Raw genomic sequence first — 72089 nt, 5'->3', positions numbered from 1 at the left:
TGGACCTAAGGTTCTCAAACTTTGTAAGGATGTTGGTCATGGTCTTCTGATGACCTCCAATGATTATAAGGTCAACAGGTCAATGTCACAGTGAATGCAAACACCTTGTCTGAGTATATATGGAGTGGAAACTTGGACTACTGTCCTTAAATACATTATTGATATATTGCTTACCACTTCAGTGAACCTTTAGCAGCTGTATCTGGATAACTTACTTTGCCCATATTCTTAACCTTATATTATTTTCATAACAAATTCACTGCTATAGGAATTCCTGTTTTCAGGAGTACACGTACATTTTTCAATGGAATCTATAACTCTTTAATTCCTATAGCAACACTTAGAACAGGTCAGTAATTATACCTAACATCCTCTAACTTGTAGGTCATTGCCTTAAATTACGCAACAAGTGAAATTGGCTAGCAGTAGGACAACGGCATACATGTTTCACAAACATATATATATATATATCCAAATCTCTTTCAGTTATAATACAGAAAAGAACATAATTAACACTAACGAGGACGGATTTTCAACGGCGAACATCATACGAAAGCCGCCAGGAGCGGGTATTAGCGAAATACATACAACGCAGGTTTGATGATATGTGTTATTTCTATTGAGCTTTTTGTCTTTATTGTTTTTAAAGAATAGTATAGATAAGACGAAGGCAATTATCTTTTTTCAAAATTCTGGGGTAAAAAGTGTGTCATATACAGGCATAATACGGTATTAAAAATAAGCAAAAAGAAAAAAATCAATGTGTTGCCATTTGTGATGTTTAGATTTAAGATTATTGAAGTTATGACTAAAATCCTTTATTCAAGCAGCCCCCTGGTGAGTAATAGGAATAATATGCCATATAATGTGTGTTTCTATCATCCTTGACATTCAGTATAAGTTATGCCCCTTTGTAAGGTTGGAAAAACACACACTGTCACAGGAACAAGACAAATGCCCCCAAAAGGCCTCATTAGCTATAAATATTTGGGCCTACTAGTATATGGATAGATGATGGTATGACAAAAATAAACTTTAATGTTGAAGAGAATGAACAAATAAATTGCCTGGAGCACTAAATACTTTAAAGTGAATGATATTGGTAAATGGCTTTATCATGTTTTCAAATTGAAATACTGGTGTACATTTTCAATAAAGGCCGTCTGCTGGAAGTGTTCGAACTGCCACGGTTTAAAAAATACATTTGGTGTGGGTTACCCTACCCTACGTACACTTTTGTTTAAGTGCGTGTTTTAATATGAAGTTTAAAACCTTCGTTTCTATTCAGAAGAATACTTTTACACCATTCTCTAATGATGACAGTAGCGTTCTTAAATAAAACCTTATAAAAAATAAAAAAAAATCCTACCTCCCCTACCTGTTTTTGAAATGGACGTAACTCTAACCAAACCATTTTTTGGCCCTATATGGGGTTCTAAGGTCAAAGTGTTTATCAGTTTAATTGACCCTAACCCTTGAGACACTTGCTGTAAAGCCCCTCTATTCAGACCACCTATGGGATTTTGAGAAAATGGTCTTTATAGCTGGTTGGTCTCATTACTGAGTTTGTGCTCATTAGGGTTGTGAATGATCAATTGGTGGGAACCATTAGATTCTCACTATGCCATGCTGGGTATTGGTATTGCACAGTTTGTGTATAAGTTTTGGTTTTATTTTAAGTTATGTACCAGGCAACATGTGCAACTTTATTTCACAAATATGGAACTAAAGTTTAAGTCTGCATATGTGGCCAAGTGAATACTAATCAAGCAGAGAAAATAAATAAAAAAAGTTCCATCATTTATTCATTACATTATAAATTATTCAATGAATAACATGTATCACAACAACACAGTTTAAATGTACGCTATTTCCTTATGATACATGTACGTGTGTGTCAGTTACATATACATTTTCGGAACCATGTCTCCGTGGACTGTTTACTTAAAAAAACTTGTCAGAGTGGACTGTTTACTATGTGACTTAACTTTTACAGACTGTTTTTCAAGTTCATCTTCAACTTTAACTAAATCCTGAAAAAGATCACTCAAGTCCATACTCATGCAGTGCATTTTCAATTGCAACAACCACTTAAGGGCATCCTGGTGAGTGTTTATCAACAATGGCTCAGTAGCCTCACAGTCATCATCATTGTCAAAGTAAGTTTCTCCGAAAATCCAATCAAAAGCATTTAAATCAATCAAAAACCAATAATTTATCAAACACTTCCATGTCTTTCACTCTAACCTTGACTTCAATCATAAAGTGGCTACTTTGTTGTTGTAAAGTGGTCAGTTATTCTCTTTAAACTTCGATAGGTTTTGTAATCTTCTTTATAAAGATGAACACCCCTATTCCGAACACCGTTTATCCGAAATTATTCCTATTTCGAAAAAAAATTTCGGTCCCGATTTTACTCCTTTTTTGTTTAACCCTATTTTAAATATTTAATCCGAAATCGCTAGTTCGAAATAATCGATATTCCGAAGTAAAAATTACGGCCCCGATTTGGTATTTCACACCTATTTATCAATTCTTATTTCGAACTCGATCATGTCATAGTTTTTCACACCATAATGCACTCGGGCATCGACTTTAGGTGACAATGTAGCACAATTAGTGTTTGTTAAAGAATGACATTGAGCACGCGTATATTACAAACATCGATGTCAGAAAATGAGCGATTCATTCGGGTGAAGTAGTGTGTATATATTGTACATGTATATATATATTGTATATAATGCTGGTTAACACAACCTGAATATCATTCGAAAATGTATATTCATCAGATTAGATTGCCGCATTTCTCACTCGACCCGCTACCGAACAATCCGTGCTATGTTTCGAATGCATACATGTGCTGTCATTTTGTTTTAAATGTTTTATGTTGTTTTAAAAAAGAAGTATAATAACAAATTATTTGTCATTTATTAAACAATAAATCAACACATATTGTGTATACGAAATTCACTAAATCCGAATGTATTGTATTACTAACGTTTAACCGACATTGCAATCTTCACGACTTAGTATTTCACGTCATCTTAAATTCGCGAACGCTGTCATTTTCTGAAAATTGTTAATTCGAAATATCGCTATTCCGAAATAATTTGTTGGCTCCCTGCGATTTTGGATTAACGGTGTTTAACTGTATTGTGTCGAGAAGGTGAACACAAACATGTATACCTGTCAACAAATTGCCTGCGGTCGCATTAACATATCAATTTAACATGCAATTAATTAAAGGGACTGGATTTAGTGGTTGTATAACTAAATAACTGGGTGCACATTTATTTCGGGGTTTCTGACCATTGATTAATAGAGGAAAAACATCGGTTCTGAATATTTTTTGACTCATAAGCGGGAAGGTTGTAAAAATGTGGTGGTCACATAAAGGGTTTTTACTGTATTTCAAATTCATCAAGGGTCGTGTGCTGGACCTGCCATGTTTTAGGTCCCTGGGCCCACGTGTTCTTCGGATATTGCTCAGAAACAGATTTTTATCTCAAAGTGAACTTTACCTCGTCATTCGACTAACTGATATCAAAATAAATAGGGTCCATCTGCTGGTCATGACCAACCTGCCAACTAAGTTTGAGGTCCCTGGGCCTAAGCATGCTCAAGTTATTGATCGGAAACTGTGGGGATGGACTTACAGACGGGCGGTCAGATTAATATATGTTGCCCCTTCGGGGGGGGGGGGGCATAAAAAGGTGTTACTCATGTTTTCAGTCTAGTAATAACTATGTGACAAAAGACAAAATGATACATAGAAGTGTATACATTTTAAATATAGGTGACAGCAGAAGACGAGATAAAATGCGATTCCAGGCATCTTGATATCATCGATCCAGACGGCCATATGATTGGTCGAATTTACTATGATACTGCAGAAGATGATGTTTTACCAAGGAATAAATCGTTCGACTACAGAAAACAAATAAAAATCACTGAGCCTCGTTTACGAGGGCAGAATAGAAATCGATTGGTGCGGGACTGTGACACACATAGCCACATGAATATGAAATTGGATACGGACGGGCCAGGTCTATTTTTTAACTTTAAACTTTATCACCCAAACATTTCATTTGCCTTATTGGTATTGATTAGGGGTAAGGTTTTATCCTTATAATGGCAAAATAAAATTGTTCAGTAAGCTAGGGAAGTAACCTTTCCTGGGGTTAAAGGGGCTAGACACCAGATGGTCCCAAAATCGTCTAAAACAGTATTTCCTCAAAACAAGCATAGAATTGTAAGTGCAAGCTAGTAGGAGGCTGATAATACATCATTTTACATAATTATTATAAGAAATACAACAATCACGTTGCTGTCTCATCTGTGTTTCCCTGTTTAGAAATAGCACATAATGGTTTCCCAGTTTAAATCACATCTGTTTATGAGTACAGATAAATATACCAATGCTATTTTTAAACTTACTGGGATTAACCTGGTAGATAACCCTAGTAAATTTCGAAATGTGCAAAACCTGCAAAAAGGTGCATGTGTCGTAAAGCGATGTAACACATAAGTAAGATTCAATGGGTTGTAGACACTGCTGTCTAATTTATGTTTTTAAGTTTTTGATAATTTTCTTTTTTTTCTTGCAATAAACACAGTCTATGCCCTTTAATACCAGGAGGTACCAAAACCTTCTATATTTCAATGTAGGTATCTTTTGGTAATAATCCAAAGAATTATGTTGATGAAACCAAAAATAAATGGGTTTTGTTGTCGGCAGCACTCAGGCACAATTGCTTTGCTTGCACAGTTCTCAACTGATGCCATAAATTTTACAACAAAAACTAACTTGAAACCATCTATCTTTCCTGATGTCAAATACATGGCAGGAACATTTAAATGATCAATACTTTTGTTACAGTTCTAGAGGGTCCAGACACGAGTCTTGAGATGGAAGATGATGAAGACCTGTACGACAGGATCGCAGAGCGTCTTGCACACATCGGTGACAATTCTGAAGTGGAACGGGACCTCAGAAGTCCGTGCACAAGCCCTCAAAGAAAGCCCTCTCCGGAGGAAGAGCAGAAAATGAGCACCGAGTCTGGTGGGTAGTAATTTTTATTAAGCTTGCATATATAGACAGCTGTAAGCTGATATAAAACTCAAGATAGAAATCAGTACTCGCGTCTCTTTTGAGAGGTCAAAATGTGATCCTGGAGGAACTCAAACCAACCGCCACTTGGTTGAGAGGCAGGTCTATGGCACCAGACCAATCACAACCTAACCCTAACCCTAACCCTAGGCCTGACATATGTTTTAGGCTTATTGATAGAAATTGTTTAAGTATCATAATTCGTGTGCTCTTGGGCTATCAAAATTTATCAAGCACAGATATTGTGAAAAAATTATATCGAAGACTTAAAGGGACTCGCTAAAATAATTTTATGTTGGCAACTATTTGTTGAAATTAAGTTAGTTTACTTAACACCATATCTCAACTTACCTGCCACATGTGTTTGACATACCAAGGTACTCATTTGAACAGGATTTTGTAACTTCAAGTCGAAAATTTTAATCAGAAAATACAGCATTTTCGCCGACATTTTTACCTCACTTGGCACTAAGTGCTCAAGATGAGCTATTGTGATTGCTCTATGTCTGGCGTCCGGTGTCCGTCATGTGTCGTCCGTTGTAAACAATTGCTTTAAACAACATCTCCTCCTAACGCTTTTGACACTTTTGATGAAACTTCACTGAGATGTTCCTTGGGTGGTGCCCTTTCAAATTTGTTCAAGGAAATTAATTCCATGTAGAACTCTGGTTGCTTTAGTATTCAAAAGCTTTAAAAATCTTCCTGTCATAAACTGTGAAGCATAGGGCTTAGATATTTGATTTGAATTATTGTCTAATCACGTCCTCTGCCAATATTGTTCAAATTAAGCTCCTTTGGTTAGAATTGACCATGCTGTGGGAGTTACCTGTTTTATATAAAAATAAATAGGGAAATATTTAAAACCTTGTTGGCCCAGACCCTTGAAATTTGCTATGTAGCATCATATTCTGGTACTTTACCAATTTTGCTCAAAGTATGCTCCTGGGGTGAAAACTAGCCCAGGACTTATACATGAATATCTTCTTTAATGAAACTGCTAGGCCTTAATATTTTATTTATAGCATCAATGAGAGGTCCTCAAAAAAGTTGTTTCAAATTAAATGGTTTTGAAAATAATGGTTGATATTTGGTGTGTAACATTGTCAAGTGTAACAAATGTTTAAACTTTTATTCAGTTGAGTGATATAGGGCCATCATTCCCGTCTTGTTAGACAATTATTAGCAATATATCTCTTATTGAAACTTATGTTTTATCATTCATTTTAACCTAAGCATTTTGTCCATGAAATCAATGTTTCAATAATTGACTCTTAAAATATTAACGTGTCTCTGTCAGATCTGAGAATAATACTATTTATAATTTCATATGCATGTTAAAGAAAAATGATTGGTGTGAGGAAATAAATAATATTACACACCTTTATCTTTCTTGGTCAATGCCGCGAGTCTTTTTTAAATAAAACAACTATTGATTTAACAAAGAGGCTTGTGGTAAAGAGAATCTTTAAACAAATTTACTCTGCCATAAAACAATGTAATTTTAATGAACTTAATTATTTTCAGATACAATGGGAAAGTCCACCCTGACACCGTTAGAGCAGGAGATTCGAGATGAAATCCGGGCCATTGCTGATAGATTAGAAGAAGGGGTCAGTTTAGGTCTTAGGATAAATTAAGGGATTTATATAAGATCAGGAAATAAGCTCAAAGTCAAAGCTCTATTTTATTTACAAAGGGCAATTGTTTTTTTGTCTTGGTACTTTTATATTGCAAAATCATATTGTGGTATAAGATTTGACCATACTGGAGAAAACATAGAAAAATCTAGCTCTTCTGTTTTTGGTTGAAAAAATTAAGATATTGTCATAGTCTTCGTGTTTTGTCAACGTCATGCAAATCTTGGCATTCTTCTTAAAATGTTCAATATATATATTAATATGACACTTGGTACATATGGTCATTATTTCAATATGTACATGTGTAGACAGTGTAGCAAGACCCATGACTTTTGTTAAACATTTTTCAAATTATGTTTCAATAACGAAGGGAAATGGACGAGCTCTGGCATTTACCTGTGGTGCTGTTATACTGAAGAATATATGAAAATAATATTTACAGGTACTTAATCTTCCACATTCGGGAATACTATCAAGAGTGATAGCCATCCTCTTGATGCAAGCAAATATTAATAAAGTGTTTCTGTTGTTACAGTCTTAAACAAGGCATGATACCATGTTCCTCATGTAATACAAAATTATTTTTTCTATGTGCTATTGTATTCATTCATTATTGGGGTATGAACCAATTGGGCTGGTCAACGTGTGTGGACTCCATGTGCACTTTGACCAGCCAAATTACGTTCATATCCCCGATAATGACATCAATCCCGCAATTCATTACTTATATTTAGTTATTATTTACACCAAAAGTCCATTATTTCATTCAAGAATTGTTAAAAAGATACCTCATTTCATTTAAGAAAACCTTTCAGTAATCCTTTCTTACCCATTCTGTAAATAGAACAACCCGACTGTAACCAAAAACACTTTAGCAAATGACGTCACAATAACGCGGAAAAAATCACCCCATTGAAATCATTTTTAAACGTAAAATTCAAACACTGATGGCAACAATACATATAACATATCACAAATTACTACTTTCCAAAATGTTGATTTATATTTTAGTGGACCTGCTTACACAATACAAACAATAACAAGATAAACAACTTCCATGTATATTGTTATGTGATGAATTGCGATCCGTGCATATCCGAAGATGTTGCGTTCATCGGATGATAACCGCAATTGCCGAAAGGCAGTTCATTTAAGGAATGGAAGTAGAGGTGTAAATATACTCAAATGTCTGCCTGTTTGAAAGCACATTACTTGTAGCTTTGACCAAACAAGGAATGCTACTCAATCATAAGTGTTTTACAATATATTCTTTTGTGATAACTGTTATCAATATTTTTATTTGGATTGTTTTACAAGGTGGCTTGGTAAGGCTGTATTGGGTATGATTGCATTTTCTTGACCAAATTTCATATCAGCAATACCCCTTTAAGGATTTAAAATTGCACAACGGTCATAACACTTCGAGGTTTTGTTTGATGAACTCGACATATGTTAATGCCCCCGAAGTAGGGCATATTAAAATCGCACTGTCCGTCTGTCCGTCCGTCTGTCCTTCCGTGTGTTCGGCTCAATAACTCGTGACAGAGCTGTAACTTTCTCTTGTATGGACAGATTTTTAAATTACTTGCCACATGTGTTTGACATACCAAGTCGACGGGTCGCGTGCAATACCCGTGTCCCTACCTCTAAGGTCAGGGTCACACTTGGTGTTTATTCACAATTGAATGCTGTATATAAGGACATAGAGTATAGGTTGTCGTGTCCGGACTGTAACTTTCTCTTGTATGGATATATTTTAAAATAACTTGCCACACGTGTTTGACATACCAAAACGATGTGTCGCATGCAAGACCCGTGTCCCTACCTCTAAGGTCAAGTTCACACTTGGTGTATATTCACAATGGAATGCTGCATACAAGGACACAGAGTACAGGTTGTTGTGTCCGGGCTGTAACTTTCTATTGAATAGATATATTTTAAAATAACCTGCCACATGTGTTTGACATACCAAAACGACATGTCGCGTGCAAGACCCGTGTCCCTACCTCTTAGGTCAAGGTCACACTAAGGTGGCTATTCACAATGTAAGGTGTCTATTCACAATGGAATGCTGCATATAAGGACAAAGAGTATAGGTTGTCGTGTCCGGGGTGTAACTTTTTCTTTTATGAACATATTTTAAAATAACTTGACGCATGTGTTTGACATACCAAGACGACATGTCACATGCAAGACCCATGTCCCTACCTCTAAGGGGGAAGATACACTTATACGTTTATTCACAACGTAATGCTGAAAATGAGGACATAAGAGTGTAGGTTATCAAGTATGGGTGGTATTTTTTATGTTCAGAGGCAATTTGAAATAATTGACATATAATATATATGATATAATATAATATAATATCATATAATAATATGACAAAGCATCTCTTTTTAAAAAAAACCTGTCCAAAAGCGTTACTTGTGTCATATGAAAAGAGTGAGAAGGAAACTGAGAATTGAGGGACGAGCCTTATTTAACATGACTTACGACATATAGACAACATTTAGAAACTAAATGACCTGTTTTTGAGTCATAACAGATATCAACTAACAGAGACTAACATTATCTTACCTGCATTATAATTTCCCACTATTACCACTCAAATACTGAGTGTTTGGTAAAAACGCATTACCATTTCGAACGTTTTTGGTATGACGTGGCCAAATATTTAACCTCCCATTCCCCATAAACATTCTCTTGCACAAGGCTGTTTGGGTAGCATCAAATGAATCTTAATCTGGGCACCTCATTTAGAATACACGTAACATACATCACATATATGTAGACCCTGCTCTTTAAATTCTTTCAACACAATTCTGTCCAGTCACCACCATAAGTGATATTTCTCTAATTCATTATTCTGGTTTCTTTCTATTTGATAGGACATCATGCTATCAGAAGATGAATCCGATGTAGACTCAGAACTCGACTGAAGTTTGTCTCCAAATGGTCAAAACTTAAGGGGAATTGCTCCGTTCCAGTGATACCTTACAACCATACCGGACATTGTGACCTGCTATGATCAGCATGGTAGGGTTGTTCAGAAGGTAATGACAGAATCATGTTGCCAGATTGAAAATTACCTGGTGTTATTGTGAAACGCCATTGTTCTGATCATGTTTTATCGCAGTGGATTTCAGTTTGACATGGGACAGGATTTTTGTGTGAAAAAGTAGGCCCCTACGGCCAAATCCAGAAAAGTAAGTCTTGGAGCTTCCAAGGAAATCCGAAATACCAGGATTGCCAAATGATAATCAGTTGAATCTGAGGCTGGATTTATAAATTCTATATCAATGATGAAAAATTCTTTCCCCGCCTTTAACTCTATAATCAGATTAAACAGCAATAATAACAATCATAAATATATATACATATTTATTTTGTCACAGAGATGAGAACATTATGGCCATCTGAACAACGGGCATTTAACAAAATATTGTATCATTGAGGCTTTATGTGAAGTGAGTGTCCGTAATTAACTGAAAAGATTTACTTTCGAAATCAAATAAACAGTGTCCAATAAAGCTTTTATATGTATTTGAAATATATATTATAATTGCTCTGAAATATTAAATACGTTTGTTCATAAAATGGGACCATTACGCACAACATATACTGTGAATGTGAGAATTGTTCGTAAAGTTGTTCTAGATAAATACTTGCAAAGTCTATGTGGGGCGATGGTTCAGAACATGTCATCAATGTTGTAAATGAAATTGAAGATTTGAAAGTTAACAACAAACCAGTTAACAACATTGTTAACTTTGACAATGTTCTGAACACTCGCCTCAGTATTTCACTATGCTTATAAGTAGAAGCCATAAAAGCTTGTTCTTCCTTGCCTATATATGTCATCATTATGTTTACTAATGAAGAGATTATACATGTACATGCCCTATCATTTATAAGTGTGTTCATTTAAGTGCCATAATGTTTATTATTTCAACAGATCACCCCCGGAGGGTGGGGGGAGGCAATTATTTGAAAAGTATATGGATGGGTGTCTTTTTTCACTTATTTGGATCCCAAAAGGGCAAATTTGCTTCTGTAGGGTGGAAGCATAATATAAAAGTGCCTCTCCCCTGGGGTTATATATATTTAAATGGAATAGCCCTTAGCCATCAATATGTAATATTCCAATGTTGCAGCATGCAATTAGATATGTGATACTTTTAGTCACCTGAAAAATCAACAATAGCAGCAAATATGAAATTTGTCGTTTTTTGTCAAATGTTTTATTGGGCTCAGTGTTGTACCGGTAGTTATAGTTAGCATGATCAGAGTGTAATCATTTCAGTCAGGCAAAATTTATGTAGGATGGTTCATGACAATATTACTCGTAGTGTTTTTTTTTATTATACAAAATTTGATACATGTTTTTACAATAACAATATATACATAAGGGAACACCAAATTGATGTTTCGTTAGAGTGAAGCTCACTGTATAAACTGTGTAATTTTCGAAAGAGTTTTGAGATTTTAAAATTGTTATAATAAAATGTTGTTGTTTTTGCAAAAAAATCAAATTTAAGCTAGTAATTTAGCTACCAGTGTATGCAATAAGATACTTTATCCTGTTCCGCTTAGAATGTGTCAAGAAATTGGGATCTGTGACCGTTACATTTATAGTCCAGATCCTTAGTCCAGATCGGATATACAGTACAGCTGGGTCAACATTCATAAAATTCATGTTTACCGGTAGTCATTTTCGTGGTCATGAGATCTAATTTCTTAATAATTTCTGAAATAAAATTATAGATGTCTTAAGAAGAATGGCTAGACTCGTATGAATATATGTTTTAAAGGTCCAGTGATGTTTTCTTATATTTTTTGTTAAAATAATATTATTCTGCTTTTAACAAACTGTTTTCCGAGCAAGAAAGTGTGTGTGTTTTCCGAAATAATTTCATAATTGAAAGAAACACTCAGCCTCTATAGATAACGGTATCGGAACTCTTATTTGTTAAATTTCTTAATGTCACATTTACATATACTTTCGAATACCAATAAACTTTATCTGAAGTTGCCACTAACCAATTTCAAAATTTATTGTACAAAGGCCTCTGGTCCTTAGACTCAATTATGTATTATACCAGGCTTGGCTATAACTATCATATCCCCAGCTAATATGTAATCAACAAACGACCAGGATAGGTTTGTATATTGGCATTTATTTAATGCCGTAACAATAATATACATCATTTGTATAAACAAGGTAAATGTTGATGACTTATCTGGCGGCCAAAACCGCCAAAGAGAAACGCCGACAGACAAAGGGATATGAGAGGCATTTGACTAGGTTGTAACATGGTTTATACAAGGTTTATACATTCTGAAAATGCACTTTGTTGAGTGCAATAAATCACTTATATAAAAGTTTTGTACAAAATCAACTTTAATCAAGATATTTTATACGTCAATCAGATGTTGTTTGTTTTTTTCGATTTTTATAAGCAACGTTATATTTTTTGTATTTGAATTGAGAATAGTTTGATTTTTGTATCAACAAAAGCAATAGAACAAGCTGTTTTTGATACTTGTTTTTTTTTATATTTAACTTTTAATGCACAGATATGATCTCATTATCTTGTATATACATTTGTAGTGTGGTTTAAATCAAAAACATTGTACACTGAATCTGATCATTATTATCACCGTTGCTTTCTAAAAAATAAAATAAAACTACAAGATCAAGACCAGTAGTCATACGCATCACAGTGTAAAAAAGACATACTCAGGCCCTGAACGAGAGACACACGTCACAATGTAAAATGGACTTAATAGGCACTGAACGAATGCTAACGTCACAATGTACAAATAGACCTTACATGACCTCAGCAAGAGACACAAGTCACAATGTAAAAATAGATCTAAAGGACCGCCAACAAGAGACACAAGTCAAAATGTTACCGTGTAAAAATAGACCTTAACAGGCACTGAACGAAATACACGAGTTACAGTGTAAAATAGACACAACAGACCCTCAACAAGAGACACACGTCACCAGGTAAACAAACGGTATAACAGACCCTCAACAAAAGACAAAAGACTGAATAAAATAACAACATACATACACATTGTGCTTGTACTATGTCATTGACGATATTTTGTATTTTGTTATGGTTGTCGTCTTTCGTTAAGTGTGTAATGGACCTCTGAACACGATCTTTGTTAGATGTTAGCTTTCTGAGCTTGTCTGTTTTATGATTATTTTCTTGACTTCTCAAATTCTCAAATAAGATACAAAACATTCCAAAAAGTGGTATTTGTACTTTTTTCCTACATAGTCAAAGACAATAAATGATATTAAAATAAAATCGCTTTGTTTTTACTTATACCTACGTGTTTGAAGTTAAAACTGCTTTTGCCACTATGGTGATAGCAAAGTTTACATATAGGACTGCTATGCTGTCGGCGTCGTTTACGGTGCACCTCTGTTGTTGATCTCTGCGCCGCTGTCTATATTAATAAGCATATATATATTGAACTGGTATGCTGTCTGCGTCGTTCACGGTTCGCCTGTGCTGTTGCCCAGGTCCCGAATACACTAGCGACTTGAGTCTGATTTGAAGAGTCAAGACTCAAAACTGCAGATCTTCATTTTACTATACAATCTTTATCATCGAATGTAAAAACAAACCTACATTAAAAATAATTGTCTAAGTTTAAGAATACGCTGTCTCAAACTAGGCCAGATAGAACAGCCTCTCTCATACGTATGATACGTTCATTTAAAATTTGTCTGTGATGAAGAAGTAATCTTGTAGACACTGCATATGAGGTTTATTACTCGAGTGGAATATAGGTTGCATTTGCATATGAGGTTTATAACTCGAGTGGCATATAGTTTGCATTTTAGTTGGGTGCGTTAACCGCCAGATGTCGACTATTTCGGCTTTTTGCGTGTTTAACGACAAACATGTCCAATGTTTATCGGGGGGAGGGGGGTATTTTGAAAAAAATGGTAACTTGTTCTCTAGATGGTATATTTAAATGCAGTTTTCAGTTCAGTTTAATTCATCAAAATGGTATATCTCTGAAATGTTAAGCTTTCATATGTTCGGTAACAATTATCGTTTTGAATCGGTAGTTGAAATGATAAATGATAAAATTGATTGGTCCAAGCATGTAGGTCTTATACAGCTACGTAGAATTTTACCAAAGGGCGTTTTTATTGATACCTAACAAGTTTCAGTTTTGGTGTCAAGGGTTTCGGCGTTTTGTAGACATGTGTTGAAAGTTTTGCTTAAAGTAACAAATACATGGTGTTGTGTACAGTTTAAACAACATAGCGGACCTTCTGCATTTAGCTATTATTTCTGAATTTCATCATAACAATAAATCGGCATATGGTGTTTTGCCTGTTTTAACTAAATGGTGTTTCAACACACGTATTGGATCAACGGCCGCCATGTTGTTGCTTCAAAGTGAGCTAGTTTTCGGATGGAATAAACCTCGACGAAACCGCCTCCGAAGGGGGTTTTGATAGTTTCAAAAACCAGGTGCGGTTTTCGTAAAACAAGCGGTAAAATCGGTATCAATTGCATTTGAAACTGCCACAACAAATTTACAGTTTGTGAAACCAATAAAAACCAAACCAAGTTTACTACCAACAAAAACGCCCTTAACACTGGATTCAACTCCTTATAGCTATTAGTTAATTCAATGTGTTTACCTGTTGACTGATCGCTTTAGCAATATATAGGATGAGCGAGTTCTACGGGCGTTTATTAACTTGCGAATTAATGAACGTATTCGGATAATAACACTAAGGTAATTAATTAAAGCGATACAACAATGATTATGATGTGGATGTTTATGTCTGCTTCGATCCAACTGACACAATGGTAACTGTCATTTCAGCAAATGTAAAATATAAAAAACTGAACTGTGTTATTTTCCTTTTTACTCTGTTTTAGACACCTTTAACTCTATTGTCAGCATCTTAATTTAAAAAATAAAGTAACTTAACTATATGAATTTCAATGCTGAAGATTGGTCGTTTAGCACAAATGGAAACAACGGTATTTAACGTTATTGGGTTTGCGATATGTACAACGTGTAATTTCTACAGGTGCCTACACTCAATTTATACCTCAATTAAATGTTATATGTACGGCATCTTCGTTTTGTTTGAAAACCAGTCGTATAAATATATATTATAGGGATGGCGACGAGTAACCGAGTTCTCGAGTACTCGATCCATCATCCGAGTACCCGAGTATCAAATCACTACTCGAAAAAAGAATATAAAAAAAATATATATAAAATTCACCAAATTCACGATTAAGAGACGTAAGTATCCGATCTTTCGAGTTTCCAACCCGACAATTAACGGCCCGTCTGAATAATAAATTCAATAAAATGATGGAATAGGACCAATAAAAACCTCATATAGACAGGCAATGATTATTAAAATTAACTCATTGATAACTAGTGAGATTCATTTGGCACTCAGACCATTTGACTCAAGGAGGAATGCTTATGTTAAATGTCAAAGCAATACTTCAGTCAGTGTATTCTTTATGATATGTATTTTAATATGTTAAACTATTTTAGGACATTGTGTGAAATCCATCGTAAATATTTGAACTATTGAAATTGAACATACGTATTTCCACGATTTTCTGAACCGTGGGCAATCGTAGCCGAACCTTAACAGTTAGAGCCGGGCTTAAAAGCATGATGCTATAAATCCCAAAATCATACTGCTTCCATTTATATTTATCATTTGTTTTTCAATATTGACAGTTTGACGGAAAATAAAAACATATTGCTTATTCCACCTGTCTGCAATATCAAAAACAGTAAAATAACAACAAAAACTATAAATTCTTTTTTTACCTGTCTGCAGTGTCAAGCTAAAAACACACACCACAAATCACCCGGAACTGGCCCCAGTTTAATGTATGGCATTTATACATTATAACCTCCGAGTTTAAGGCCTTGCGTGGGAACTCAAAGATTAAAATAGCACAATTGGCGTGCTTTGTAGCAGGGATTGTCATGACCTGCTGGAAGTTCGATTTTCAGATCCTTTCACAGCTCTTTTATTTGTTTTGTTTCAACACTGTTTTAAGCACGTAAATGACAAAATAAAAAAAATACAGAATGATGGTTATTAAGATAGGATAGCTGGTCATGCTGTGATAAATGAATGCTATGATATTACATGAGCGTACTTGCAAGCGACATGAACAAGTAACTATTGACTACAAGCGACATGAGCCAGTAACCTTTGGCAGTGGTAGACAAACGTCAGTTAGCTTTGGTTGCTTTGGTTGGAAGAGACAAGAGTCAGTAACGTTTTGTTGTTAAATACAGTCAGGAAATTTTGGCTATACGAGACAAGCTTGGCCAATAACCATTGAATGTAAGAGACGGAACCAGCACCAACTGATTGCAAAATACATGAGCTATAAGAGTTACAAACATATATTTAAGAAATAGAGCACTCTGTTTGAAACAACATCCGTCGAAAAATAGCACAGATATATCAAGAGTTTATACCCCATTAGCAAATAATGTGTATCTATAAACAACTTAGAAATATATGGTATGAATTTTGCGTATGTAATAAAAAACAACCTCAAAATGTGCTGTAATAAAACAAGGTTTAACATGATGCACACTTTTCGTTGGCTTTTATTCGTCTTTTTGAGCAAGGAATACGAAAAGTGATTTAGATGTTTAAACAGATAATCGGATGAATTCAACGTGTGTACTTTAAAGATAAACCTTTAAACTTTGCAAAAAAACATTCCTTGTTTATATACATTTTATTAAGATGCATTAGTAAGTAAAAGTACAAATAGTAGCTTATTGTGGTTAAAATATATCTACACTTGAAGAACAACAAAAACATGACAATTGGCGTATTCGCTCTAATGGAAAGATTACTTGAAACAAATACACAATATGGAAAAAGCAGTGTCAGTTCTATTAAAATAACACAATTATGGTACATCACTTCAAAAGCACTCTCCTCTATATTGAGTCGGCGTTATTGTTTAAAAAAATCTAAATCAATTGCATGATGCAGAAAGAATCAGAAAATAAATAATCTCTCTACATGCAACTGTAGGATGGTTTGGGCAGACAGTTCAGGGCCTGTATACACTGTCGTCATGAGTCTGAGTTTGAGACTCAGGATTCAAAGGAGCGAATCCTAAATAAGTGGTCAAATGGTTCATTTTACAAATACTACATTTTACTGTCATAAACATTTTTTTTGTTGACACTGATGATAGAAATGATGTTTTGTAACATAAAACAAATATTTTTAGACCAAAGTGTTAGTGAATATGATCATAGATAATATGTGTGCATAATAACCGGTTTCGCATCACGACCATACTGACCCCTTGATCGCTCACCTAAGTTCTTGTTCATCATGACACAGGACAGGTCCTTAGAAAAAAACTTGATGGAAGAGTATAAGTAAGCTAGTTTAATTGTCACCTAAAATTGGCATAGGATGTATTTGACAATAGCAGGTTTAGCAGATAGGCATCCTAGGAACATTTCTCAAGAATAATTTTCCGATCGGGCCATGGGTGTTTAACGGTTTGGTTTACAGTCACATACACAAATCCATCGGGCACCTCCTTAACTTGTTTTCGCTCTTTAATTAATCATGTATGTAATGTTAACGAAATTTAAATCGTGGTATGCAAACGATAAGGTGAAACCATCTTCGATTTCTGCAGCCATGGCCTTGAACCAAATGGAGATAGCTTAATCAATTTTGGTAAAATGACTACTAGAGTAAAACTATTTTAAAATCTAAATAAGTATTTCCATTATTACAAATAAATAGGGGAAACCATCACAACCCACCTTACGACATGTACTAGTATACTAGTATATTACGTATTCCGACGGTTTTAATAATATGGTATAATGCCACTCAAGGGACGTTTTCGTGAATTATTATTTTTTTATTTATATAAGTCGTGGCACGTTTTTAGATAGGTTGTGAACTATTCTTATTGGAAAACATTTCTTTAGATAAAATTGGAAGATGGTCATACAGGTAGTATGTGTAGGATTTGACTGAAATGACAAAGTGATTAAGAAAGAAGAGTTTGAAGCAATTGTGGACGATGGACGGAAAACAGACATCATACGATCAATACTGCTCACTCGACACTAAGTGATCGAGTGAGTTTAGCATTACATGTATGGGAAATCTTTCTCACTCAGATGCCTTGGGCCTTCCTCTAATACCTTCAGCAAAACTCTCTTAATGTCAATTCTTCTGAGCTCAGTCAGTGCTTCGATAAGTTTATTAAACAGGTCTTTGTCGGCTTCCTGAGAGTTCTCCCCCTTCAATCCCGCACTGCTGCGCCAGTGGTGTAAACATACAAAGTTTGCTGACCCAATATCGCCTGGGTGATTACGTCTTTCTTGTTGAACCGTTGTTGCGGGAACTTCGAGAAGAATGATTAGCGCGTTGAAGTCATTTGGCCCGATAACATTTGCAAGAACCTTCAGTGATTTGTTGCTTAGCAGATTTTTGTAGGCTGCGGAATAAAATGTATCAATAATAGCTATTGTTCATCTTAAAGAATTCCAAACATGAGCGGACTTCACCCCCTTAATTGTCATAAAATCAAAGAGCAAACCCAGTAGCCTACACCTTTACCAATATCCTGTTTGGAAAATTAAAAACATGATCCCTGTGTATTGGAACAAGGCAAGGGCCCAAACGGCAACAGGAAATGACGACACAAAATAATACCAAATTTTGACGCCATTTAACCGGGTGTGACGGCAAACATTAAATGAATGGAAATTTGTGAATTTGTGTTACAATTCTTTCTGGATACCATGTCAGTTTTGACTTGGCTTATACACTATCGGATATAATTAAAAAGCAACAAAAAGGGATAAAACAAATCTCAAATAAAAATAAAAATGTGTTTTATATGCCGACTCCGGACCGATCCTTTAAATGTACTTAAATTGTTCGTTTGATCTTATGAGTATAAGAACGACTATTTTCAACCGGCAACATGTGAACTAACACTATTATGTTTAATAGGAGAAATATATAAACACATTCAATAATAATAATGTACAGGACATTACCCGATTCGTCTGCCTCATACGAAGATCCTTCCTGGACGCTAGGACCAGGACCAACTACAAATAACAAGACTCTATATCATACCAGTCTCGTACATAATATATTAGTTTTGATTATTTTTAATCAACAATTTGAATAGATCCCAATGTTCGTCAATCAAATTGCCTAACGGCCTTAATAAACACAACGCTTAATTGTTAAGAATTGGAGTTGAATAGCTTAATAGACAGACATTACGTGGTAACGTGATTCTCAACCTGCTGAAAATATGTTGTTATCGAAGTCAGTTTTAACATATTATGTACAATCTTAATGACTAAAAAGGTTTTTAAGACATGATTTGTTGTTAGTTTGTAATGTCATCTTCCAACAAATGCATGTCAAATATTAACTTGCAATGTTCTATAACAGCCCCCAAAAGTTGTTTTGTCGGTTAAACAAATGCTTACCAGTAAACTGGGGCTGTGACCTGTTTTGGACAACAACTGAAAAAACAAACAATTATTGTTTATATACTGAATCAAAGCAAATAGGATTGGAAATGTGATTACATTAAATATAAATTTTGCACGCACTGTTTTATGTTGGAAAGTCGTTGCTAACTTTATGCATCGGTTACCTCCCTTTTCTATACAATAATCATTGATATCATGCAAAATAACGCGACTATGCTATGTTTTATTTGAACATTAGTTTAAATTAAATATATAAAACACTCATTTAATTTAATGTTTTTAACATAGCCATACGTTAATTAAAGAAACCAAATACATTTCTTAACAGATGGAGAGCTGACAACATGCTTTTTCCGTTCATGAAATTTTCTGTTCGTCAAGGGAGAGCACTGTGTACAGGATTGCATACGGTGTTATTAAGAAAAACTAATAATAAAATATTCAAACTTACGTGCTGGAGATACCGGCTTAGCCATAAGCGGTTGACTGCCATCAGGAAATGGTCCACCTTTGAATGTAAAATAATATATTTTGTTGAAAGGATAGTAGTTTAGATATAACAATTTCAGATGCACAGAGTTTAAGTTAAAAGTCAATCAAATTACATGGGTATCGTTTCATGTAAAGAAGACACATGATATATGCACAAAACAATATATAGACTGAATAAAGCAGAACGATTAGAATAAGCTTTAATATGTATCGCTTCTGTCATCCTGTCAATCTCCTTATAATGGTTTAAAGGCTGTTATGTTTAATCTAATGCGATATGATGAGTAAGATGGAATAACATGATATATGCACAAAACAATATATAATCAGAATAAAGCAGAACGCTAAGGAGCTTTAATATGTACCTGTCAATCTCCTTATAATGGTTTAAAGGTTGTTATTTTTAATCAAATGCGATATGATGAGTAAGATGGAATAACATGAAGCAAAATAATGTTAAAGTGGAGTAAGTGACAAAATTAGGACAGAAGGAAGGGACGCAGGTAAGTGAGTGATATCACTGAAAAGGTTAATTGTGGAGTCAAGTTTATTGTAATTTATGTAGGAAATCCGAAACGTTTAGTTTGTCGATTATTTTGTCCGTATCATTTATCATTGTGTCGTCTGAAGAGTGGCGTCCTTTGATCCAAAGTACTGTTTGTGGAGATTAGGGCCTGGAATCTGATAACTTGTCAAAAACATGATATCTTCGAGCACGCTTTAGTGGTCACGTGTGGAAGAAATGACATGTTTCCTGGATTCTCCACATTGGCAGAGAAATATTGAAAATAATTTGACAATGTTGCAGCAACCAATTGTATAAGACTATAGAAAGCTGTCCATATGTCCATATGTTATCTTCAGGATAGTTTTCATGTTTAAATGATATGATTGGTTGGATGAACATTAACCAATCAGTAAACAATTTTAATAACTTTTAATCAAATCAAAGAGATAGCCAGTTATATACAAATGACTACTGGAGTTTATACCAGGTTTTAGGTTAAAATCATTTTATGAATACAGACTTAGGCCTTTACCGGTTTACGGACAATGGAAACGTTAAATCAAGTGTTACCTGACGTTGGAGTTGTGGATGAAACTGGCATAGCGCCCTCAACGACATCATCTGAGACATCTACAACAAAAGCTTCAATACATTAAAAATATACATTGGTTGATTAACTTTTTCATTTTTTTGCAAAAAGGTGGAACTTTCATCTTTATATATCTAAATCTGTAATCTTAAAGCACATTAATGTTGTATTACTAATATGCAGCTAGATGACATGTCAGTTTTTTGTGTTTTTTGTTGGTTGTGTATTTAATGTGGTGTTAACTGATGCTATGCTCATTCACTTATGATATTGTACATTTATAAAAAAGTTCCTTGTATTAAGCGGTAGAGCTACAGTATGTACGTTCCTATTGTCACCTTATTACAATCAACGCATACAATTACCATCAGCATTTTTCAAATCCACAATAGTTTTGAGCCTTTCAGTTACGTAGACGAATATTTGAATGAAGGAATTAATTGCGGGATTGAAGTCATTATCGGGGTATGAACGCAATTGGGCTGGTTTAAGTGCATGGAAGCCGAAGGACATCAAACCCGAAATTCATTACTTATATTTACACCAATCATTCATTATTTCATTCAGTTGTTAAAACAAATACTTCATTTAATTTAAGAAACATTTCAGTAATCCTTCCTTAATACACATTCTTTAAATAAAACGATCCGACTGTAACCCGAATATAATTTCATCAATGGACGTCACAGTAACGCGGAAAAAGAACAACCACTTTTAAACGTAAAATTTAAACACTTATGGCAAAAATACATTTAACATATCATTAATTTACACTTTCTAAGATCTTAATTTATATTTAACGGGACTTACTGACACAATACAAACAATAACAAGATCAACAATTTTCACGTATATTGTTATGCGATGAATTGCGATCCGAACATATACGAAGATGTTGCGTTCATCAGATGATAACCACAATTGCCGAAAGGCAGTTCATTTAAGGAATGGATATTGAGGTGTAAATATTATTTTATGAATAGACGAAGACAAGCGCCAAAGAATACTGTAATCACTAAAATAAATCTAGCAAACCTACCAGGAACTGATGTCACCCCACTATTCGGAAGGACGGGTTTTGCAAGATTACCCGCGTCATAGCTCGTGTCACCACCTAAAGGTATTTAAGTAAGATGCATTTAACGTCAATAAGTAGTGTCTGAGTGGTCTTCCATTAATTTCAAGTATCGTAAGATTGTTCACAAACATTTTTTAAACTTTCTTATGAAATGAGTTTTTTTCGAAATATGTTTTATGACAAAAGGATATTGGATGCTTATACGATGTTAAAAGATTTGTGGTTATTTTTATTTAATGTATTTGTTCAAAATACGGTACAATAAAGCTTTATAAATTACTTTAAATATTCTGTCAATGACATCTTCATCTCTGTCATTTGAAAAGGTATCATGTTTAACACAGGACGCCTATTCATTTACACGTAAGTATGCATGTACGCCCACTTTTAATGTAATCTGATTCCAATCCCTTTTATCAGGCTATTGAACGCGTAAGTACAGCTTTGATAAACTATAGGTCATGGTTTGGTACCCACGTGCGACCCATTCCGTTATGCTTCATTCTTCAGAAAAAGAGCGAAATGGGTCAGTCGTGGGTATACGAGGCTAATTAAATGTTTGGCGTGAGGGCTTCGTGTTTACTTGTCGTTTTTGGCAAAACAAAATCATAGTTGGCGATTGCCAACTAATCTAGTGCGTCTCACAAATTGTAGAACCAACCGTTTTATTTAAATCGTAACTCCATTATTCAATACATTTCAATGAATTTTGGATATGTTCTTTTTCATATTTTTTACGATAGAAGAAATATTTTACTCTACCTCTGTATGACGTCTTTAATTCTGTCGATTCTCCTGTTAATAGAAACAATAAAATTACCTGTGCCACTTCATGAATATATGTATATATAAATACATTCATCTTTAAAAAAGACACATTTGACAATGCCAATAGGGGAAAAGAATATAACTGGTTCTGTGATCAGTAGTATCGAAATGAGTGCATTGGGTAATTAACATATTTGAAATAAATACTATATTGTTTTTTTGTTGTTACAAACAAACGTTACCCGTACTGAATGTTAAGAAAAATGTAAGCCGGCTGAAAAGGTTTACCCCTAAGCCGAGAATATAGAAGCTCACGATCACGCCTCACAGTTTAAAATACCCGCATGCAAAATTAGACAAAAAATCTCAACCTGTACTACTAGTATCTGCATTCGTCATAATCACAGAGGTCTGGTCTCCTGAATAAATTGAATTGTAACTAATGATGCAATTTCGGTAGAAAGATTAATTTCATCACAGAGGTCTGGTCTTCTGAATAAATTAATAAAATGTTACAGAAATCAAAACGCATGAAAAAAGCACACTGTTATTATTGTAAAAGAATAAAGCTATTTTTATCATTGTATTTTTTTATCATTAAGTGAGTAGTAGTAGTTGTAGCAGAAGCAGTAGTAATTGCAGCAGTAGTAGCAACAACAAGAGCAGTGAAAGTGGTATCAGTTTCAGTAGTAGTAGTAGTAGTAGTAGTAGTAGTAGTAGTAGTAGTAGTAGTAGTAGTAGTAGTAGTAGTAGTAGTAGTAGTAGTAGTAGTAGTAGTAGTAGTAGTAGTACTTTTAGTGGAAGTAGTAGTAGTAGTAGTAGTAGTAGTAGTAGTAGTAGTAGTAGTAGTAGTAGTAGTAGTAGTAGTAGTAGTAGTAGTAGTAGTAGTAGTAGTAGTAGAATTAGTAGTAGTAGTAGTAGTAGTAGTAGTAGTAGTAGTAGTAGTAGTAGTAGTAGTAGTAGTAGTAGTAGTGGTAGTGGTAGTAGTAGAAGTAGAAGCAGCAGCAGCAGTGGTATAACTAGTAGTAGATATTGTATGAGTAGCCGTAGTGCAGGTGGTGGGGCTAGATGTGTTCATTGTTGTGGCGGTGATGGTGTTAGTAGAAGATTTTTCAGTCGCATGTGAATAAAAGAAGGTTCAATAGAAAGAGTAGTAGAAACAGCAGCAAAATCAGCAGCAGCAGCAATAGCAGTAGCAGTAGTACTAGAAGCAGCAGCAGCAGCAGCTTCTAGTAGTAGTAGTAGTAGTAGTAGTAGTAGTAGTAGTAGTAGTAGCAGCAGCAGCAGCAGCAGCAGCAGCAGCAGCAGCAGCAGCAGCAGCAGCAGCAGCAGCAGCAGCAGCAGCAGCAGCAGTAGTAGTAGTAGTAGTAGTAGTAGTAGTAGTAGTAGTAGTAGTAGTAGTAGTAGTAGTAGTAGTAGTAGTAGTAGTAGTAGTAGAAGTAGTAGTAGTAGTAGTGTATTAGTAATTGTAGTAGTAGTAGTAGTAGAAGCAGCTGCAGCAGCTTCAGTGGCAGTATTGTAAGTAGTAGTAGTTTTGTTAGTAGTAGTAGTATCAGCAGTATTAAAAACTATAGTTGTATCAGTAAAAGAAAGAAATAGTTGTTGTACTTGAAGTGGCGCCACCAGAGATGTTCAACGCAGCTAGTCCTGGAGAAACTGTTTCCGTTTGACACGGGACATCAACAATGGTTATCTATATATCAGAATATTAATAAAAGTTACTGTTTTATTTAACAATCGTTGTAAATTGTGAAATATAACCATTTTAAATGTTTGTCATGTCGCGTTATTAAATTTGATCAAATGAATGCAGTAGATATGTTTTTACAACTGTAGATGACATAAATGCAGTACATAATGCAATACACAGATAAGCCAATTGGGGACAAGTGGTCTGATGGCCAACATCAAGAAGAAACAAAAGCGCTTTATAACTGCTAAAAAGTATTGTTGTATTCCAGCTAGGTCAGAGAAAAAGCATTTTAACATTGACTATATAAACTTCCAATATTCGTCAATAAAATGCATAATCAAAGTTAACCAATTAACAGTGCCGATACTGGTACAAATTGGATGTTGTTATATATTGTCAGATACTAAAAAAGCCTGAATGTACATATTGATTTATGGACTATAAAAAACATACCCTTTCTTTGAACCTGCCTCCGACTTTGAAAACAATGCTGGCATTGTCCGATACATTGTTTGGAACTAAAAGCAGAACTTTTCGGGCACCTTTTTCCGAATACTCTATAATATCTTCGCCCTGAAAATAGATGAGCGTACGACAGGAAAATGTCAGGATACAATTTATTTCTGCCCCTGTGAAAAGCCAACCGATGGCAGCTATAGGGACATGTTCAGGGGTCAAACATTTAACTACGGGCTTGTTCAAGGCGCAAGGAACAAAGCTCTATTGCATACATTGCAACACTACAAAATACACATTACGGGAATATCAAACTATCGCTCTTAAACATGTTGGGGCATCCTTGTGAAAAGATAACTTACTGGACCATTGGCATTTACACATCGATTCTAATAAGTATACAACATGAAGAAATATATACATGTCCATAACAAGAAGAAGTCAAATGAATTGTAGAAAATACAAGCATGTTAAATTTCCCGAGCGAACTCGTGATTTCATTGACTTGACAAAGGAGGTAATACCACCATTTATTGATAAAACTGTTTTGATGCATATATGTTTAAGTTTGTGAGGTTCTCTCGGTCAATATATTATGGCCAGTAGCATTGTGAATGTAAACAGGGTCAATTATTAGCTGTTTGACTCCTGGGCTTATCCCGGTAGTCTACATTTTATTGTATATTTATCGTTTGGATTCAAATGGAAAAAATAAGAACGTAAAAACAATGGATGTACAAACGTCATGCATAACTGCAGCTGGCTTGAGACCTCCCTCGATGATTAATTTAACCTTGCATTTCTTGTCCTTATCCAAAGGCAGTTCAATATCGGGAGACGTTGGTGGAACAATACAGTCATCGACTTCATAATTCTCTTTTTGCCTTTTCTTTATAACGGAATCTGCATTTTTCTTTGGCACGATATCGATACTTAAGGTGAAATAACCTGTTTTTTTCTTATTTGGTGAACGCAAGACAACGACCTTAACATCCGCTGTTGACATGGTGCCTGGTAAAAAGAACAAGTCAAATATGTTATAATGTTGACGCAATCCGAGATCAGTAGGGGATGCTTGGTGTTTCGGGGAGAGGACGCCACCGACTGGGTGCGTCAACTCCCCGTTTATTGGTTAAGGTTGGCTATTATCATATCAATATGGTAGACAACGTACGGATACATTACACGGGAACGGATTTTTAAGACTATTAGTCGCCGATAGTTTCGTTGGGTGGTCCCCGAAACCACGGTATTACATCTTGTATCTTGGGGAGGGTGTTCATTAAGAAGGGAGCGAACTTATACCGCACCTCTTTAACGACAAATCCTAGTTCCGCCTCTGCAAAATGCTAAGTAAATTCATGTGTCATAGCACATTTAACTATTTCTAAACGGAAAGTAGACAAAAAATGGCGATTAATTGTTTATATAGTTTCTTGGGGTGGTCCCAGAAACCACGATGTTATTTCATTTTGCTTTGGGAGGTTGCTCACTAAGAAAGGTGAGCATTCACAGCGCACCCCTCTAACGACAAGTCCTACATCCGCCTTTGCAAATAGTAGGTGTATACATGTGCCATAACACAATGAATATTACTAAAACGAAAGTTCAGACAAAGAAAACTGGCGGTTAATTGTTTATATAGTTTCTTGGGGTGGTCCCAGAAACCACGGTATTATTTCTTTTTGCTTTGGGAGGCTGCTCACTAAGAAAGGTGCACATTTGCCCTAACGACAATTCCGTTATCCGCCATTGCAAACTAGTATGCATATACCTGTGTAATAACACATTGAATATTACTAAAACGAAAGTAGAAAACGATTGATTGTTTTTAATAATTAATCCTCTACATTAAAATTGAAAGTATTCGTTTAAATAAACTAATGAATATCCATAGAGCATATAACTAACATAAAACATACCAAATAGCTATTGTTAACCTACAAGTGTTTTGATAAAGGTTTGTTTACATTAATATCACATCATAAGTGCATGGATATCGGAAATGAACTTAAGAAGCAAAAACTTGTAACAACAAGTGTTATATATAATGAACACATTTTACCTTTTCCCTGGTGTTACATGTACCGAATATATTGTTAAATCACAATAATAATGATAATACGTATCTCATAAAGGTGTAACGTCTCTCTATTTTTCTCCGTATTTGATTTACTTCCGGGTTGTTTTCGTAAAACTGGGTTAATCGGACTATCTACTTTATCGCGTAAGTAAAACACTTCTTTCTTGGAGAAAGCTAACATTTAAACAAAAATGTAACAATTAAATTGTTAAATAACTTGACATGTCTTTACGTAACATGATATAAGTGTTATTCATTTATTATTAGGACAAACTAAGGTTTGAGCAAACTGACAAACTGTCGTTTTAATTCTATGAAATTCATTATTTCGTATCAAGTTTTGTTATAAGGGTGGGGTATCTGATTCAAACATTGTGCACGTAGTAATTTAAAACTTGATAACTTCAAGCTCTTTCTGTAAAGTGTATGCAGCAGATTATTAGTTTGATGATAAATATCATCAATATTATCAGTATAAACAACTCCTTGTATTCACGAATTAAATGAAGTAGTTGCCCGGTCGCATCCGGTCGGTGTGTAAATTTAACCATTGAAAAGAAGAAGCTGTGGTTTAAATAATGTTGAAATGAATTTATGAAAAGATTACTTTAAGTACCTTATGAGCTTAGATGTTTGGCCACATATGGTAAAATAGTTAAAACTGACCACAAACGGACAGCACTTACCTATAGTGTAGATCTTCACCACCGGTAAACGTTATTGAGATAAACAAGCTAATGTTCTTGAAGTATGTAACACAATGAGTTTACTGAATAACAAAACAACTAGTTTCCGAACAGTGAAAGTAGATCTGAGTCTTGATCATTATGGTATATTTTCTACCATAATAAAACAGTCTATTTATAAATAACTCATCCGTGCACGCTTTTGTCGATAATTACCTTGTGGAAACATGAGCTGATCCGTTGAGCAAGCAAAGACACAATAAGATTGAACTTATGCGTGGGCAAAAGCGATTATTTACAAGTATGTCCCTTCATCAAAAGATATGTGCGTTTTACAATGAATAGACACACTTAAGATTCCAATGGAAAGTGGATGGTTTCGTACAATTAATTGACGGCACAACACTGGATCCTTAATTCAAATGCCAAATGATACAGTTTTTGATATTTCATGAGTGTCTAGACACTTCGTCAGCATGCTACGTGCAGGGAGTTTGCCATTTTTCGTGGTTCTTTTGAATATATCAAAACTAATACGCAGTCAAAATTGATTCTTTTGTCAGCTCAAGATCGAGTGGACTTTTGCAGTTTTTATAACAAATATTATTTTAATGACGCACTTTTTTATGATGTCATTTTAAAATCGCGAAACGGTACTTGTTATGATGTGGCATCAGCAGAGTTGAGTACGGCTGTATAGCACTTGAGTGTCGATTAATGATAGATATATAATAAATAATGATATTTTTTATTCAGATTGTCTCGAATCTTATAGGAAGATACACACCAGATGTGAATGTCTTCTTCGTACTTATAACCGTTTGATTTTAAAAGTTTGTTCGTGTAACCTTGTAGTTATTGCTTACGTTTTATAACGGTAGGTTCTGCGGGTTACCAAACAATGGCCGATGGGGGATATGATGAAGTATCTGGAAAGCTCCGTGACTTCCAGATGCGGCAAGGTAAAGAGAATCCATGTTTGATAAGATAATCATTACAAAAAATACAAAGTTATAAACCCAAAGAAGCATCATTATTTCAATACAGTTGTAACAATATAAGCGTACATATTTACACAAACTTGAATCATGAACTGAATACAAGAACATTAAAGCATTATTAATATGAGACAGTAACTAACACGACTGAAATCAAATAGATTTACATATTATGTAATATGGAATTAATTTCCACTACGTGCATAATTTCACTCCCAAAATATACAATTTAAAAACAAAAACAACAACCTATGTCAACGTTTGAAATCATTGGTGTACGTTTAGAGTTTTCTGAATAATGAAATAAATTGAAAAGCAACTCAGCGGAAAAATAAAACGGTTTTGCATTTATAACATATCGTATGTTTTCCCGCGTTGCTGTTATATATTAAGGTAAAAGCCATATGGTCGAGCATCATATCCATTTTTTGTGTGTCTTCATCTGTGATCAAATTATTTTCATAGTCATTTTTCTTAGATGAGAGTATCTTTAGAATTGTTTTCTATTTCAATACTTTTAGCTTTGATATGTCAGTTACAGTGCTAACTATAATAACATATGCGTGTAAAATGCTCTTTGTATTTGTTACATGGTCAGTTTGTGTTTTTCGACAATAACAGGAAGTATACTGTTGGTCTGCGACGTTAAATCTGCATCCGAATTTTCCGTCTTTGGCACTAAGAGTTATTCATAATATCATATCGGTCATGCACTAAACAATGTCACTTAGACAAATTAATAAGTCGGTTACACATAATAACATGCTAGTTCGACATAGTAACATTTCATTTACGCTTAATTGTATGTTTGGTACACATTCTTTCTGTAAGAAATTATAATAAGTGACTTAGTAATAATAACATGTCAGTTTAACACAACAACATATATAGTAGACATAAAAGCATGTCAGATAGACATAATAACAAATATGATCGATATAATAACATGCCATTTAGACATGATGATATAAATGTTAAACATACTGGCATGTCAGTTAGACATACTAACATACATTTTCAATCCCCCGCCACGGAGTGGGGAGGGAATTATAGGAATGCACGTCGTCCGTCTGTCAGTCTGTCTGTCCGTCCGTCTGTCCGTCTTACAGTCCGGGCTATAACTTAATTGTGCATTGATGGATTACCATATTACTTCGTATAAATGCTGTCCTCATTGAGACGATGTGCAGTGACCTTGACCCGGGTCCATACCTCAAAGGTCAAGGTCACACGATACATTTAAAGGTCAGACTTCATACGCTCGTGTCCGCGCTATAACTTACTTATGCATTGATTAATTACCATATCGCTTGGTACAAATGTTATCCTCATTGAGACGATGTGCAGTGACATTGACCCGGGTCCATATCCCAATAGTCAAGGTCACACGAGACATTTAAAAGTCAGAGTACACATGCTCGTGTCCGCGCTATACCTTACTTATGCATTGATGGATTAACATATTACTTGGTACAAATGATGTCTTCATTGAGACGATGTGCAGTGACCTTGACCCGGGTCAATACCTCAATGATCAAGGTCACACAAGACATTTAAAGATCAAAGTACACATGCTCGTGTCCGTGCTATAACTTACTTTTGCATTGAAGGATTACCATATTACTTGGTACAAATGTTGTCCCAATTCAGATGATGTGCAGTGACCTTGAACCGGGTTCATACCTCAAAGGTCAAGGTCACATGTTACATTTAAGGGTCAGAGTGCACATGCTCGTGTCCGCGCTATAACTTACTTATGCATTGATGGATTACCAAATTACTTGGAACAAATGTTGTCCTCATTGAGACGATATGCAGTGACCTTAACCCGGGTCCATACCTCAGAGGTCAAGGTCACACGATACTTTTAAAGGCAGAGTACACATGCTCGTGTCCGCGCTATACCTTATTTATGCATTGATTAATAACCATATTACTTGGTGCAAATGTTTTCCTCATTGAGACGATATGCAGTGACCTTGGCCCGGGTCCATACCTCAAAGATCAAGGTCACATATGACATTTAAAGGTCATAGTACACATGCTTGTGTCCGGGCTTTTACATTTAGCAGTGTAGGCATGTCAATTCTTACTGGATTTATTGACCTTATACATTTCATGTACTTATAGCAATAATAACTGAATTGTTCCAAGAACATGAACAAATTGCAATTTGTGCCAGCAATCCACATTAAGTTTTCGGTCCATATTATTACAATGCTAAATAGAAGATAAGATATAAATGTTATTTGAAAGTGTTAAACAAGTTGCACAGATTGATACTTAGCGCATTCTACCAAGCATTATCATTATGCGCAACAAGCTTAATATTTAAAAACAACAATGGACACAAATGTGATAATATATTTATAACATGTGTTTTCTCTTCAAATGCTGTAAAACAATGTTTTGATGTCACCACAATATATATGTATGACTTTATCGAAAATACTTCAGGCTTGCTATTTCAACGATGTTATAAATCAAGGACTCATTTTTCTTCCTAATTTTAGCCAAAATAACCTTGACATTGATCTTACCCACACTACCCACAATTTGAAAAACAGTAACAAATATCCTTTTATAATATGTTAAAATATCCAAGAATATTTAGGTTACCGATCAAACAACTTGTATTTTCTATATTCCCACTCTTGACCAGTAGTTGTGTACAGTTTTGGTCAGATTCAATGTACCAGTCAGGTTGCGAGAAAAACAAAATATACTAAAAACAACGGCGGGGGATATAGTCGTCCTTTGGACTGCATTATAACAAAATATCACGCCAGTTAGACATATTAACCTATATGTTAGACATAAAAGCATGTCAGTTAGACAATATAATATATTATTGAGACATAATCACGTAAAGGTTAGACGTTACAGCATGTCAGTAAGACAAAGTTATTAGTTATACAATACAAATTGTATACAATAAATTATGTTTATTACGTTTACATAATTATTATCCACTAGACCACAACGACCCTAGTCCAGTATAGAGAGACCTTTTTCCATGATAACTTTTCTAGGGTAAAAGACTTAGAGTCTCAGTTATGACAGTGTTTATCTCTTGCATTGCAATTCTGAAACACACAATGTTTAAATCAAAGTCTATGGAACGCCCCATCCGTCTTTTGTTGTTACATATTATGCCATCACTATCATAGTGAAAGTTTTCAATACTTAACCTTTTAATTTCAGAGTCTGAATCTGTGGTAATGCAAACAAGACAAGAGCTTGACACTTCTGCAATAGATGTTGTGGGTTCAGCCCGAAATGAAATGAAAGAAGGTAGGAATTGTTTTGATAAGATCATAAAGAAAAACAGTTATTAAACTGAACATAAAAACTATTTCCTGACTAAATGCTGTTGTTTCTTATTATAAGATACAACTTCGACAATATATATATATCTTGCGCTTCATATACGAGGGCTGTATGATTAGTTCGCAGACTACGTTTATTGAATGTTAAAACAACTGAATATCTTTATGAAATTATATGGGCATGATTATCAACATAAATAAAATAAAATACAGAAAACAAATTAAAGTTATATCAAATGGTTTACAAATAACACTGGAATTAATACAGTGCATAAACGACACATGGAGCACGAAAAAACATCCTGACGTCAAAAAGTACATAAACGTGTTTTATTTTTCTACGTAGTCAACATTAAGTTATACGGATTTTCTGTGGCGTGAGATTCCTGAACCTTTCGTGCCACTTGAACAATAATAAATGGCAACATTTTTGTTTCTGACCTTTTTATAGCATTTTAAATGTTTGCGTTGGTGTTTATCCCAGGTTGAAAACAAAACTTTATGTTTGCTCGCACTTCCACGTCGGCTGTTGACGTCATTACTTTTTTGCAGCTTACGATACTGTTTTTTCTTGAAATTATGTTATAAACAACTTACAACATTAAAACTCAACGGAAATGACATAATAACGCCGTACGTGAGCATGATATTTTGGCGCAATTCTACTTATTCTTATACGGAATAAATATAACATTTAATACTGGTAAACCTTTTTATTAATCGACGTGCTCCGAGTGTTGTTTCCATGGCTGCAATAGAAGCCAAGTGTATGCTCATAAACGACGCTTTATCATATGTTTTAATATAATATTACTTGGGACATTTATTTTTGTAATGTTTGGCATTCATAACTATATGATTGGAATAAAGAATATGGCACCACTTGTCCGCGAACTTTTCAGACAGCCCTCGTACACAGGGTTAAAATTTCAATATTGTAGCCCAGAAAATAAGAAAGTATAAGACTATCAGTCATTGACATCAACTTGCCATCATTTTGACATACTTACATATATGTAAGACATTTTAGCATGTCAGTTAGACAAAACGGCAATATATGTTACAGCATGGGGCGTTCCATAGACTTTGATATAAATATTTATGCAAAAAACTACAGAAACTAGCTCAGTAGCTACAAGTTTAAACATAAACCCGGTTTAATGGCACTGGGCAAAGCCAAAGACATAGAACAAAAAATCACAAACAAGAAACAATGAAGAACAACACAAAACTCCACAAACAGCACAGTGCATACAAACTATATTACTAAAAAAACCAGGTATGTTCTGCTTCGTTCATAGTTTGCCGTTGTCACAGTATTACTATCATAGTGAATGTATTCAATACTCAACCCTTTTTCAGAGTCTGAATCTGTAGTAATACAAACAAGACAAGAGCTAGATACTGTTGCAATAGATGTTGTGGATTCAGCCCGAAATGAAATGAAAGAAGGTAGGAACAGTTTTGATAATAAAAACAACGACAAAAAGCAGTTATTAAACTGAACATCAATACTATTTTAATTTTCCGGACTTAATGTTGTTGTTTCCTATTATAAGTTGCAAATACGACAATGTAAAATAACTAACGCTTTATGCATTTAACTCGACATTTGCTAGAAATGAGAACCAATATGGCCATATACAAATAACATTTTATACAAGTTAAATTTAATGAGAAGGTTTTCAAAATTCTGCTCTTATTGCTTAGGGAAAGGTAGCCATGTCTGCTGCTTTGATATGATTTCAGTTTACACTCCTTGAAATTGGTATCAAGTTGCAATACCGCAAACACATGGCATATTGGTTTTCTGGAGCTTCAAAAGTAAGAAGAAGGGCAAAAGGTCATGTCAAAATCAGATACGGAGAGACTGATATTTATTTGAAAAACTGTACACATAGTCTTATTATCAGTATTAAAGCTTTTCAAATGGGAAAGAAGGTCAATATGTCACGGTCAATGTCATCCACGGAATGGACAAAACTGAACACTCGGTTGAAATTACAATGCCGAAGTCTTTAAAAGAATTGTTTAAATTGCTTTCTTATATAACTGTATGCTAAAAAGAGTTACCCGAGGCGGAGGCGCATTTGACCATTAGTGTATTATTTGCGGGAATAAGATAGCGGGGCATTAGAATAGACTTTGTATCAAACACTAATCATTTCAGCTTTGGACAATGGGATTTAGTATTTCCTCATATAAGTTTATGTTAAACTGGTAACGCCTTGGTAGAGCTCCTTTTGTCCAAATGGTAATTATTTAAAGGAATTAAATAAAGGACCATTATCCCAGACTGCTTGCAGCTTGTCATTGCGGTTTACGAAAAATGAGCCATATTTGTTAATCCCCCGCCACGGAGTGACGAGGGGATTATAGGAATGCACTTCGTCCGTCTGTCACTCTGTCTGTCCGTCCGTCCGACTGACAGTCCGTCTGTCCGTCTGGCTGTAACATCTCGTGTCCGGTCTATAACTTACTTATGCATGGATGGATTACCATACTACTTGGTACAAATGTTGACCTCATTGAGACGATGTGCAGTGACCTTGACCTGAGTCCATACCTCAAAGGTTAAGGTCAGACGAGACATTTATAGGTCAGAGTACACATGGTCATGTCCGCGTTTTAACTTACTTATGCATTGATGGATAACCATATTACTTGGTACAAATGCCGTCCTCATCCAGACGATGTGCAGAGACATTGACCCGGGTCCATTTCTCAAAAGTCAAGGTCACAAGAGAAATTTAATGGTCACGAGTACACATGCTCGTACCCGCACTATAACTTACTTATGCTTTTATAGATTACCATATTACTGGGTATAATGTTGTCCGCATTGAGACGATGTGCAGTGACCTTGACCCGGGTCTATATCTCAAAGGTCAAGGTCACATGTGAAATTTTAAGGTCAGAGTACACATGCTCATGTCAGCGCTATTACTTACTTATGCATTGATGGATTACCATATTACTTTATCGAAAATACTTAAGGCTTCTATTTCATTGATGAAAGGATGAAGGGCTCATTTTCCTTCTTTTTTTAGCCAAAAAAACCTTGACATTGATCTACACTACACACAATATGAATAACTTTAACAAATATCCTTTTAAAATATGTTCATATATCCATGAATATTTACGTTACCGATCTAACAACTTGTATTTTCTATATTTCCTCTATTGACCAGTGGTTGTGTACAATTTTAGTGAGATTCAACGTAACAGTCAGGTTGGAAGAAAAACAAAATATACTAAAAAAACAACGGCGGGGGTTATAGCCGTCCTTTGGACTGCCATGTTTTAATATTTTTTCTATTCAAAACAATTCACATCAGGGACTGGGTCAGTATCTACTCAATAGGCATAGAGAACCACTGAGCCATATTATATGGCTGTTAAAGTTAGCATTGCACGTTTAGAACCCTTTAACTGTCTACTGATAATGTTTTCTCTTAAACATTATTCCTAGTTCCGAATTTGCTTGTATATGTATTAGCTTATACTTAATTATTGATCGTTTTCCTACTTCAGAAGCCAAGACAATTGTGCATGGTGTGAAGATGGAAATGAGCATGCTGCAGAATTCTGCTCCTCCGACAAATCAGCCACAATATATTCATAAAGGTATTCAGCGCATATAAATAACGTTGCAATTTAAATTTGAAGTATATAAAACTTTCGTATACTTAGTAATTGATAGTCTCATGAATTACTCCTGAAATAATGCAACAATATAATAAAGTCAAGTTTTAAATAATGAATACTATTTATGGCACATTCATTAGTGATGTCGTCATCGAAAAATGGGGTTGGCACAGCTTAATGTGGCATGATCAAATTTGCAAAATACTGTGCCGCATATGAAGTTTCATAAGTGCTTTTTCAGTTTTTTTGAAAAAAATAAATAAAGTTTGGTTTTTCTAATCCAATCGCTTGTTTAAATTTGGGTTTTGAGCATAATATAAATGCCTCCGCATTACTCATTTTCGCCGGCGATGTCACAAGTTTGTAAACGACGTTTCAACACATACTTTTATTTAAGGTACTGACACGGACAATTCTATTGCTCATGGCCTGAACGACAACTTTGCCATCCTGAACGACCAGTCCTTGCTTACACTTGCTCAAGTCATTTCACCCAATGAACTCGACACATTGCTGATATATCTAGACGTTCCTGTTCCACTAGTGAAAAGTCACAAAGCAAATCATCCTGGAGACATTGTAGGCGCTCATTTTCTTTGTCTAAAATACTGGAGGGATAAACATCGTGGAAATAATCAGACTCGTTTCAGAGACCTCACTGAATCATTGGGTGATATCGGACAGAATGATATCATTGCCACATTGAACTCAGTTTTCGGCGGCAAGGTCACTAGTAGATCACTTAGACGCCAAGACTTCGGACATACATGAAAAAGGATAACATAACTTTAATGTCAAATATAATGTAAGCAAGATGTTGTTATTCCTTAATTTTTTTTTTTAATCCATTCTATTTGTTGATTTTTGATCTTCTCTCTTTTGTATGAGGTGTTTATTTTTAATTCTAAGTAGAAAATGAAAGTATCAGGTTAGTCTCGTCGGTGGGGACAGTTTATCTGGTAAGGCGTAGGAATATTTCGGGTAAGCCATATAAAAGGAATACTACAAACTACACAATTATTCAAAATTACAAGCATAACTTGTCAAATGTCTGTCGCCCCGATAAGGCAAAACTAGGAAACCTCGATTTCTATGGAAGTGACAGAACAGATAAGATCATACAGACATTATTGAGATATTAGTATAATGACAATGATCAAAAAGTGTCCATAATCAGAATTATATCAAGATCCCCAGATACAATTTAGAATAAAATGACACTCTTTTTTCGTATGCTTTACCTCATTCTTTATAGTTCTCGAAATTGTGCTGAATAGTAAATATCTTAGTGCTAGAAAATCATATATTTTTGCTCTTACACATCATTTGTTCTACTATTTGTTTTCTTTTACTAATAGTTCATTACGATTGTATATTCTTGCTCAATACTTTAATATCATATATGTTATACATGCAACTGTTCCGTCTGATTACCTGTATATATGCCATTATTTATCACGATATATTTTGGATAGTTCACAATGAAGTACACCTATTTGCTACCGTATATTTAAAGCGATATCTATCATGTATAACAAGTTGATGAATGAAACAGATGAACAATTTAGTAGACAAAGCAAAGTTTTTAAGATTATTCTGTGCTATTTTGAAAATACACCACCTTAATAAGCACTTACCTCAATTTTACTATAACTCGTTACGAATTTAAATTAATATATATATATAATATTAACCTTAGTTTACCAGTACTTGACCTATTTAATTTTTGTAATCATTTGTTGTAAACCTCATATCGCATGTAGTATATGTGCGGAGTGTAAATAAACATTCAAGCTTTATCTACTCTTTAAAGGTATATATGTAAAGCATATGATTAGTTTTTAATTGTTTCAAAACAATTGTTACATTAAATATATTCAATGCATGTATAATTGTTATTTTGTTTAATGGATAGCCCGTTGGAAAAAACTGACAAGTTTACGTATATAAGTTTGACAATGAATGTTATTACGTATACATGGCAAATAGTCATGCGATAACGTATTTAAAAGTCGATATGTTTTAACATATATAAATCAGTTTCAAGTGATATACCATTTTAAACAAAACATGTAGAGTCTTACCCGTATACAATTAATTTCCATCATACAAACATTTAAGGTGGCTTTAACATAATTAATATGGGTAGGGATCTGAAGTCAAAAGTCACCAAAGTAACATAATTTCCGTATGAAAACAGAAAAGCCAATTTTCACGTTTATCTATTCATGCAAATATCTAACCGAACCGCAAATCTGACATAGATATTTATTATTGCATGACGTAAGTGTCTTTTATGCTATTAATATTCCGCGGTTATTCGTTGTAAGCAACATATTGACGCCATGTAATCCAATACTAAGAGTGGACCTATGTATGATTAAAGATCTACTTCAATCCAAGAACTTGAAGAAAACCATTATCAGTGCTGCACTTTTATTTTAGACAACAATCGACCATTGTAAAAATGGGACACACGCGCTGGATCTTCGTCGTTTCGTTTAGGATTTAAACGATTGGATAAAAGTCAAGGGATTTAGCATTGAAGCTAATGATATATATAACAATATTTGAGTCATAATGATGACCTTGAATTGTTTTGTCAGTTAAGAAACGGCCCATAAAAAGAAATATGAATAATAGTCCTGTATTTATTATAATCATTTATAGATATTATATGAACAATTTGGACACTTTTCTACAGTTTATGACGATAGTATAATGTATATATAAGTGTAAATATTAACATTACCATTCATCTTGTAATTGAGGTAATTTTTAACTTTCTACTTTTTTTATAGCTTATATAATACAATAAACTGAGATAGCCGTGAACCATAGTGCAACTTGTATTTACTTTGACATAAAAATACATTTATCTGTTGTGTCAACTTTGCAAACCTTATTAGTGCCCTGATGAATAGAATAAGCTTGTATCAATCACATAAAAAGTATGTACCCAGCTTTAAACGAAACGAAATCCTTGTAACAATTTATTTTCAAAGCAACGAAATTCACACTCTTGGCAAACTACTTTTCCTAAGTTGAAACTTAATGACGAGCCTGTACTTGCCCCTCAGTGGCTTCAAGCTACCAGCCCCAGCTGCACAGCTGGTGAACAAGACTGCTATGTTAGTAGTTTGTCGTCAAATTGCATAATTGGTGCTGCCAAGCAAACGCAAACAATCATGTCCATCGAACTCCGAAATAAAGAAATGATGCGGCACAGAAATGCCTTCAATGGGACCTCTCTGTCCTTCCATCCCCTTCTTGTAGTCGAAGACTCTGTCTTAGTGTGCAGTGCTGGGTCTTGAGAAGTTTTTATCTTCTCATGTACGTTAGACAGAGTAAGCACCTTCTCTCTTCTCATATGGCTAGACACGTTTGATCTATTACTTAATGGCTGTGCCCAACCATCAATTTAAAAAGAATTGAGAAAAGGCTTGTACTATATTTAAGTAAATGTAAAAAAAAAGTTTTATATGCTACCAGGAAATTTGAATAATTCAGTGAGTGTCAAATAAAAGCAGTGACCTTCACATTTATCCAACTTAACTTCAGCGCACCAAAGATTCATCGTTACATGAGCTGGTGCGGTATTCAAAGTTTCATAAATCGTATGCAAACTCAAAGTCATTGAGCAGAAACTGTTTGACTTTAAAATTTTCAATCACTGCTCCCTTTTACACTATCAGTATAATTGCCCGTAATCTGTCCGAAACGCAATTCTATATTAAGTTATTGTGTAGAAACCTTGACGCTATTGACACAAAAGAAGTCCCATGGTACGTCTTCACAAAACATTCAATCAACATTATTTTTTTCAATTTCAACTCAAGGATTGTTTCATTGTTTGAAAGTCAGACAAACATAAAAATAAAGGTGGCTTAAAACACAAACTTCTGTTTGCTGTAACAAGTCTTGAGAGGGACTTAAAAGAAGAAAACAATCATACAATGGAAGTAAATAATAATTTTAGTTTTGATTTTGAATAATATTATTGCACCTGCTATTATTTCAAATACACACCAAAAGACAAGACACTTACATTTATGTAACTTCTAAATGGATAGCATCTGTGGTAGTATTTTCGTCTCCTGAAATAGTTTAATTATAACAGTACGTAGTTTCTTTTAATCTAAAAACTTGGGTTATCATTGATATTTCATAAATGTGTTGCCCAAACCACTCATCCGAAAGTGGCTTTGCAAAACTTTATGTACAAATCTGCAAGAAAATGTTTTAGTGAAAGCCGAAATATCAAAGCAAGATCCATAATCTGCCATTTTAGAGTACAGGTCGTCTCCTCTTAATATTGGCTACACCCCTGCATAAACGTTAAAAGGATGGGAATAAAGGTCATTTCTGCCAACGCAGAAGAAACTAAATTGGCAGAAAGTTAGGAGACATAGATAATCTTTTTATGATAGATTTTCTCGAAAAATGCCGATTTGGAATCTAGGTGGTTCAGGTAGAATTCAGGGCTCTAACTACAGTTGGTGTAAAGCAGTTTTGGCTCAAAAGCAAGATGACCCCTCGTATGTTGTAAGAACGCAGGATGGTGCTTGTAATAGAAGTAACAGCAAAGACAAAATGCAGCACACTCTGGAAATCCCCATGTGACACCTTGGAATTTTGATAATCAAGATTTGTCACCACATGAAAATGTTCACACGCCAAATTCTACAACCAAGCCCGTGAATGCATCTGTCAAGCCAGTGTATATCACAAGATATGGAAGACAGGTTAAAACCAACGGTTTTACTTTTATGCGAAATAATATGTGTTTTTTTTCAATTATAATCACTTTAGTTTTGATAAACTGTCGATTGTATGGCATTTCACAGGAACATTGGCAATTAGTGTTTCATGATGAAGAATGGTTCATATGTTTGTGTTAAATGCTGTTGAGTGAATGGAAGTTTTTATTAACACATTAACATTGTGTACTTTGAAGTTGATTAACAGAACAGACGTTCTAGTCGGCAATATGAACTAAGAAAATTACGATCACACGATTAGTTTTTTTTTTTCTATATGAGTTCAAAATAATATAACTTAAATTAAAGAAGGAAGATATTCTGATATTTAATGTTTAGTTTAAATAATATGACACTCCCATTATTGGTGTGCATATGTAGATGAATAAATGGAATACAAAAGTTAGTTGTATTGTATCTTCCATAAACAGCAAACATTAATACAACGTTAACATATAATTACACTAATTTTTGTTGAAGCTTTAAAATTGTTTGATTTATTCCATAGTTGTTGAGTTTCATAACACCCCCATTATAAATGTTGAATAAAATCAATACCTGACTGACAGAAGGTACATAAGCTACAATCCAGATGTGTATATTTTACAGTATATTCTTATCATTAAAAAATCATCCAGCATTATTTTCTCGAAGTGCCATTTATTCCATCTTTAATCAATTGTATTTTCGTTTTTGACGATCTAGATTTTTCGAGAGTCTGATTGTTTATAAAAAATTGTTGCTCATTATGCCGTATGGATATTCGATTTGATTAAATACGTAAACAAATATTGGTTCGATAATTGGAAATGTGTTCAAAATGTTTTATACCTTTTTTCAAACCAATGTTTGTAGAAAAGCGTATTTTCTAAATTGTGAACGTTTTTGTTATACCATATGACTGTTTGGACAATTGTTTTATTTCGCTCCATGCTTCAAGAACATTGTTCAGAAATGCACATTATCCTGGCCCTTTATTAATAAAAGTATTATCCATTTCATATACAAATATAAGTTAGTTGCCATATATTTTTAGTTTATTTTTAGAAAGGAATTTCCATTGTTTTTTATTGTTTTCATTTAAGTATCGTTTAACCCATAAGACTTTTATTGAGTCAATACAATATTCAATATTTGTTATTTTTATTCCTCCTAATTCGTAGGTTTGAAACAGTATTTGTCTTTTTTTTGTCTGGCTTAAATTAATAGCCCTTTTAACAGTTTCAATATAGGGTTATCTTGGATTCGCCAACACAGTATTTGGAAATATTTTCTTTGGTAGCGCATACGCTTTTACTTTAACCATCAATTTAAGCCTTCTATGTTCCCATTGTTTTGTTTTTGTTTTTAACTTTTCCTGCTTTTTATTGGTATTTTGTCGATTGTTTGTTATTTATTATTGACAAGATGATACCTACTGATGTAGCACATTCTGAGCCCATATAGAGCATTTTTGACCAAAATATATAGTAGTATTTTTAGCGTACCAATGCTTAGCATTATACAATTATTGTTTTATTAGTTTTGTGGTTTAGGGCCAAACATCTTGAGAACGACTCTAATGATTTGGTCAAAGATTCGAAGTAATTTCCGAACCACCAATAAAGTAAGATGCATCATCAGCAAAAAAACTATTGTTAATTTTTTGTATTACCAATTTTCACTCCCTTTTTATCGGGGTTTTGTCTTATATAGCTAGACAGTTTTTGTAGTTATATGATAAACAAAATCGAAGAGAGTGCACATCCTTGTCGTACTGACTGTCTAATATTAAAGTTTGGCCAAAGCTCTCAACGGCTTTTTGAAAATCGGCAAAAAAAATAGGAATCCGGGCATAATATTTTCTGAAAGATACTGCATAACCTCAACAATGAGACGTACATTTTCACCTACGTATTTGCCTTTAATAAAACCTGTTTGTTCGGAATCAATGATTTTAGGTAATTTCTTTTTAATCTTTAATCCGTTTTGGAATAAGAGAGATTATACCTTGCTTTGGAAGTGGTGTTAAATGGCAATTTCATAAAGAATGATTTAAAAAGTCAATTAAGACATTCTGAATATCGTTTCAAAACATCTTATAAAATTCTGCAGTGAGACCACCCAGATTAGAGCTTTTATTTTTTTATGTTTCGCGAGAATCACTCATTTGTTAAAGTATTTCTACATTTTTTGTATGTGTCCGAAGTAAATACTTAATATTCTTTAACCTATACATGAACTGTCTCACAATTTTGCTTCGATAGCAGGAGTTTACCTTCTTGCTAATTTTACACTTTATGTAAAAACAAAACAAAACAAAGCAAACATTTTGTAAGTTTAATCGTTTTGTAAACACTTTTTATCATTACGAATGTCACGTCGCAATGTTAAATAAACAGTTAATTTGTTATGCTCAGTGACTTTTCAGTAATAGCGTGTATGTATGCATTTACCTTAATTGATGTAGAAATAAGTATGAGCATGTTTTGTCGGTAGTACAGATTATGTTCGTATGTCATTTACCACATAAAACTTACGTTCTTTTCATTCGTGTTATTGTATGTGAACAATACGCCAACTGCAATCATACTTAGGTTCTGCTGTTATCGGAATTGGCTTCAACAATAAACGGACCTTCGTTATACTATGTTTGCACACTTTCCTTAGGTTACTTATTCACGAAGAAGTTACTTAATAAACTCCTACCTATACATAGAATGGCATGAAACAAACACGATTCATTTTAAGCACCAATACGCGATCATTTAAAAAAATAATACAAGTTGTTTTCAAACGAAAAGTGAAAGAGGCTCGATTTACTGTGAATTTTCAATTAGGTTCTTATAAAGAACTTAATAATTCTGTAATTCTAGAATTTGGCCTTTAGCGTGTTGAAAAACAAATATGTAGAATGTTTATCGGGCTTTTTAAGAATGGTAACTTGTTCTCTAGATAAGATATTTAAATGCGGTTTTCAGTCCAGTTTAATTAATCAAAGTTTCTTTTATTTGATACTGCCACATCAAATACGCAGTTTGTGAAACCAATATAAACCAAAATAGTTAATCACCAACAAAAACGCGCTTAAAACCGGATTCAACTCCTTACAGCTATTGGTTAATCCGATGTGTTTACCTATTGAATGTTCGCTTGTGCGTTATAAAGGACTTACGAAGTAAATAAATAAATTTATTTGAAAAGTAACAATTAGGTGATTTATTTAAGCGATACAACCATGATTGTGATTTGGATATATATGTCTGCTTTGTTTGAACTGACACAATGGTAACTATCATTTAAATCTAAGAAAATTATGAGTAATATTGTAAAATATAAAAAAGAACTGAATTTTGATTTGTAAATTTGCAATGGGTCTGTGCTTTAGACATCATTAACTCTACTGTCAAATATTGTTTAAAAATAAATTAGCTCAACCATATGAATGTCAATGCTGAATCTTGGTCTTTAGCACAAGTGGAAACAAATGGGTATGTGATATGTACAACATGTAATTTATACCATCTTTTAAATGTTATATGTACGTATTTACGTTTTAGTTTGAATCGTATATGCATAAATTAAACAGCTGTTCTTAAGTAGTCATTTAATTAATATAAGCATATTGCTACGGTAACATGAACAAAACAACTGAATAAATTTAAACGCGCAAATATATCAGTCATTCGAATAATTTAACATTATTTTAATTCACGAGTCAATCAATTGTTCAATTTGATGAGCATCCCCTTTCAGCGCCGGTCAGTTCCGGTACGCGGTGAGGAACGATGTGTACTCTCCTACCTTCTACCACGAGAAGGATATGGAACTGGTTGATAACAACACTCTCGCCTACTATATGAACAAGGCGTGCGACATGTACCCAGAAACGTTCACCAAGTGGGTTCACAGTTATATTACAGTTTTTCAAACGAATTTTAAACAAAGGGATGTTGGTGCTAAACAAAACTGAAATTGTCAGGTGTCAAATCCAAAATTGCAAGAATATTTAATGTATGCAAGACTGATATGTTTTGAGTGTAATGAACACGTAGATATGCTATGACGCACCACTGCACTTGATGTAGCTAGTACAGCTGGGGCATATAGCACAAAACAATTATATGCTTTTAACTTTATTAAGATCTATTTACCCGGTGGCAGGTATGTTGCCACGTATTTCCCAGGGTTGGGCTACTATATCGAGTCCATTAACAATCAGGCTTCTAACTGGCAACATGACAAGACCTACTGGCAGATAAGGAATGACTCCGGACTCTTGCCCCTTGGTTAGTCGGCATTAACTTTTAACATTCGTATTATTCTCATCACTTAATGTTTGTGAATATTAATCAGAACATAGTTTTTATTTACGTTTGTTTCATTTTTAAAGATTCAAAACATTTCCGATTATAAGTAAGAAATGCTACAATCCAATTCAAGCTTTTACTGTGGTGCTTGAATACGCTTGACGCTTATCGTTTGTATGAATTTAGTTGCATACAATTTTGATAAAACATTTTTTTTTCATTTTGTTAAGGTGCGAGCAGTTATGTACCATCCAATGGCGAGAATATAATGTTCAACTTGACTGTGTTCGAACCATTTCCGTTCCACGAAACGTTTAGCTATACTGTCAACAATGAAATCAATGTCCCCTACTTCAACCACTCCGTAGACTTATTTATCATAGACGAAAAACCACTGGTTTATTACATGAGTACTGCTTGTAAGAAATACCCGGATGTATTTACAAAGTAAGTATTTGAACCTTGAACTATAATTTTTTTTACATTCTGTACATTGGTCACTGTACTAAAATAGAAAAAACGGTTAAAACTAAATAACTTTTGTTAAGGTCGACATATCGTGTCTTAACTTTAATTAGTATGTATTTACCAAAATAAATGGTTATGCGACAAGCTCTATATAAAGCGTATTATCAAACACTGACAATAACAAACGTTTGTTTTGAATGTATAACATCTTTAATAATAACTATATAATCAATCAATTATACTTATTTATTGCCACCACTAGCGGATCCAAGGGGATTCATCCGATGCTTTTTCCCCTAAATTTTCCAAGTTTACCTTTTAGTTTCAATATAGATGAAAAAGATTATAAAAAAGCCAAAAATGCACCACTTCTGGCTTTAAAATGATATTCTCACCCCCCCCCCCCTGCCAAAATTTAAATGAAATTAATTTCGGTTCGGTGGGAGAGGCACAAGTCAAAAGATTACGCCCTTAAGTTACACCCCCTCCTACGTAAAACCCTGGATCCGCTCCTGGTCATTGTCCTATTTTTTGTTGCAGCTACTCGGCTACTTACTTTCCAACAGTAGGCTACTTTATCGACTCAATAAACGGTTTGGCCGGCGACTGGGATACTGATAAGTCATATTGGAGAATACTTAACTTCAGTCAACCTCTGTCTGTCGGTAAGATAACTCTTATAATAGCTTGTATGTGAGATCCCATCGTTCAGCCATATCTTCTGAGTAAAATGACGGATTACGACCAAATACAACCTTATATAGGCAGACAATGCTTCTTTAAACTAACTCAATGGTACCTAGTGTGATTAATTTGGCACTCAGACCAATTGACTCAAGAAGGTAGGCGTACGTAAAAAGTCAAGCTATACTTCGAAAGTCAATGTATCTTTGGAGCATATTAAATAGGGTGATGATATTTTCGGACAAACACCTCGTGAAATATTTAAACAATGAGAACTATGATATTTTCTTTCAGGAGTGAGTTCTTATGTTCCAAGACCGGGCGATAACATCGTATTAAACTTCACCCTATCTGAAAAAGAGAACGGTACGGACCATGCAAAAACAACAGAGACTCCTTCCAACATAAGCTCCAATGCGCCAGTCGTTTTTTCGACAAGCACACGAGCAACAACCACGACTACAACGGCTGTGATGGGACCGAAGTTTAGATACACAGTACGAAACAAGATGGTGAAACCCTACTTTTCACATTCCGTCCAACTGAGAATTGAAGACAAACAGCCGCTGATTTACTATATGGAGAAGGCATGCGACAAATACCCCAAGAAATTTAAAAAGTATTTGTAGCTTGGATAATTAAATTATTTGTACATGTACAATATTATAATGTTTCTCCAGAGACAGTAATAACAAACGCGAGTCTGAATAATTAGTGTAGTAGCAAACGATTTAAGATGACCGATAAAACATGTGTAACCAATTCAACAATAATATCCAAGGTTATACAAAATAATGTTTAGAAGCAGTCAGCACTGATCACATATATGGTTACAGTATACCATTGAACGTTTTGTTTGAGCAAATATTATAAATAACACATTGCATAGTTCTACTGATAACGAAAACTTTCGTAAAATGTCTTTTTTTTCTTGCTATCGTTATTTGTTTAAAGAAGGCCGGGTATATTTTTACGGAGTGTTGCATTTGTAGTTTTAAAGGTCTAATTCACTAGCAAAGGACATGCCAATAAATGAAATTGAAGGCTCTTTTTAAAATTGTGATTATTATTGACATCGATGATATGGCCTTCGCTTAAGATATTTGCACCAAGCCCTTATATTTCAACCGTATAATCGTTTTGAAAAGTTCCATAAATATTTTACATTTAATAACTTTGACAAAGTAACTTTTATTTACAGATTCTCCGTGTCGTACAAGCGACCTTTTAATGGATACTTTGTGGATGCGATCAATGAGGTTTTTGGAAATTGGTACAAGGATGAAACATTCTGGCTGATTCAGAACAAGACAGGCCCAGTCGACTTAGGTGAGATCAAATGAGAAACAAAACACTGCATAGTTTTATTAATTAATTACACAATAACTTGTAAACTCAACTTATTTCAGCACTTTGAGCCTTAAATGGCTTTGAATTTTAAATGTTTTAACGGTGTTAGAATTATATTCTCTCATAGTTTATATTAGAATTTGGCCATCAAGTTAAAATAACTGTTTTTGAGCAAGCAATTTAACAGAGTAATTTTTCATTTAGTTCCAGTGGAATGAACTGTTGTTTTTTTACACTTTTATTGATCTTAAAATGGAAAGTAACGGACAAAATATTATTTAAATATTAAGAAAAAAATAACCAAATAAAAGTCCCTTCTATTAACAATTCAAATTCAAATGATTTACTGAGTTGAGATAGAAATTGAGAAACTGGGGCCAGAACTTTGGTGAAATGTATGGCTTCAGATTTTGTTGAGTTCATTTACATAATAGAATGCAAATCACAATGACACATCCAGTACTCAATCATCAAAAATAACTTTTCAGAGATACAAGGCATAGGCCAAAAAGGCAATAAACAAGAGCCACAATCATATTAATAGAGAATACTAGGCTAATGCCGTGGATGGAGGAAGTTTATCTGGCATGGCGGAGGAATTTTGAATTCCGCAGCCGAGCCAAGTAAACCTTCTCCATACACGACATTGATCTTGTATTATATTCGTCCTGTTACTTTGTTAATTAAAACACAATAAATTACCTTAGAATTATGTTGTACCTTTTAAAAAACTGTTTTATCCCATGTTGACATCGCCACGCATGGTACCCGTATTTAAATGTGCCCAAAATAGTTCTCAAAACTATTCAATTTTATTTGAAACTTTTATAGTCAAAGTTATTCAATTTTGATACGCCAATATCAAATCATAACATTAAAGCTTTAAAAAGTATATAAAAGTGTCTCCGTCACCAAACATTATATTATCATGTAACAATTATTTCGCAAATCACAGTCTTCACTGGTCATGGTTCAAGATCAAGAGTGTTTACAAATAATCACAACATGTTCAATGGATTGAACTCAGGTTGTAATTAAAGAATTAAGTGTTCAGAACTGCACCGGCAAAAACAGAATTCAATTCGGTTTTAAGTGAGATTTTGTCATTCACCACAGAAATGGAATAATTATCGTTGAAGTCTGCACATTTTCAGCCTCTGTGGGTGGGGTAAGTGCACAGAATAGAACAGAAGTCACATGACCAACTGACTGTAGATAACATCACGTATTCAGCTATCCTATTAAACTAATATTTACACGGCACTTTGTTATTGCACCGATTTGTATGCATGTGGCAGGATAAACATCAATACAAAAATTCAAATACCACACACTCATCAAAATTAATTTGTCGATAAACAAGGAGATTACCGCTTTGGAACATTACTCGTTTGCATGTTTTAATCAATTTAATTTGAGTGTTACCATTTACTTTGTAAATATGATATTACTAAACCTATCATCTGACGGGAAAGGTATATTATCATTTTCGTTGATAGGTGTGAGCAGCTACATTCCCACTCCTGGCGATGAAATCACCTTCCGGTTTGTACACGGATACGACCATTTACCAAACCATGACAAAACGACTCCATCTCCGAACAATTGCAACTGTTCCTGCTAGGTTCCTACCGACTGCTAGCATACGTCAAAGTAGCCTAATATTGTAACACCTTTTGCTACGACAATGGTTCAAACATTGAACTATGAGATAATAATTAATCTCGCGATGAAAATCAAATACTTATCTTAAACCAGTACTCCATTTTGAGTTTTAAGGACCAGCTCTATGGTCGTATTCCTTATGCAATTATGTCGATCTTATTGTCATACATCATTGATTTCAACCAAAATTCATCATTTTTATTACACAATCCGTTAAGCTGCATCGTTCTAAGATTTAGTTCAGACCAATATTGAATACCATCCATTGTCAATTAGCTCGGTACATTTCTCTGTGATTGAAAAAAATCAACTTTAATTTGACATTATTTCTGTTTGGGGTTCTGTCTGGGAAGCTTTTGGTTTTGTAAGCCTCTAAACTACGGACACGGGCTTGGCATAACAATTTAAAAATGTATTCCATCAATTATTATTGCAAATTGAAACAATGAAAATAGAAAATGTAAATTACGTCTATGTAGATTAAATTCGAGATTTACGAGTGTTTTAGACGGATTTTCTCCTAGTTAGTGGTCTAAATATTCTAACCGAAACATGCGCAGCAGAGTGATTGGCTTTTAAGAACATTGGATATAAGATATAAGCTTGTTTGCATTTGTATGAAATAAAAGGATATTGTACATATGCTAACACTTACATTTGACCTTATAATCTAGTGTTTGACCCCATGTTACCCAGTTTAAACCTAATGAAATAAATGAAATATTATAGCAAGGCAAACATTTTGATAAAGTTTCATGAAGATTGGACCAGAAATCTTGCAAAAATATAACCTTCATAGTATTGCAAAGGCTTTTCTAAGAGTTGACCTAGAGACCCAGTGTTTGGACCAATGTGACCTAGTTTCAATTTCTAAGAGTTACAATAAACTTATTTTATGAAATTTGTGAAACAACTTATTACAATGCTATGCGAGCATGTTGTCTTGTGTTGTGGGGAAACCAGAGTACCCGGAGGAAACCCACATGCTGACCACAAACCAACTCAAATGAGCCCAGGCTGAGACTTAAACTTATCCAAGGCAAAAAAATCAACTGAGTGTCATCTACTGACAATGATCAATGTGCCTTTCAAGTTTGAACTTTCAGTTTCAAAAAATATTTGTTGAAAACTCCCGTAGTGTTTTTCTAGTAAAGGTCACCATTGCCTTAAATTATTGGCCCCAAAATCATTATAGAAAATATAATGAACATGACCAATGGGGGTACAAATTTGATGTCTGTACTCCAAATAGTTCAAATAGCAAAAGCGTGATGCCGACACGGACGAAGATGACGCTGAACAAAGCAATCCTTGTGAGGCTGCAATGCTTCACCTACAAAAAAAAATTGAGGAGGTCCTTTACTATCTATTTTATTGGACCAACAGAGACACGGACTTTCTGGACGGTATTCTCTTAGTTTCGTTAGCCAGAGAGGCAGGTTCTTTGTACCTCACCTCCCGAGTTGAATCAAAGACCAAAATATCGAAACATGATGTATATTTCTGTACTATTATACAATTACTTTAAAAACCAAATAAGTGAATAAGAATCTTTTTGTATAGTTATAAATAATGGTTGAAATACAAAATTAGCAGAGCACTTGGGAGCAAATGGCAACGTTGGTGTATTTGATTTTCAGTCAGGAAAGGGGCATAACTCAACATTTATGTTAGCCGGAGTTATGGGCCTTGTTAAAATATACTTAACTAGTTGCTGTGGTTTACTGGCAGTAGTTAAGGACACAATTCAACCAATCTCTGCAAACATAATTGTATCATAAATGATGTCACCATCATACAATGCCTTCATTATATTTATTATATGCCTTTCAAGTACCTTTTCCATATCGAACTGTGAACATACAGCACACCGTATAAAGCAATCCGTATCAAACTACTGTCGTTGTAAATCCCATACATGCATGCACAAACGACATACATGTACGATACTGAACAAGAACATTTATGAAATGCTTATGCAGATAAAAGTAAATACTCCTCAAGGATACTAAATATTTCCAGTAAATAACTATGCCAATTCGACTAGACTGTTTTATCCTTTTTCGTCTGTCTTTGTTTTAATGCCCAAATACCAGTTGAGCTTATACAATGGCGCTGTGTTTGTCGCCTGTGCACTCGTTCGTTCTTACGTCAATAATCAATTGCGTGTGAACGCGATAATATATCAGTTTTAACTGTATCTCAATCAAACTGATACAATACATAAGTATGCATTTCTGAAAACCGACAAGATCGATTATGGCCCTTAAAATGGTAAAACAATACAGTTTGAGATTAGAATGAATGTTCTTATCTGCTCTTCACCAAACATAGGCAATACTTCGATATTGTTGGGACCTCCGTTTCTTCGGAATCTAGCCGATTTCGCCATATGACGTGCAATGTAAATTCCAGTTTGTTGCCTATTGCCCTAACGTTCCTGACCAAACATTCCATGCCAGTAGAGCATAGGCCGCCGTGGGCTTCATGATTTATCACACGTTCATTGGTAGCAGAATATGTCGACGATCTGATGTATACACAGGTGGAAAACGAGAAGTTCAAATTGTATTCTATTTTGCAATATTTGCTCATCCAATGTGGGTAAAACGCGTATGTTGCTGCCTTTGTTGTACTAGAGGCTTCATCGTAGAACTATAGTGTGATTACCTTTATATTCACCTTATGCTAGTACATGCATATTTTGAGACGTAATCCTTGGTCATGATACTATCAAAGTTTCATGTTAGGAAAAGATAAATATTAATCATAGGAGACTTTTTAAGGCTATAAATACTTTGCACATTAGAAGATTCACTGTTGTTAAGTATCGAAATGGCTTTGGCATTGAATGATTAATTTATGTTCGACACCTTTAAACTGATTCACCAAGATAAAGCCCGACTCTATAGGATTCAGGAAGATAAGCAACGAATGTATTCATGAATGATTTAGAATAACAACGTTTTTCTAATCCGTGGACATTCGTAGCCTAAAGAGTGATAGATAGAGCCAGACTTAAAAGACTGATGTTATAAATTGTTAAAAGATACTGTTTACATATATACTCATCATTTGTTTTGTAAAAATGACAATTTGAAGTAAGACAAAAAATATAGTTTATTCGACCTGTCCACATTGTCAAATAAAATAACTACACAAATTTTGTGTCAAATAAAAAAAAATATAGGCTCATTAAAGACCAGAATTGACAAACTGGGTTGCAGGGCTTGTAAATACATGAGCAAGTAAATATTGACTATAAGAGAAACCTTTGGCAATGGTAGACAAGAGTCAGTTAGGTGTGGTTGCTTTGGTTGCAAGAGGAAGAGTCAGTGTTGCTGATAATGGTATGATGTCAATCTGCTAAACCTGTTATAGTCAAATACATCCGATGTCAAATTATTTTGCGTGACAATTTAAAAACCTGGCTAATATTCCTCTATCAAGTTTTTCTAACGAACTTTCTCGTGTCATAACATGTTGAACAAGAACTTAGGTGACACTAGGGTCGGCATGATCGTCTGACGAAACCGAATATTATGCCCACCGGATATCTATTACCATAATCACTAATGCTTTGGTCTCAGAAAATTTTCTCGAAATATTTTTTATATGTTTCAAAATATCATTAATATCATTACTTGAAACAAAATATGAATATTTGACAGTAAAATGTAATATTTGTAAAATGAAGCATTTAACCTCATATTGAGGTTTCGCTCCTTGAATCCTGAGTCTCCAACTCAGACTCAAGACGACAGTGAACACAGGCCCTGAACTGTATGCACAAATCACTCTTTAGTAGCATGTAGAGAGAGTGTTCATTTTCTGGTTCTTTCTGCTTCATGCAATTGATTTAGTGACTTTCAAAAACAATAAGACCGAGTCGGTATGGAGGAGGGTACGTTAACAGAGTCGAACAATACTTTGTTATTCTCATGGAACTGACATTGCTATTTCCATACTGTGTATGTATTTCATTTAAGCTAATCTTTCAATCAGAGCGAATACGCCAATTGTCATGTTTGTTGTTGCTCTTCAATTGTATGTATCGTTTAACCATAATCAACTTATTTTTGTACTGTTACTAATGCATCTTAATAAAATGTCTATAAATCATGTATGTAATTGTGAAAAGTTTATCGGTTTATCTTTAAAATATTCACACTGATTTTATCAATTATCTGTTTAAACATCTAAAAGCACTTTTCGTATTCCTTGCTCAAACAGACGCAAGAAAGCCAACGAAAACTGAATACCATGTGAAACCTTGTATTAATGCCGCAAATTTTGAGTGTTAGTTACTGTAATTACTTTATTTACTTACGCAAATTTCATGCCAGTTATATTTCTACTGTTTAAAGATTCACAATATTTGCAGATGGGGTATGAATTGTTGATATATCTGTGCTACAATTTGACTGATATTGTTTCAAACAGAGCTCTCTATTTCTTAAACATATGTTTGTAACTCTGATAGCTCATGCCTTTTGCAATCAACTGGTGCTGGCTCCGTCTTTAACAACCAATGGTTATTTGCTAATCTTGTCTCGTATTGCCAAAATTAAAACGTTACTGGCGTGTGTCTACCACTGCCAAAGGTTACAGGATTATTTTGAATATAGTCAATAGTTACTTGCTCTTATCTCCTGCAAATACGTTCATGCAATATTATATCCTTAAATTATCCAAGGCATGACTTACTATCTTAATGACGATAGTTATGTAATTCGTATCCTTTTTCACACTTCATTTACAAATAGTGCTTTAAAAAGCCAGTGAGGAAACAAATATTGTAAACGGTACTGAGAAAAGGATCTTCCTGCAAGTCATGACAAGCCCTGCTACCCAGCCTGTCAATTGTGGCCTTTAATGTTTGAGTTCAGACGCCATGGTGCCTCGAAACTAATAATGTATCATGCCATTAATAAAACTAGGGCCAATACCAGGTGACACATGCGTTAATATCATGTTTTTGGTTTGTTTGATTAAATTTGACACAGCACACAGTCCAAGTAAGTCATATTTGTTCATGAACGTTTAAACTGACAATATCGCAAACAAATGATGAGTACATATTAAAACAATATATTTAACTGTTTATGATGCTTTTAAGCCCGGCTCTATCTATCCCGGTTTTGGCTACGATTGCCCACGGTTTATAATCATAGCTATTCTAAACAAATCTTGATTTGGCGATTTGTGCGTTATCGTAGCTCATCGTTACTCTTTTCTTAACGATCTGGAATGGCTAACGTTCCAGAACGGTTTCTGACGATAGTAACACAAATGCATTATAATTGCATTTGTTTGTTACACGACTGTGCTTGGAGCAATTCATCGAACAAGTGGTAATCATGTGGATACGACATAAATCTTCATTCGTGTATTTCTTCGGCTTTCTAGCATCTGGGAAACGTCGATATCAATTTCCGCAATTTCTTGCAAGGTAATTCCAGCCTTTATTGCGTGTAAGGAACAAGTTATCCAGATTTAGACCTTAAAAAGACTAATGAAGAAAAGTTGACACGAGCTCTTGTATACGGATGTGCAAGTATGAAATGTCTTTAAGCTTAAGAAGTCTTGGTTTGTCGTGATTATGGAACTGTGGTCAATTATAAGATATATAAAAGAACATTATTTCAAATACAAATAATTCAAACTTTACAAAACAAATCTAAGGAACAGTATCGTTAAACTAAAGAAATATTAAATTTAAGAGAAACACGCAAATCAGAACACTTTTAACTGGAACTGCTTTATTTCGACCCGTGACATAAAGATTAATTTTTTTAATGATATTGATTGAAATTCTAACTTTAAAGTAAGGCACATATTTAGAATTTTAACGGATCATAGCAAATCTCGATGGTTGAACCGCCTCCTGTTTATAACTCAATATATATCGTTCTGGCGTTAAATTAAACTTTATGTATTTCTTTTGATAAACGTGAGATGGTAAATCACTTTTGATTTGCCTCCAAAGTGTATTAATGTGTAATTTGATAACTGAACTATAATTTAAGAGTCTATTTAAATCCAAACCATATACTTATTTGTTTTACAATATATGGCTCTACTATAGCAAAGGCAGCAACAGAGAATCACATTCACATTGCACGTTATATGTTATAAGACTGTTATGGCCGTTCCATTACACTAACACAAAATGTTCCAAGCGAACTATCAGTATGTTGCCTATGACCCATACGTACATGACCAAGCCATTCTGACCATTTATAAGGCCATTTTCCAGTCATGGATGGACGAATTTGGCTGGATTTCGACGAAAACCGACGTCGCAATAATATTAAATTATTGTCTGAGTTTGGTGAAGTTTGGATAAGAAATGTAGGATGTAATGTGATCACAAGCTGTGTTATGCTTTTTTACCATTTTATGGGCCATAATTAATCTAGCTGTTTTTCTAAAATGCAAATCTAACGTCTGTATAAGTTTGATTGAGATACAATCAAAACTGATTACATTATCGCGTTCACAAGCAATTGTTTACAGCGCACGCAATCACGAACAGTCGCACGGACACCGCGCCACATAATATAAGCTCATTTGGCATTTGGCTAGTAGAACAAATAAAGTCAACAAAAGTATAAAAAAAACCTGTTTAGTCGAATTGGCGTAGTGTAACGGGCGAACTTAAACGTACCAACCAAGTCCAAAATTAATACGTTTTAATAGAAATAATACTTAAAACATTTTAATATGCTATACACTATATTTCAACTCTTCTCTCCTCCTTCCCGCCTCTGCTATGGAACACTCAGTTGATATACAAATCATTAATGTCAGCTGACATCTCAGCTTGGACGACATCTATTTCAGCTTCTAACTATGTTTGTACAAAATGACAATCAAGTCCCTTTTAATATATTATAGTATAGAAATCTTAAAGTTTAATTTACAGTTATTTAGTATATGTGCTCTGGGATTGACAAGGATTGTCAATAAGTACCCAAAATTCCAAAATAACCTGAAAACTATTCATAACTAAACACGTGGTGTTTACTTAAGTCACGTTGTACAATTGCATCAGAAACTTTGTCCATAGTATTTTAGACTTATGATTTGAATAAGAGCCAAATGTAAACATTAATGTATTTGACTAATATTGTCGTCTTTAATACTTCATAGATATTAACATGAATAACCAGCCGAGACGTTTGAAGTCCATATCATATAATACTCACCAATCAAATATAGCATACACCATTACTTTCACTTTATTAAATCAATTAATTAATTACACAAATTTTAAGCCAACACAGGCCACTTTGTTACAGTAGTTTTTATTGGGAATATATAAATAAGATTACTAACTATAAGTAGAAACCTGTCTGAAACACTCCAAAATATCAATTAAATCTACACACAGTCAATGTACGTATACCCTGCTACTTTCATTGTTTAAATTTGCAATAACTATTGATGAAACACATTATTCAATTGTAATGTATAAGAATGCTAAATCAAACTGAGCACATAAGTTCTCAAGAGGTAGCTATGTGGCATTACGCCGAATTCTTTCAACTTTCAACATTTATGTCACAAAGCCATAATGTCCTCACATAGGTATATATCATATATAAAGCACAATGGGTATGGCTATACGAGATATTAGGTATTAATTATTTCAACAAGGAGGTTTTCCATATGTCTTATTTTCAATTGTAACAAATAACTTAAAATGAAAAAAAACAACAATCTGGGTTATATTTTATGCTTTTATCATTTGTTAGGAATTATGCCTGGTTTCGACAGACGATGAGTAACGCTTTAAAAAGTCGAGAATAACCGGCTATATTACGGTTGATTTTCATTGAACCTGAAGAAGTCCATTTCCGGAATAAATCAAGCAGAGTTGAGAGTTCTACACGTGTGAAATTATGGTTAAATTTACATTTTTCTGGAGTTAAAGTCATTAAGGGTTGTTAATAAAGCCTATTCTTTGCCAAATATACAGTAGCAAAATGTACCATAACCAATGCTAGACTTCGATAGCTTATCCTAAAGAGAATTTTAAAGAAAGAAAGAAAACAACAAAATAAAACAAACAATTGTTGAAACAATTAGGCACATAAAACTGAAAAAAACTAAATAAAAAGAAATTTTGCTAATGCTTATCTTACATTTTATATTGCATTAAATTTATGATGTAATATATATATTATTATAAATACACTAGCTACTATTGTAGTATGATACACAACACACACAATAACAATAAATATATATAGTATTTATATATATATACATACAAAAGTATTGTAGTTTTTTGAGTATAAATGTTAAATATCCGTATCAGTGGTTTGGAGGATTTATAAGGACTCACAGACAGAACAAAAGACAGAAATAATGGTAACTAAAGTTGAATTTTCCCTCAGAGTTACATGTACTGAGTTCATTGACAAGGGGTAATACTCAATATTTGGATCTAAGAACGATGCATCTAATCGGATTGCGTGATAAAAAATAACGGATATTCACGGTGAATGAAGTCAATAATGTATGGTCATAAGATTAAATCAAGTTGCATATCGAATACTACCCTAGAGCTGATCCCCAAACACTAAAATCGATTATAGTTTTAAGACAAGTTTTTGATTTTCATCGCGTAATTCTTCATCGTCCCTTATTTCAATATTTGGACCATTGTCGTAGGAAAATGAATTACAATGTATGGCAGCAACAGTTGATTTGTCTAGGTTTTCAAATCGTAAGGTGATTTCATCGTCAGGAGTGGGGACGTAACTGCTAACACCTATCAATGAAAATGGAAATTATTACAGATAATTGTACCACTCAAGTAAAATCGATTGAATATACTGTGTTAGCGGAATTAACGAGAGATGTTCCAAGACGGTAATCTCGTCATTCATAGGCAAATTTATTTTGATTAGAGTGTGTGGCCTGTTTGTTGTATCTGACTTTTTTGTATTGGTGTTTATACGTTTGTGTCTCTTGTTTATTGTTTTTTGGCACACGCCCCTGAAAGATCAATAAAAAGTTTAAAAAACGTTGGGTACACTGAAACTATTTGAGTAATTACTCTAGTAAAATGCTTGGCAATGCTCTAAAATAACTGTTTCCGACTTTTTGACCATAATTCAAGATAACATATGAGTAATTATGATCCTTACAGCGTTAAAACATTTAAAATTTAAAACCATTTAAGGCTGTAAAGTTCTATGATGAACTGACTTTACATGTTAGTGAGTAATTACTAAAGTGTTTTTGAGAAAATGCAGACTGTTTTGTTTCTTATTTGATCTCATCTAAGTCGACCCGGCCTGTCGCGTTCAGAATGCGCCAGATTGTCTTCTCGTCCCGATTTCCAATGACTTCATTAATCGCAACAACGACGTAACCATTTAAAGATTGCTTGTAGGACACGGAGAATCTGTAAATAAAACTCCATAAGTTACATTGCCATCGTTTTTTATGATTGAAAAAAGGGATTATACGGTTGGAAATTCAAGGGCCCTGTGCATTATCGATGTCCATAATACTCAAGATGTAAAAAGAGCATTCAACTTTATTTATGGATAGGTCATTGGTTAGTGAATCGGACCTTTTAAATTTCATTCCAAATGCAACACTCCGTAACATTATTATTCGGCGTTCTAGAACAAAAACGAATACAAGGAAAAATTGAAGAAAAACATACCGACAGAAGTATTAAAACTTGGTGTGTCTGAGTTTGAGGCCAGTGATTTTATCGCCTGTACCATAAGGAACTTATATCCAATTGGATCTTATATTACATATATTAACAAAATGACAAATTCAGGCGGAATATTTTAACATTTGAATGACATCCGTGTTAGTATAAGATGAGTCAAACATATTTTTAAACATAGCTATGAATCTGCCAAATGTTTGTTATCAGCGAAGTGTTCGACTAGTACCATCAAAGTTGACAAGTACATTTTTGCTAATGAATATAAACAAATCAACTCGCCAAAACCAAGAATGCCCCAAATATCATAGAGCTATGTTAAGTTGAAAGTGTTACTGATATAGTTAAAAGTAACATTTAAATGTAAAATTTGTGTTGGAAAATGTGCGACTTGCGTTTTAATAAAAGGACGAAACTTTTATGAAGAGCCTTTTGCTTAAACAAAACGTTTAATGGTATACTGTAGCCGAATAACCGTTGACGATCAGTGTTGACTGCTTCAAAGCATAGTTTCGTTCAACCTGGTTTATTATTGTTAAATTGGTTACAAATGTTTTATCGGTCATCTTAAATAGTTTGGTATTACACTAATTATTCAAATCAACTTTTGTTATAACTGTCTCTGGGAAAACATAATAATGTTGTACAAAAATACATTATCCAAGCTACAAATACTTTTTGAATTTCTTGGGGTATTTGTCGCATGCCTTCTCCATATAGTAAATCAGCGGCTGTTTGTCTTCAATTCCCAGGCGGACGGAAGGTGGACAGCAGGATTTAACCGTGTCGTTGCGGACTGTGTATCTGAACTTCTGAGTCGAAGTAACGACTTGCGCATTGGAGCTCATGTTGGAAGGAGTCTCTGTCGTTGCTTCATGGTCAGTACAGTTCCCTTTTTCATATATGGTGAAGTTAAATACGATGTTATTGCCCGGTCTGGGAACATATGAACTCATCCCTGAAAGAAAATTTCATAATTTGCTTAGATAAAGTATTTTACGAGAGGTTTGTCCCAAAATATCATCACTATATTTAATTATGTTCCAAAAATACACTGACTTTAAAAGTATTGCTTGACTTTCTACGTAGACGTACTTTCTTGAGTCAATTGGTCTGAGTGCCAAATTAATCTTACTATGTAACAATAAGTTAGTTTAAATAAGCACTGTTTGCCTATTTGAGGTTTTGTTTGGTCATATTCCATTATTTTACTCAGAAGATATGCTTGAACGATGGGCTCTCACATGCAAATTACAATTTGGGTAATCTTACCGACAGACAGAGGTTGACTGAAGTTTAGTATTCTCCAATATGACTTATCAGTACCCCAGTCGCCGGCCAAACCGTTTATTGAGTCAATAAAGTAGCCAAGTTTTGGGAAGTAGGTAGCCGAGTAGCTGCAACAGAAAAAGGATAATGACCCGGAGCGAATACAGGGTTTGACGATACTAAATATTTTGACTTCCGCCCTCGCTATACAAAAAGATATTTAATTAATGTTGTTTGCAGGTAGGGGTAGAGGACAAGAACAAGAAAAGGTGCAATTTTGGCGTAGTGTTTACTTTTTTTCTATGTTTAAATAACAAGTATACTTTGACGATTTTATGGTGAAGGGCGCCGGATGCATTCCCCTTTAGTCCGCTAGTGGTGGCAATAAATATAAAAAGTGCTAATTAGTAAGTATATTTGATTGATGATATTGTAATTAAAAAATATGTTTTACTTTCAAAACAATTATTTGATAGTTTTCAGTTTTTGATAATACCATTATCCAGAGTTTTTCACATAACTGTTGATATATACTTATTAACTTTAACCAGCTTAGTGACCTTGACCTGGACCTTACTCCTAGGGACCCAAAATGCAATCCCGTTAAAGGTCTCCGTAAACTCTCCTTAGATACTAAGTTTAATCTATCCTAACTAATGTTATTCAGTTTCAAACGTTTTACATTTATTTTTAGGAACAGTGAACCTGACCTTGACCCCAGGGTTCCAAAACACAATCCCATGAAAGGTCTCCATAAACATTGTCTCAATACCAAGTTTAGTCAAGATAATTATGTAAACCCTAACTAAAGTTATTCCGTTTCAACCTATTTTCTATTTTAAGTAACTGCGACTTTCATCTTGAGCCCAAGGGCCCCACACGCAGTGCCATAAAATTTCTCCATAACCTCTTTCTTAATACAATTAACCTTGAATTTTAACATAGGAGACCCTAACGGAGTCCCATTAACGTTCTCTCTAACTCCTTCCTATATACAAAGTTTGGTCAAGGAAAAGCTATTTTAGTTCATGGAAGTTTGACGCCGCCCGCCCGGTCGACCCCTTGAACAACGACGTACCTCATTCTAATAGCCAGGTTTCAGTATGTGAAATCCTTTTCAATAACGGATGGCTGGTAATATACAAAAAAATGCACTGCAGATTTGACATTCATCCCAATGTACGAAATGTAATCGACCACTTATAAAGGTTTTATAGTTCAATATTCAAATACTTACGTTGTAAATTCATCCGGGTATTTTTTACAAGCAGTATTCATGTAGAAAACAAGTGGTTTTTTGTCTACGATAAATACGTCTTCGGAGTGATTGAAGTAGGGGGCTTTGATTTCATTTTTAACAGTATAGCGAAACATCATATTCTCGCCATTGGATGGTTCATTACTGCTCGCACCTTAACGAAACAAAAAACAAAGGTTATATAAAAAAACAGTATGTAACTAAGTTCATTCAAACGTTAAGCTTCAGACGTTTTCAAGCAAAACAGTAAAAGCTTGAACTTGTTTGTAGCATTTCTTACTTATGATCGAAAATGTTTTGAATGTTTAAAAATGAAAAACAAATGTTAATAAAAACTCTGCTCTGATGTTAGAATGTTGAAGCTAATGCCGACTCACCAAGCGGGAAGGGTTTCCCGAGTCAATTCTTATCTGCCAGTAGGTCTTTTAAAAATAGACACTAAACGAGAGGCACATGTCGCTGTGTAAAATTAGACATAACAGGCCCTCAACAAGAGACACACAAGTCATAATGTAAAAATAGACATAACAGGCACTGAACAAAAGGACATTTTCATCCCTGCCATATGAAGTGATATCATGTTTGAAACAGGAAGCCTTTTCATATACACGTAAGCATGCATGTACGCCCACTTAACTCATAATGTAATCTGTTTCCAATCACGTTTATTCAGGCTATTAAACGGACAAGTACAGCTTAGATAAACTATAGGTTATGGGTGGATATTCATGTGCGACCTTTTCATGTTACACTCCATTAACCTAACGAGAATCGAAATTGGTCAGTCGTGGATATCCGACGATAAATATTTATCTCGAAGGCTTCGTGTTAACTTGACATTTTAGCGTAGTAGTAGTAGTAGTAGGTAATAGGAGTAGACGTGGTAGTAGTAGTATTAGCATTAATACAGATAGTAGCAGCAGTAGGAGAACTGGTAGTAGCTCTTGTAGAAGTAGTAGTAGTAGTAGTAGTAGTAGTAGTAGTAGTAGTAGTAGTAGTAGTAGTAGTAGTAGTAGTAGTAGTAGTAGTAGTAGTGGTAGTAGTAGTAGTAGCAGTAGCAGTAGCAGTAGCAGTAGCAGTAGCAGTAGTAGTAGTAGTAGTAGTTGTAGTAGTAGTAGTAGTTGTAGTTGTAGTAGTAGTCGTAGTAGTTGTAGTAGTAGTCGTAGTACTTATATTATTATTATTATTAGTAGTAGTACTAGTAGTAAGAGTAGTAGTAGTATTAATGGTAGTAGTAGTAGTAGTAGTAGTAGTAGTAGTAGCAGTAGTAGTAGTAGTAGTAGTAGTAGTAGTAGTAGTAGTAGTAGTAGTAGTAGTAGTAGTAGTAGTAGTAGTAGTAGTAGTAGTAGTAGTAGTAGTAGTAGTAGAAGCAGCAGCAGCAGCAGAAATGGCAGTAACAATAGCAAAATTAGTAGAAGTAGAAGTAGTAGTAGTAGGAGTAGGAGTAGGAGTAGTAGTAGTAGTAGTAGTAGTAGTAGTAGTAGTAGTAGTAGTAGTAGTAGTAGTAGTAGTAGTAGTAGTAGTAGAAGTAGTAGTAGTAGTAGTAGTAGTAGTAGTAGTAGTAGTAGTAGTAGTAGTAGTAGTAGTAGTAGTATTAGTAGTAGTAGTAGTAGTAGTTGTAGTAGTAGTAGTAGCAGCTGCAGCAGTAGTAGTAGTAGTAGTAGTAGTAGTAGTAGTAGTAGTAGTAGTAGTAGTAGTAGTAGTAGTAGTAGTAGTAGTAGTAGTAGTAGTAGTAGTAGTAGTAGTAGTAGTAGTAGTAGTAGTAGTAGTAGTAGTAGTAGTAGTAGTAGTAGTAGTAGTAGTAGTAGTAGTAGTAGTAGTAGTAGTAGTAGTAGTAGTAGTAGTAGTGGTAGTAGTAGTAGTAGTAGTAGTAGTAGTAGTAGTAGTAGTAGTAGTAGTAGTAGTAGTAGTAGTAGTAGTAGTAGTAGTAGTAGTAGAAGCAGCAGCAGCAGCAGCAGAAATAGCAGTAACAGTAGCAAAATTAGTAGAAGTAGTAGAAGTAGTAGTAGAAGTAGTAGTAGTAGTAGTAGTAGTAGTAGTAGTAGTAGTAGTAGTAGTAGTAGTAGTAGTAGTAGTAGTAGTAGTAGTAGTAGTAGTAGTAGTAGTAGCAGCAGCAGCAGCAGCAGCAGCAGCAGCAGCAGCAGTAGCAGTAGCAGTAGCAGTAGCAGTAGTAGTAGTAGTAGTAGTAGTAGTAGTAGAAGTAGTAGTAGTAGTAGTAATAGTTGTAGTAGTAGAAGTAGTAGTAAAAGTTGTAGTAGTAGTATTGGCATTAGTATTAGTATTAGTATTAGTATAATTAGTGGTAGTAGTAGCTGTAGTAATAAAAACAGTTGTCGTATTAGTATAAGAAAGAAATAGTTGTGGTACCTGAGATGGCGCCACCAGAGATGCTCACCGCAACCAGTCCAGGAGAAACTGTTTCTGTTTGACACGGGACATCAACAATGCTTATCTAAATATCAGAATATTTATAAAAGTTAGTTTTCAATTTCACAGCCATTGTAAAATGTAACCGTTTTAATGTTTGCCATGTCGCGTTTTTTAATTGAAAAAATGTAAGTTTTAGATTTGTTTTTACAACTGTAGATGAACATAAATGCAATACATTATATGATTCTACACGGATAAACCAAATCGGGAAGCATGGCTAAGTGGTCTAATAGCCAACATCATGAGAAAACAAAAGCACGTTAAAACTGCTTAAATTATCACTGTTCAATTTTACAGACTATATTGTAGTATTCAAGGTAAACCAGAGAAAAAATGCATTGGAACATTAACTAAATAAATTTGTTTCAACATTCGTTAATAAAAAGCCTAATTCAAGTGTACCAATTAACTACAAAAAAACTGCCGATACTGGTTCAAAATAGATGTTATTAAATATGGTCGGATATCAACAAACACTGATGGTATACATTGACTATGGACGATAAAAAACATACCTCGTGTTTGAACGTGTCTCCTACTTTGAAAACAATGCTGGCATTGTCCGAAACATTGTTTGGAATTAAAAACAGGATTTTTCGGGCATCTGTTTTTCCTTCATCTGAATACACTATCATATATTCGCCCTGAAAAAAAGATGAGCGTACGACAGGAAAATGTCAGGATGCACGTATAATAGTTTCTGCCCCGGTCTGAAGCCAACTGAAAGTAACTATCGGGACATGCCCATCGGTCAGAAATTTAATTACCGGCTCGCTCAAGACGCAAGGAACACAGATCTATTGCCTACATCGCCACACTTCAAAATACAGATTACGGGGATATCAAACTATCGCTCTTATAAATACTGAAATGTTATTGTGAAAAGATCACTTACTGGACCATTGGCATTTACACATCGATTCTGATTAGTTTACAACATGGAGTAATATACACACCTAAATCAGTAAAAAATTCAAATGAATTGAAGAATACACAAGCATGTTAAATGTATCCAGTGAACAAGTGTTTAGCGAACTCGAGACAAAGGAGGTAATACCATCAATTTTTGATGAAACTGTTTTGATGCATGCGTGGTCTGTTTGTGATGTTCTCTCGGTCAATGTATTTTGGACCATAGCCTTGTGATTATACACAGGGATTGTCCCAGTAGCTAGCAGTCTATTGTTTATATATCGTTTGGATTCAAAACGTTAATTAAATGATTTGATGCCAGTATAATGGTTAAATACTTATAACAAATCATAATTAGATTCTAATGTTTTTGTTAATTTGAAATTATTTGAAATGGTTAAAGTAAAAACGTTAAAACAATAGATGTACATACATCATGCATGTCTGCAGCTGGCTTGAGACCGCCTTCGATGGCGAATTTAACCTGGCATTTCTTGTCCTTATCCAAAGGCAGTTCAATATCGGGAGACATTGGTGGAACAATACAGTCATCTACGTCATACTCTTCTGTTTGCCTTTCCTTTACTACGGAATCGGCTTTTTTCTTTGGCACGATTTCGATACTGAAGTTAAAATGACTTTGTTCTTTCCAATTTGGTGAACGCAAGGCAACGACCCTAACTTCCGCTGTAGACATGGTGCCTGTTAAAAATAACAAGTTGAATAAATAATAATGTTGACATAGTCCGAGATCAGTAGGAGATGGTTTGTTTGGGGGAGCGGACGCTACCGACTCGTTCCGTCCACTCCACCTTAATTAGTCCAGACTTTTCTAATATTAGTATTGTAGACGACATATGAAAAAAACACGTAAAAAGGATTTTGGAGGCAATTAGACACCAGTAGTTATTTGGATGGTCCCTGAAATCACGGTATTATTTCTTTTATCTTGGTAAGGGGGCGCACCTATGAAAAGAGTGGTTTCAGCTCTCTAACGACAATTCCTAGATCCGCCTCCGCAAAATGTGTAGTATATACCTGTATCATAGCAGATTAAAGTAATACTAAAACGAAAAGTAGACATCAGAACTGGCGGTTAATTAATTTTATATTTTGTTAGGGTTGTCCCCGAAACCTTAGTATTATTTCGTTTTGCTTGGGGGGCTGCGCACTCAGATAATTGCGCATTCACAGCGCACATCTCTAACAACAAATCCTAAATCCGCCTTTGCAAAAAAGTATATACCTGTGCCATAGAACATTGGATTATTACTAAAACGATAGTAGACAAAGAAAACTGTCGGTTGATTGTTTATAATAATTAACCCCCTACATTAAAATCGAAATTCGTTTTACTTTAATATTCATAGATCAGATCATAAGACAAACATCAAAGATAAAGGCTTGCTACAGTAAACCTATAACGGTTTGGTAAAAGTTTGCTAACATTTTATCACATTTTATCACATTATAAGTACATGGAAATCGAAAATGAACTTAAGTAATCTTTCTTTATATGTTTAATTAAAGCCACAACTTTATATATAATAAACCCGTCTTACCTTTTTACTGGTGTAACCTGTACCGAATATATTGTTACATAACAACAATGATGAGATAAACTATCATAAATGTGTAATGCGTCACTTTTCTTTGGATTGAATTTATTTCCGCGTTGTTTTCAGTAAACTGGGTAAATCCGACTTTCACTTCATCGCAGAAATAAAAAAGCTAATTACTTATACTTACATTTAAACAATACTGTCACAATCACACTGTCAAAACTCTTTACATATCTTAACGTAACAAAATACACGTGATATTTAAAGACAAACTAAGGTTTAAGCAAACTGACAAATAGTTTTTTTTTTATTCTATGGTATTCGTTATTTCGTATCTAGTTTTGTTTTGCGGAACTGGTAGCCTTTTCAAGCTTTTTGTATTTAGCAATTTAAAACTTGTTTACTTCAAGCTTTTTCTGTATAGCGTATGCACCGGATTACTAGTTAGTTGCTTAATATTGTCAATATTATCAACATAAACAATTTCTTTTGTTTACGAAGTAAATGAAGTAGTTGTACGATTGTATCCGGTCGGTGTGTAAACTTCACCATTGAAAAGAAGAAGCTGTGGTTTAAAGGATGTTAAAATAAATTTATGAACTTACTAGGTTAATTTTAGTACCTTATGAGCTTAGATGTTTGGCAACATAGGGTAAAGAAGTTAAAACTGACCATAAATGGAAACTCTTACCTAGTGAAGCTCTTCACAGCCGGTAAACGTCAATGAGATAAGCAAGCTAATGTTCTTGAAGCATGTAATAAAATGAGTTAACTGAATACCAAAACAACTAGTTTCCGAACATTGAAAGTAGATCTGAGTCTTGATCATTATGGCATATTTTCTACCATATTAAAGCAGTCAATTTGGAAATAACTCATCCGTGCAAGCTTTACCTTATGAAAACCTGAACTGATCCATTGAGCAAGCAATGACAAAATAATTGAACTTATGCGTGGTCAAAAGCGATTATTTACAAGTATGCCCCTTCACCGAAAGTAATTTGAGTTTTGCAACGAAGAATTCGCAATAACAAATGGATGGTTTGTAAAATTAACTTGACGGCAGAATACTGGATCTATGATTTAAATGCCAAATAATACAGTTTCTGACAGTTCGTGACTAAACGTCAGCATGCTACGTGTAGGCCATTTTTCGTTGTTCTTTTGAATACATCGAAATTCATACGATGTCAAATTTGATTTTTTTTCAATTCAAGATCGTGTGGACTTTTGCAGATTCGGACACGTTTTTATAACAAATTTTAATGACTTTTTTATGACGCCGTTTTTAACATCGCTAAACGATACTTGTTATGACGTGGCCTTAGCAGAGTGGAATACTGCCGGCTGTATTGCACTGGAGTGTCGTTTAATGATGGATATATTTTTAAAATCGATATTTTTAATTCAAATTGCCTCGAATCTTATAGAAAGATGCACATCAGATGCGAATGTCGTCTACGTCCTTATAGTTATCTTGTAGTTATTGCTCACGTTTTATAACGAAATGTTCTGCGGGTTACCAAACAATGGCTGATGGGGGATATGATGAAATATCTGGAAAGCACCTTGACTTCCAGATGCAGCAAGGTAAAGAGAGTCCAGATTTGATTAGATAAGCTTTACCAAAAAGATACAGACAATGGTATAAACACAAAGAAGCATCATTATTTCAATACAGTTTTAACAATTTAATTAGCATACATATTTACACAAACTTGAATCTTGAACTGAATTCAAGAATATTAAAGCATTATAAATATGAGACAGTTACTAACACGACTGAAATCACATAGGTTTACATATTATACAATATGGAATTAATTCTCACTACGTGCATAATTTCACTCCCAAAATATACAATTTAAAAAAAAACAACAACCTAAGTCAACTTCTTAATGGATAGCATCTGTGGTAATATTTTCGTCTCCTGAAATAGTTTCATAATAATCGTACGTAGTTTCTTTGAATCTAAAAACTTGGGTTATCATTGATATTTCATAAATGTAATGCCAAAACCACTCATCAGAAAGTGGCTTTGCAAAACTTTATTTAAAAATCAGCAAGAACTGTTTTAGTGAATGCCGAAAGATCAAAGCAAGATCCATTAATTGCCATTTTAGAATACATGTCTACTCCTCTTAATATTGGCTACACCTCTGCAGAATTGTTAATAGGATGGCAATAAAAGTCATTTCTGCCAACGCAGAAAAAGAATATGCATCCGATATACATTTTTCCGCATAAAGTTCGATCTAAATTGGCAGAAAGTAAGGAGAAATAGCTGATCTTTTTATGATAGATAGCTCGAAAAATGCCGATTTAGAATCTAGGTGATTCAGGTAGAATTCAGGGATCTAACTACCGTTGGCGTAAATTTAAACTCAAAGACAAAATGATACCTCGTATGTTGTAAAAACGGAGTTGGCGCTTGTAATAGTAGTTACAGCGAAAATGAAAATTCAGCACATGCTAAAAAAAACAAAACATTTGACACCTTGGAATTTTTATAATCAAGATTTGTCACCACATGAAAATATTCACAAGCCAATTGTATATCACAAGATATGGCAGACAGATTAAACTCAAAGTTATGACTTTTATGTGCAAGTGTATTTTTTCAATCATAATCACATAAGTTTTGATGAATTGTTGATTGAATGACATTTTACAGGAACATTGGCAATTTGTGTTCTTTGATGAAGAATATTTCTGATGTTTGTTTTAAGTGCTGTTGAGTTTCATAAGACATAAACATTGTGAACTTTGCGGTTGATTAACAGAACAGACGTGTCTAGTCAACAATATGAACTGATAAAAATACGATTTTTTTCTATATGAATTCAAAATTATTTAAATTAAATGAAAGAAGGGAGATGTTCTGATAATTTATGCTTAGCTTAAGTAATATTACACTCCAATTCTTCGTATACATATATAGGTGACAAAATAGAATACAAAATTTAGTTGTTTTGCATCTTCCGTAAACATCAAGGTTTACCTATAATTACATTAATTTCTGTTGAAGCTATAAAACTGTTTAATTTATCGAAAGTTATTGTGTTTCATAACAGTTCCAATATAAATGTCCAAAGATTCAATACCTGAATGACAGAATGTACATAAGCTACAATCGACAAGTTTGAACTTAAAAAGCAATTTGTTGGTTTGTATAATTCTTAAAATAATTTTAAGTAAAGACTACGTAATGTAATATCTATTCCAGATATGTATATATTAAAGTTTATTTTTTACATTTAAAAGTTTCATTCAGTACATTTTTAATTCGGAAGCTTGCGATGTTGTTGTTGTTTTGATCAATATTGCGTTAAGAATAGTTATTCTTTGCTTATAATCTTCAATCGTTTATGTGGCTAGCTCCATCTTTGATAAAAAAATTCCTTTCATTCGATATAGATTTTTGGAGTCTGATTTCTTATGAAATTGTTGCTCATTATGCCGTATTCATACTCTATTTGATTAAAAACGTTCAAATCATTGGTTCGATAATCGGAAATGTATTCAAAATATTGTATACCTTATTCCTTCAGTATATGTCTTCTTTCGTCTGGCTTAAATTAATAGCCCTTTAACAGTTTCAATATAGTATATGCTTGGATTCGCCAACAAAGTATTTGGATATATTTTATTTGGTAGCGCATGCGTTTTTACTTTAACCATCAATTTTAGTCGTTTATGTTCCCATTGTTTTGTTTTTGTTTTTGTTTTCAAATTTTCTGGCTTTTTGTTGGTATTTTTTCGATTGTTTGTTGTTTATTTTTGAAAAGGTGACACCTACTGATGTAGCACATTCTGAAGCCATATAGAATATTTTTGACCAAAATGTATTGTAGTATTATTAGCGTACCCATGCTTAGCATTATACATGATTTTTTTATAAGTTTCTTAGTTTATGGCCGAATTTCTTGAGAACCACTCTTAGACTAATGGTTTGGATAAAAACAATCAAAAGAACCATCAATAAAGTAAGTTGCAGCATCTGCAAAAAACTATTGTTAGTTTTTTATTACCAATTTTCACCCTTTTCATGGGGGTTAGTCTTATATGGCTAGACAGTTTTTATAGAAACATGATAAACAAAATCAAAGAGAGTGGACATCCTTGTCGTACTGACTGCCTCATTTAATAAAATAATTGCCAAAGCTCTCAACGGCTTTTTGACAGTCGGCAAAAGTGCGGGCATAATATTTTCTTAAAGATATTGCTTAACCTCAACATTTGGACGTATTTTTCACCTACGTGTTTGCCTTTATTAAAACCTGTTTGTTCGGAAGCCAAAAAATAGGTAAAACTCTTTTTGTACTAGTTGAAATTGCATTCATGCTATTTTATAGTCAGTATTCAATAAGCTGATCGGTCTCCAATTAGAAAGTTATTTTTTTTTTAATCTTTATTTCGTTTGGAACAAGAGAGATAGCAATTTCATAAATAATTATTTAAAAAAGACAATTAAAACTTATTGAATATCGTTTCAAATTATCTTATTAAATCCTGCAGTAAGACCATCCGAACCAGAGCTTTTATTATTTTGTTTATTTTCAAAACTTTCCGCATTCATATATTCATATATTGTAAGTTGTTATTGTTTCTGAAAGTTTTATATTTGTATCATTGAGGAATAAGACTCTCATATCTTCATCTAAGTTTGTGCCCTTTCAATGTTTTTTTTTATAAAAAAACAACACTTTTTCGCATGCCTTTCTCTAAGTTTGAGAAGTAGTCAGTGTTTTATCATTATGTCAACTGAATTGCTTTCGCGCTTAAAATATTTTATTTTATACGATGACTGCAGGTTTCATCCGATTCTTCTTTTTTGCATAAGTTCTTGCGTAATGCTATCGATATCGTTAGGTGAACCTTCGTTTTGTTGTGAGTTAATACAAGTTATATCGCTTAGTAGGTTTTTTCATTAGTTTGTAGTATTGATTTCATATTTTACTATTTCTGATTGAACGTTTTGTTATTTTCCAAGGGCATTCGAAATGGCTTATGTTTATTTTCAAGCTTATAATTTTGCGGATGCATTTTTGTTGTTTGTTTGATATTTTATATCTTGTAAAGAACGTGAACAAATATAAAGTACCCTGGGCATTTCTCAGCTATTTAATGGTCTTTCGGTAATATAATTACAGAGCGGTCTGTTTAACAACCCCTTTGTATACATTTATTACGTTCTTTAACATATTTATATTAAGAAGTAATATATTCAACAGTGCATATTAGGTTTTCTAATAGAGTGATATATGTATTGCGTATTATATGGATGCGTTAATCGCTATATATCGATTATTTCCGCAAAAATCTATCATTTGTTAAAGTATTTCTATATGTTTGTATGTGCCCGAAGAAAATACTAGATATTCTTAAACCTATACATGAAATGTCTCACAATTTTTCTTCTTTAGTAGTAAGTTTACCTTCTTGCTGGTTTTACACTTATGTAAAAACAAAACAAACATTTTGTAAGTTTAATCGTTTTGAACACATCATTACTTTATATATATCACGTCGCAATGTTAAATCAAAATCAAAGGTAAATTTGTTATGCTCACTGACTTTTCAGTCATAGCGTGTTATTTTGTATGCGTTTGTCTTGATGGATGACCAAAGAAGTATAAGCATGTTTTGTCGGTAGTACAGAAAATGTTGTCATGTACCACATAAAGCTTACGCTCTTTTCATTAGTATAATTGTATGTGAACAATAGGCCAACTGCAATCGTACTTAGGTACTGCTGTTATCGAAATTGACATGGTCGAATAATACATTTGAAGTTTAAAAAGCGACAGTCTAAGATATTTATAAGTTAATAAATTATTTCTCAAATCTGCAACAAGTTTCAAAAGCCGACAAGGAAAACTACGTTCATTTGACATCGTTAAGCCAGAAGTTCCTTTGCTTTGAATATCAAATTTGTCAGGCAGACGTTTCAGTCAATACGTGGTGCTTCAACGATAAATAGACTTTCATTATACTATGTTTGCCCACTTTCAATTGTTTTACTATCCCTTGGATAAGCTATTGAAACAATTGTAATTCGAGCCGTGGCACTTGAGCTCACAGACGCGGAAGTAATGGCAGCTTCGGCAGT

At 34.1% G+C, this 72089-nt stretch overlaps 4 protein-coding genes across 9 annotated transcripts; 2 read left to right on the top strand and 2 right to left on the bottom strand.

Moving 5' to 3' along the window:
- Nucleotides 1-15594: 15594 nt before the first annotated feature.
- LOC128238271 (uncharacterized) lies at nt 15595-27801 on the bottom strand. 3 transcript variants are annotated; one of them, XM_052954001.1, is made up of 12 exons: nt 27653-27801; nt 25626-25894; nt 24881-25000; nt 24343-24427; nt 23106-23153; nt 22729-22761; nt 21928-22002; nt 20870-20929; nt 19751-19807; nt 19294-19329; nt 18847-18900; nt 15595-18278 (listed from the first exon to the last, which is right to left on the bottom strand). In XM_052954001.1, the coding sequence occupies exons 2-12, from the start codon at nt 25887-25889 to the stop codon at nt 17929-17931; spliced, it is 1182 nt and encodes a 393-aa protein (XP_052809961.1). In that variant the 5' UTR covers nt 25890-25894; nt 27653-27801; the 3' UTR covers nt 15595-17928. The 3 variants fall into 3 exon arrangements, with proteins under 3 accessions (XP_052809961.1, XP_052809962.1, XP_052809959.1); XM_052954002.1 differs by lacking the exon at nt 27653-27801 and adding an exon at nt 27013-27095 and having other exon boundaries at nt 25626-25897; XM_052953999.1 differs by lacking the exon at nt 27653-27801 and adding an exon at nt 26949-27066.
- LOC128238276 (uncharacterized) lies at nt 26973-37515 on the top strand. Of its 2 annotated transcripts, none has more exons than XM_052954012.1 (6): nt 26973-27110; nt 28534-28614; nt 31855-31944; nt 33342-33431; nt 35517-35609; nt 36028-37515. In XM_052954012.1, the coding sequence occupies exons 2-6, from the start codon at nt 28554-28556 to the stop codon at nt 36399-36401; spliced, it is 708 nt and encodes a 235-aa protein (XP_052809972.1). In that variant the 5' UTR covers nt 26973-27110; nt 28534-28553; the 3' UTR covers nt 36402-37515. The 2 variants fall into 2 exon arrangements, with proteins under 2 accessions (XP_052809972.1, XP_052809973.1); XM_052954013.1 differs by lacking the exon at nt 26973-27110 and adding an exon at nt 27152-27159.
- A 6017-nt stretch (nt 37516-43532) lies between these two features.
- LOC128238267 (uncharacterized) lies at nt 43533-49342 on the top strand. The gene is made up of 8 exons (XM_052953994.1): nt 43533-43657; nt 44126-44269; nt 44534-44658; nt 44910-45126; nt 45688-45812; nt 46126-46450; nt 47033-47160; nt 48681-49342. Exons 1-8 carry the CDS (start codon nt 43608-43610, stop codon nt 48803-48805), a joined length of 1239 nt encoding a protein of 412 aa, XP_052809954.1. The 5' UTR covers nt 43533-43607; the 3' UTR covers nt 48806-49342.
- An 8039-nt stretch (nt 49343-57381) lies between these two features.
- Nucleotides 57382-66284, bottom strand: LOC128238270 (uncharacterized). 3 transcript variants are annotated; one of them, XM_052953998.1, is made up of 9 exons: nt 66165-66284; nt 64849-65117; nt 64019-64147; nt 63441-63525; nt 61053-61227; nt 59819-59943; nt 59222-59504; nt 58092-58267; nt 57382-57628 (listed from the first exon to the last, which is right to left on the bottom strand). In XM_052953998.1, the coding sequence occupies exons 2-8, from the start codon at nt 65110-65112 to the stop codon at nt 58129-58131; spliced, it is 1200 nt and encodes a 399-aa protein (XP_052809958.1). In that variant the 5' UTR covers nt 65113-65117; nt 66165-66284; the 3' UTR covers nt 57382-57628; nt 58092-58128. The 3 variants fall into 3 exon arrangements, with proteins under 3 accessions (XP_052809958.1, XP_052809956.1, XP_052809957.1); XM_052953996.1 differs by having other exon boundaries at nt 57382-58267; XM_052953997.1 differs by lacking the exon at nt 66165-66284 and adding an exon at nt 65978-66116 and having other exon boundaries at nt 57382-58267.
- Between the last annotated feature and the right edge of the window lie 5805 nt (nt 66285-72089).

The sequence above is a fragment of the Mya arenaria genome, chromosome 6, assembly GCF_026914265.1.
Source record: "Mya arenaria isolate MELC-2E11 chromosome 6, ASM2691426v1".
Taxonomy (NCBI): domain Eukaryota; kingdom Metazoa; phylum Mollusca; class Bivalvia; order Myida; family Myidae; genus Mya; species Mya arenaria.
This window is presented reverse-complemented; position numbering and strand designations above follow the sequence as displayed.

Excerpts from the sequence above, each read along its gene's own strand:
- LOC128238271 (XM_052954001.1), bottom strand. The coding sequence starts at position 25,889 with ATGTCAACAGCGGATGTTAAGGTCGTTGTCTTGCGTTCACCAAATAAG. Across the intron at positions 25,001-25,625 it reads CAGCTGCAGTTATGCATGAC|GGCGAAGATATTATAGAGTA; the intron begins GTTTGTACATCC and ends ATCTATTTTCAG. Across the intron at positions 18,901-19,293 it reads GTCACAGCCCCAGTTTACTG|TTGGTCCTGGTCCTAGCGTC; the intron begins GTAAGCATTTGT and ends TGTTATTTGTAG.
- LOC128238276 (XM_052954012.1), top strand. The coding sequence starts at position 28,554 with ATGGCCGATGGGGGATATGATGAAGTATCTGGAAAGCTCCGTGACTTC. Across the intron at positions 28,615-31,854 it reads TGACTTCCAGATGCGGCAAG|AGTCTGAATCTGTGGTAATG; the intron begins GTAAAGAGAATC and ends TTTTAATTTCAG. Across the intron at positions 35,610-36,027 it reads GCCACAATATATTCATAAAG|GTACTGACACGGACAATTCT; the intron begins GTATTCAGCGCA and ends CTTTTATTTAAG.
- LOC128238267 (XM_052953994.1), top strand. The coding sequence starts at position 43,608 with ATGATTGTGATTTGGATATATATGTCTGCTTTGTTTGAACTGACACAA. Across the intron at positions 46,451-47,032 it reads TACCCCAAGAAATTTAAAAA|ATTCTCCGTGTCGTACAAGC; the intron begins GTATTTGTAGCT and ends TTTTATTTACAG. Across the intron at positions 47,161-48,680 it reads GACAGGCCCAGTCGACTTAG|GTGTGAGCAGCTACATTCCC; the intron begins GTGAGATCAAAT and ends TTTCGTTGATAG.
- LOC128238270 (XM_052953996.1), bottom strand. The coding sequence starts at position 65,112 with ATGTCTACAGCGGAAGTTAGGGTCGTTGCCTTGCGTTCACCAAATTGG. Across the intron at positions 61,228-63,440 it reads CTCTGGTGGCGCCATCTCAG|GTGCGAGCAGTAATGAACCA; the intron begins GTACCACAACTA and ends TGTTTCGTTAAG. Across the intron at positions 58,268-59,221 it reads TACCCCAAGAAATTCAAAAA|ATTCTCCGTGTCCTACAAGC; the intron begins GTATTTGTAGCT and ends TTTTATTTACAG.